Source organism: Psittacula echo (genome assembly GCF_963264785.1).
Source record: "Psittacula echo genome assembly, chromosome: 5".
In the NCBI taxonomy this organism is placed as follows: domain Eukaryota; kingdom Metazoa; phylum Chordata; class Aves; order Psittaciformes; family Psittacidae; genus Psittacula; species Psittacula echo.
The window spans coordinates 89,370,536-89,433,253 of NC_137739.1; the positions used below are offsets into that span (position 1 = coordinate 89,370,536).

The 62,718-nt window shown below is 49.7% G+C and overlaps 2 protein-coding genes across 6 annotated transcripts; one reads left to right on the top strand and one right to left on the bottom strand.

The window, feature by feature from the left end:
• Positions 1–1,764: 1,764 nt before the first annotated feature.
• Positions 1,765–45,532, bottom strand: PLCB2 (phospholipase C beta 2). Of its 5 annotated transcripts, XM_080617559.1 has the most exons (32): positions 45,434–45,532; positions 41,541–41,618; positions 39,161–39,229; positions 28,812–28,952; positions 27,984–28,063; positions 27,322–27,375; positions 24,749–24,824; positions 24,018–24,118; positions 23,440–23,606; positions 23,115–23,261; positions 22,668–22,825; positions 20,698–20,780; positions 20,226–20,310; positions 18,801–18,972; positions 18,085–18,182; positions 16,872–16,968; positions 15,895–15,979; positions 15,268–15,392; positions 14,103–14,257; positions 13,518–13,682; positions 12,128–12,227; positions 11,545–11,649; positions 10,533–10,618; positions 10,342–10,435; positions 9,760–9,813; positions 8,052–8,262; positions 7,700–7,868; positions 5,924–6,000; positions 4,162–4,257; positions 3,637–3,694; positions 3,183–3,269; positions 1,765–2,601 (listed from the first exon to the last, which is right to left on the bottom strand). In XM_080617559.1, exons 1-32 carry the CDS (start codon positions 45,515–45,517, stop codon positions 2,329–2,331), a joined length of 3,630 nt encoding a protein of 1,209 aa, XP_080473685.1. In that variant the 5' UTR covers positions 45,518–45,532; the 3' UTR covers positions 1,765–2,328. The 5 variants fall into 5 exon arrangements, 2 of the variants coding, with proteins under 2 accessions (XP_080473685.1, XP_080473686.1); XM_080617560.1 differs by lacking the exons at positions 39,161–39,229; positions 41,541–41,618; positions 45,434–45,532 and adding exons at positions 29,562–29,735; positions 30,042–30,089; XR_013956802.1 differs by lacking the exons at positions 1,765–2,601; positions 3,183–3,269; positions 3,637–3,694; positions 4,162–4,257 and having other exon boundaries at positions 7,700–7,824.
• A 12,531-nt stretch (positions 45,533–58,063) lies between these two features.
• INAFM2 (InaF motif containing 2) lies at positions 58,064–58,582 on the top strand (the record flags this gene model as incomplete). Its single annotated transcript, XM_080618391.1, has 1 exon — positions 58,064–58,582. The coding sequence occupies exon 1, from the start codon at positions 58,190–58,192 to the stop codon at positions 58,580–58,582; it is 393 nt and encodes a 130-aa protein (XP_080474517.1). The 5' UTR covers positions 58,064–58,189.
• Positions 58,583–62,718: the final 4,136 nt, after the last annotated feature.

Genomic DNA, 62,718 nt, shown 5'->3' on the forward strand with positions numbered 1-62,718 from the left:
CACAGAGTCCCTCTCCAGCATCTTTGTAGCCCCTTTCAGATCCTGGAAGGCCTCTGTGTATTGGAAGATCTTTAAGGCTGTCTGCATTCTGTGGGAAGAAATAGTGCTGGGAAATCAGTGGTGGCATTTCTCCTCCTGAGCAGGTAAGTAACCAAGTACTGGTGCTGGTGGTGAGCCACGGTGCTGCTGCAGGGGTGGTCAGAATTCACTGTGGGTTGTGTTACTCTACAGTAACAGTTGGTTTGGTGCCATGAGTTACTTTGGTCCATGTCTCATCTTCCAGAAGTGGCACCACAGTTTGTGTGGGGACAGAGGAGCACCAGGAGACTGCTTCAGAGGGAAAGGTGGGGATGCAGAACATGGGCTGTGCTTCCTGAGATGTGGCTTTGGTTACAGTTAGTGACTCTTCCGCATACACTCAGAAAAGCACACTTGGAAGATAAGGTTTTAGCACTGAGATGTAATCTGGGTAAAACATTCCACCCGTTTTCCCTGCAATTCTGCACAAACCTGGTAAAGCTGGGCCAGGGCTTTGTTTAACGATAGAAGGGTTGCACAACAGCAACTGCTGGGGGGAAAGGCTACGAGTCATCCCGGTGTGTTTTCTTCCTCAAGCTCCAGACCTCAGAGGGTATTAACACCATAAATCCAAAGCACCAAAGTTCAGGTTTCTTCCCTGTGTGTCCTACTAGAGCCGAGCTGTGATTGCTTGCTGAAATACCCACACCTTTAAAAAGGCCTTGTGACGATCGCTTTACCCTGGCATTGCTTCAGCCCTTGCTTTGCCCAACCTGTTTGTACAGCTCAAAGGCTGTCGGGGGGGCTGATGATCTGACTGGAGACGGTGCAGAAAGAGCTAAGGAGGGCAGAAAAGGCGAGCACTGGGTTGAGGGGCCGGTGCTGACCTCAGAGTGCTCACAGGCAGCGTGAGGGCTCGCACCAAAGGGTGTTGCTGGAGAGCTGGAACAGGCAGTGAGGAGAGGGGCTGGGGGCCGGAGAGCAAAGTGAATGGGGCTTTGTGAGAGGCAGTGCTGGGTACAGGCTGGTGCAGGCTGGAGGGAAGGGGCTGTAGTGGTGGTGCTCTGTGTTAGATGGGCTGCAGCTTGTGCCGCTGCTGTAGGTGGGAGCAGCCTTGTGGGGAGACCGAATGTGCCAGACCTGGCTTAAGAGTATTCCTCCTGTCCTGCGCTGTATGGAGGAAGAGAGCATCCCTGCAGTCACTGCAACTGCTGTTAGGCCTGACCCTGGCACTGTGAAATGGGATCTTTGGGTGATGGTGTCGGGGCAGAGAGGAGTGAAAACATCCCTGGGTCAGGCCCTGCTGCTCTGCCTGGGCTCTACCCATGTGAAATCACCAGAAGAGCTTTGACTCCTATTGAGGGCACTTCTGACCTGTGCTCCAGAGCAGGAGGCCACTGCTGTTACAGTGAGGCAACGTCACCCATGATGGAGTGGGATCGGAAGCAGCATCTGGACTGTGAGTAATGGGCTGTGCTGGATCTGGTTATTAAATACAGTAAGGAATGGAATGAATTAGTGCAGAGGAGAGTGTGTGAGATGGATGCTGTGTCTGAAACCCCTCACTGGGTATTTAATAGCTGATTTCGAGAACTGGGAGCACAGATGACAGAGAACTTGGAAACCCAACATCCCTGCTGACCGATGGGTGCACTGGGCATCATCTGGGACTCGTGCCCCTCCTCACTAACTGCAGCTACCCAAAGGTGAGCAGAGGGCTAAGAAATGCAATGGTTTATTGGTTTAGCAAATAAATAAGTCAGAAATGTACAATCCCTAATTCCAGTATCATGGTAACACCACGGGGAGGTATGGCCTGTCCTTGGCTGTCAGAGCAGGCTCGGAGCATCGCCTCCCTCAGACCAACTTGAGCTGGGTTTGCTTCCTCTAGCAGCACTTCATGCATTAGCAGTGCAGGTTCAAGGTGTAACTGTTCTTGCAGATCAGTCACCATCTGCTGCAGGTTTGCCCTGCCTCAGCTCACTGTTCCAGCAGACAGAAACCTGAAGGACAAGCTGAGGAGTGAGGGGGACTTGATGTAAAGACACCTACAGCTCTGGGGAGAGGAGCACAGCTCCTCTGGTGCTGTCTCAAAGGGCAAAGGTTGTACTAACAAGAGGATGGAAGATGCTCCTGGTTTAGATGCTGGTTTCACCCATTTCTCTCCTATGACTGGGTTAAAGACTCTTTCCTGAAGGACTTCAGGGGCTCCCCAGGTTGGGAAAGGACAGCAGTACTTTGTGAAGCTGGTCTTTAACTCCTCCAGATACCTCCAGAAACCTTGACCCGGAATGCTGAGGGAAGTGTCTCTCAGAATACACTTTCTTCAATCTCAACCTCTGTTTCAGCCTGGGGGGGCCCAGGTGAGGCTGTTGTCAGCCTCGACACCTCTCCCACAGGAGCCTTTTCTTCCCGTTGTTGTGTAGAGCCTTGTTCTCCCTCAGGAACGCTCTGAACTGGGTCCTTGGGCATCTCTGGCTCCGCAGGAAAACCGGCTTTCACGTAGCTCTTCACCATCTCCTGCACCTCCATATTCAAACTCTTCAACTTCTCCTCATACTCAGCCTGTGCCTCCCGCTGGAGCTGCAAACAGAGACCTCAGTTACCTCCAGACACTGAAGCTGAGCAGATGTGAGGCTGAGAATGGTGTAAAAACCTGCTCTGAGGGAGCCCAAGGGGCTGGTGAGATGCTGGTGCCACACAGGTTGGTCTCAACCTGTTCTGAATGCTTTGCCTGCAGCCCCAGGCAATCCCTGGCTTCCCTGAAGGTGAGAGTGGGGAGGATTCCAGCTTTACATCATGATGGGCGCTGCAGCTTGATGGGCTGAGGCTGCCTGTTCACATCAACCTGGGAAGAACAGGAATGTGTCTGTGCTGTGAGTCTGAGGAGCTCAGGGATGAGACTCATCTCCTCCAGAGACTCATTTCCACCACACTTTAAATGCAGGGGGTTTGTATGGTCAGCTGAATGCTGGTGCAGGGGTGCAGCACCTCTGACTTCCATCAGTGCAGGCTCCTGCAGAGCCACCTCCTCAATCATTTACTTCCTCGGCAATCTGAGGAGTGGGTGAAGTGTGTGTGTGGGATGAGTGTAGTGAGAGATGCTCCAGGAGGACTGATTCCTGCATTGTGCTGCATTTACTGAGCTTCCTCTTTGCCTTTACCTGGCTTTCTTTCTCCTTGATTGTCCTCAGGTTATCCGCCTGCTTCTCCTCCAGTTTCTGCTGGTACCTGGCTGTCTTCTCCATCACCTTTCACAACAAATAAAACCTCCTCAAATTTAGGTTTTTATAAGCGAAAGCTTTGAAGCAGCAAGTCCCAGGCTCGCAGAGCATGTGCCCCACTGCCATTCCCTCCTTCCCAGGCCTGAGCAATGTCTGCTGGCTCCGAGTTATTTGTGTTGTACCCAAGGACTCTCTAGACCCTCACAGAGCTGTGGGTTAGTTAAGGGGAGCAGCCGCCTTCAGCTGCTCTTTGGCAGCCTGAGGCACTCAGAGCCAATTTAATGGCATTTAAATGCCTTGGAAGAACTCAGGCTCTGTGAGCCCCACAGATCCTGGACATGAGGCACCCACACTGCACAGGGAACAGAGGGCAGAGAGCCAGGGCCAAACTCACCAGCTTGATGGTCTGCACCACTTCCTGAATGTGAGAGTTGTTGATTTCTTTCTTCAACCTTTAAAGAAAGGAAATGCTCAGACACCAAACCCCATCTGTTACCTTTACACAAATCCTGTCTATCAATCCTCATGAAGCGCCACAGATGAGGCCAGGGCTGCTCTGCCCTCCCAGCACAGGTGAGTTACACTCTCAGCCTCCTCCCACACTGAGAGGTTGCTGTAATTTAACCCAGGTACATAACACCCCTTCAGCTCAAACCTGACTGAGAGGTAAGCCAAGTGATTGGGTGCAAAATGCTATTTTCCAGTTAACAGACAGCAAGAGGCCCTTGCTGTGCGCTGGAAGAACAGGAGGTGCCGTACCCTGTTCTGCACCTAGAGGAGGTGAAGCTGTTACAGCTGTGCCGTACTTGACTACACAGGCTCAGCAGCAGGGTATTGTATTGTAACAGCACATAATGTGTCTGGAGCAGGCCAGCTCGTGTCCTGCACAGCCACAGCTCAGTAACAGCTACCCCAGTACCTCTCCTGAGCTGCCTTGTCACTGGTATTCCTCATCATGGTCTGGATTCGCTCCACCCTCTTTGCCTCCAGCCTCTTCTTAACGTCCTTAATATTGCTGTGGAGAGAATGGAGGAGACCTGGGTACAACCCGGAGCCCAAAGCAGCCCCGACGTGCACTCTGAGTACTCTCGTGTCCAGAAAAGCAAAGTCTGAGTGAGTGGGCTGCAGCCAGAGGCACAGGAGGAGACACGTGCAATGGGACTGGGTTGTGTCCCTGCACTGGGCTCCTCTGGAGCAGCAAGAAACTTGCTGAAAGTGCTGACACTGCTGAAGAAAGCAGAGTGAAGGAACTCCATGGTGAGCAGAGCTGAGCCAGGCACCTGAAGCCAGCAGAAAGGTGCATGAACTGTGGGATGTGACTTGCAAAGCAGAACCCACAAACATTCCTCCCTCCTCCACCCTCCCCGTTTCCCGTCTCTCCTCCAGCCTCTGCATTTCTCTCCCATGAATGGTTCCCACACCCTGGAGTTCAGTTTTCCTGTTGGACTCCAAAGCTCCCTGCTCTGAGAGGCCAAGAACCGAACTCTGCTGTGTGGCACAAGAGCACCCACAGGGAGAAGCTCACTGGGTGCCCACGTTTGTCTTCTGAGAAGCAGTGAGTAATCACTTCCCTGTTCTTCTTCTCCATAGCATTCATGGGTTTACACACTTGTGGCACATCCCCCTCTAGCATCTGCTCCCCGAGCTGAGCCCCAATGCACTGCTTTCATGCAGAAATGCCTCCTCACTGCTGTCTGCCACCCCCTTCTTGCTCTTTCAAGGCTCGAGATCTTCCCTGGTGACAGAGCTCACCCCAGGTACCACTGGCTCATGGCTGGCTTCTTCCATTCACATTATTCCCTCCATTATTTATTCAGTCTCAATTTAACTGCCATTTTTATTGCCTGTTGCTCAAGAGCTTTAAATCCTGCTGCAGCTCCTCGCAGCCAGCTGGAGCTGTGACTGGACTAAAGGCCATTGTAGGGTGAGCAAACCATTAACCAGCTACTCAACCTGTTTCTCTTAGTCTTGTCTGCATGTGCTGATGGCTGAGCAAGAGCCTATCTTGGTGGGGGACATGAAAAGGGGAAGTTTTGCCTGAGTTAGCAACTAAAGACCGAGAGAGGCTATAATGGGCAGGAGGAATGAGTGAGGATTTAGCTTCAGGACAAAGTTATTACAAGAACAAATGGATAAACGCCTGCTTAGAGTCTGGTGAGTTGATTCTGCCACTTTACTGAAGTACTGAAGCCAAGATGCTCAATTCACTCAGGAGCCTGAGCTCATCAGTGCCTGGAAGGGATTGTATGTGATATGATGCATTGAGTGCAGCAGGGACAACACCCAGTGCCCAGCAGCTCTTACTGAATTAGTCAAGGCTCCTTCCTGCAGCTTGAACTTGTGTCCTGTTTGTGCCTGGTGGCAGGACCGCTTCTGGAGATGACAAGAGCTGGCTTCTTGCCACTGTGCAACTGTGAGACCCTGAATCACATCCCTCTGCCTCTACTTCTCACCAAAGTAGAATCAGAATCAACCAGGTTGGAAAAGAGCTTTAAGCTCATCCAGTCTAACCGTTCCCCATCACTGCCAAGGCTGGGCATCTTGACTAACCCATGGCAAGAACTGTTTCTCTTCCCCTGTATTCACTCCCTGGCTGTAGTCCAGTGCTTTGAAAGGTAGCAGCAAAAGCAACCCCGGACCAGAGCCATCCATTAGCAATTTGTTACCCAAATCAACTTTACCTTTCTGACGTCTCCTTCAGTGCCTTCAGCTCTGCTGCCTGCTTCTCTCGGGCCAGCTCTATTATCTTGGTGACTTGCTGGTCAAGGGATGAACACAAGATCAAAACCAAACCAACCAAGCTGGGACGCAGCACATAGAATCATAGAATAGTTTGGGTTGGAAAGGACCTTAAGATCATCCAGTTCCTGCCCATGGGCAGGGACACCTCCCACTAAACTGTGCCACCCAACACTCATCATCCAGATCTCATCCCACCAGCTCAGCTTTATCCCTCCCTGCACTCAGCTCCAGGGCCAGCTCATCCCGAGGCTTTGTGCAAACCTGTGCACCACAGTGGTGAGTTCAGATGTGCACAGGGGTAACAGCAGAGCTCTCTGAGCCATGTCACACATTCCAGGTTATCCCCATGGACAGCTTCCAGCCCTGTGTGCAGGAGTCAGCACTGGATTCACTGCGCTTGGGGGTAGGTGGGGAACAGCAGCTACCTTCTAAACAACAAGGGCTGCAGCAAGAGAATGGGACTTGTGCCTCGTGTTTCCTCCTGCTCCTGGCAGGTCAGAGTGGTCAGCCCTGCACTGCTGCCTCAGAGGGAACCCCTGGCTGCTGCTCTGTGAGAACTCAGGCTGTGATTTCATAGCCCTGCTCACTAAACCTCAGTCTTTGACAGTTGTGAGACAAGAATGTTTCATTCCCTCAGCTTCTCTCTGGTGATGAGCCTGATTTCCAGGTAAGTGACTTCTCAAGAGGCAGGTTTTGTTTGCCCTGAGGGGTGGTTCAGGCTGGAGCAGCCAGTCTTGCAGACAGCTTGCAAGGTGCTTGTCAAGCCAAAGTACACCAGGGAACTTCGGATTTCACACATGTGATGCAAACTGCTCTGGAAAATACCGATAGGAAAAGGCCTCCCAGTCCTGGATCATTGCCCTTCCATGGGAACAGATGGTGTATACTCTGTTTGTCACCACCACCTCATGGACTGCACGTTGGCTTATCATGTCTCTTGCTGGTGTTTGCTTAAGGTGGGGAGTCCGAGGGTGTGGGAGGCCCTGATGCCACTGCAGGACTCCTTACATGGACACTTACCTTGACTTCCACTAAGTCAAACACCAAAACACTTCCCAGAGTTCAGGAGGAAGGAGATCCTGCCCTGCTGCTGCTGCTGGGGGGTGGTTCTATGAGTACAGTCCCTTGTACAGGAAGTACAAGGCTTTCATTTTCTTAGCACCATAGGTACTGCAGGGCTGCTCTGTGTCACCTGTCCTGGCCGAGTGACAGTGGTGAGTGTGTCTCACCCCACAGTGTGGCTGTAATGCTCTGATGGTTGCCTCAATGAACCTGCAGGGCTTCAACGTGCACTCGTGTGTCACCCGAGCTCTGAGGGTACAGCATCAACCAGGGAGCTGTGAGAAGCTGGTACAGCTCCATGTGCCCAGCTCTTGGAGGTGGCACCTGGGGTGTATGAAGACAGTAACCACCACGTTACAGCCAAGCTGAGCTATCAGGAGAGTTTAAGCAGATGGAGCCTGATGTGCTTCAGGGCAGTCCTCAATTCCTTTTCAGTTGCAACCTATAGAAGTGTTTGTGCTGGATTTTTATAGCTCCTAACAAACAAGCACCGCTACCTCCACTCTCCCTCACCTCACACAGACCTGACCCTTGCTCTGAGGGGTGTTTCCTGTCCTGAGGCCACATTTCCAAGCTCATGGTTTAGTGAAGAACTTGGGGTTTGGGCAGGGGCTCTCTCAGGCTACATCATCTGCTGCCACTGTGGCCCTTACCTCTGTGGCATGCTGCTGCTTCTTCCTTCGAATGCCCTCGTGGTGTTCCTCCCCCAGGAGCACGAGGTCCATCTCCAGCCTCTCCCTCAGCTCCACAACTTGGCTGTCAGCACTCTCTGCCGTGTCTACAGGATTTGCACAGGTACCAACATCACCTCTAGTCAAGCTCCTGCAGAACAGATACAGCGGCTGTGCTGCTTCCAGAGCTGCGGGTACAATCCTCAGCTTCCTGCCCACCCTGCAGTGGGAACACTGGGAGCACTCCGTAAGCCCAGGGAGATGGGGATGCCTGCACCACCCCATGCTTCCCTCAGAGAACAGGAGCCCCTGTTCCTCTTGGCCAGGCCCTTACCTCTTCTTCAGGGTTTTCCTATTGTGCACCATCCTTTTCTTGCCTCCGTAGCAGACAGACTCCGAGAAGAGCACGGAGTATTTCTGCAGCAGCTCCTCCCTCCTTTTACTTCCTTTCCTCTCCAGCTCCCTCAACTCCTTCTCCTGCTTCTTCAGCAGCTTGAGGAAGAGCTTCATCTGCTGCAGGTCTGTGAGGCTGGCTGTCTCTGGCTCTAAAACACAAAGGCAAGAGCCTGTTTTCTCTCCTGTAGCGTTTCTGTACCTGTTGTGATGGGGTCAGCCAGGCTTTTCCACCATTGCCTTCATTCAGCTTCCCTTCCCTCCCTTCAGCATCACATAGAGCTCAGGTCACCATCTGGGGTATGTGTGGCTTGGGGGTGGCCACAAGAACTGCTGCCTTTTGGCCAGAGGAACCCTTGGTGGTGATGTGCCACTCTCTCTCTGATGCCCTGCAGCCTTTCCCACAATTCCAAGTATCCCAACTGTTAAGGAAGTGGCAGCTCCAGCGATAAGGGAAGAGCTTTGTTATTTCCTTGCTGATTTTTCTGCAGAACTGAGTTAATGACAGGCACTTTCATCCCATTTTGTGTCACATTTCTGCGGTTCTGAGGAATAAACATAAGGGCTTTTGAGGTGAATGAAAGCGAGGGGGACGATGCCTGGAACTGGTGGGGAACATGTTATCTGGCAGCAGCATGTCAGGCAGATGAGCTTATCTGGGGCAGAAAGGCCACAGGGAGTTGTCTGCTCAGGGGATTCTTCTTGCTTGGAAGGTGTAAAACTGAACAGCACTTGGGGGTTGTGTCTGCAGCCCAGTGCTGGGCTGGGTCAGCTCCTGCTCAGGGGCTGGTGCTGAGGACAAGGAAGCGTACTGCTGAATGCAAGGAGTCTGCTCCCAAACCAGAGCCGTCTGTGCCTCCATCCCTTGTGATGCCTCTTACCTGAGCTACAGTAACCACAGCCTATCCTGGGGAATGTTTTCCTTAGGACTAACTGTTAAGAACAAAACTTAATGTACATAACAGTTACTTGGCATCATATCCTGAGTGCAGCAGTTTACTCTTGTGCCTTCTGTTCAGCTTTGTGGCACACTGGTTACTAGCTGTTTGTATTGGTTTGTATCACACTGCACTAACACACACAAAAACGGATGAACAGCGCTTACTACAAAGGGTGCATGTGTGCTGAGGGCTCCCTGTGGCCACATCACCTCTGCTTTAGTCAGTCCCTCAGTAAAGGACCCATCAAATCTGGCCACAGCAGAACTTGTGTGGCAGCTCCAGCCTCCTCCCCTGCTATGAAGCTGACCTGCTGCAGTCCTGCTGCAGCCAGTGCCCTCAGAGGGCTAAAAGCTCCTCTGCCCTACCTGTGCAGGTCATAGTGGCCCAGCTTGCCTAAGCCATGGGTCACAACTCCAAGCCTCTGCCTCCCTGAGACCTGCTGTGAGCTCCATCCCAGCCTGGTGCTAAGCACACACCATGGCACTTGTCCAATGGGGAAATGGTGCTACAGGCAGGGAAACAACTCCCTGGGCCCAGAGGTTCCTGTGCTGTGTGTGTAGTGCTGCCTGCCACAGGCAGGGGTGGCTCAGGTCTGATTTATTTACAAACAGCCTCCATCTCTATCTTATCCCAGTGAGAAACTCGGCAGAGGGGGAACATAAGATGCCTGACAGGGCCTCAGCCCACATGAACAGCACAAGCAGTTACCTGCCATCTGCAGCACCTCCACCACATTCTCATCCTTGGCAAATGCTGCTGCTCCTGGAATCACAAAAGAGGCTCCTGTTTATCTGGGATCTTCAAGTTGAAAACAGGCAGTGTAAGGGCTCACCAAGAACATGGGCCACATGGAGAATGTTGGTGTGAATACAAAGGCATTAATTAAGCTGCTGAGATGATTAAGTGCTTGGGAACGCTTGTGCTTATGTTAACAGGCACAGCAGAAAGGGAACAGGCTTCTCTGCCTTGCCAGAGAAAAAGGGCATTTGCTGTGTATTAGGCTGAACATTGCTGGTGAGGATTTGGCACGTGTAAGGCTGTTTACAGTCTTAGAGAAGTCTTAGAGAAGGATGTTCTGGTCTGAAATAGGAGAAAACTGATTTGTTTTTGAGACCAACATATTTGAAAGGACACTAATCCCTTGATACATATGGAAGAAATACTGATGAGTTGTCAAGCACTGTAACACATAAGTGAAGAGAATGAGCCCATCTAAGGGTACGGTAGGGAGTATGATAGGGCGTAGAGCTTCTCTTCTACTTTCAGCTCACCCCACACCCACAGCTTTACCTGCAGGCCCATTGGAATGAGGCAGGCTGAATTTCCCACTGGAGTCTGGCATCCCATTCATTTCAGCAGACGCATTCCTCTGTGTGCCCAGCCTCTAAAACAAAGATCAGAAGTAAATCAAAGCTCGGTTATTTCAGGCTGAACCCATGGAACGTGTTTTAGAGTCAATGACAGAACCTGGTAAAACTCACCTCCACTGAGCCATCTTTCAACTTTACTGATCTCTTGTCTTGCAGATTGAAGAACTTGATGGGGTTGGAGAGAGCAATAGTCAGATCTAGAAACAAGGAGGAAATCTTTGCTTGGATTATCACACAACTCACTGTAATCTGATTTCTTTTGCCTTCCAGCTCCCTTCTGGCCAAGGACAGGAAATGGTGGAGAAGGGAAGTTTTGTATTCTCTATTTGGACCAAGGGACGGGAGTGTTCTCAGTCCCATTCTGAGGTGACAGCTCACGACTGATGCTCAGGGCAGCTGCATGAAGATGAAAAGAGCACACTGCTCCCAAACTCCAAAGCCAGGTCAAGACTTTCCCAACCTGCACAGCTCCCTGCTCCAGTTCCAGTCCAGTCTGTATAAACCTGGTCTGTTTTAGGAATATGTGTTTAAACTGTCAATTTAATGGGGTTTTCCCCATAAATAAGGTTCATTTGTTTGAACACAGGAGAAGAGAGACTGAACACGACCAGTACTGACCAGAACTTCTGTTACATTCTGCATGGCTTTGTGCACAACTATTTAAAGGCTTTGCTGTGTGGGGCTTCTTTTCTGATTCACCTCTCACTGTTCGACTATCCCCTTTTTAAAGGAAGATCCCTGAATCTCAGTGTGAGGAAGCACCTCCTGCTCTTCAAACAGGGAAGAAGAACGCTCCTATGCTCCCTAAACCCCTACTGTTGTCAGTCCCTGATAGCTGTCAACTCTTTACTCACAGGAACCTCTCTCTGCCTCTGAGTAGAAGCAATAAAAAGACTGACTCAGACCCCTTATGTGAGCACTGCACATCAGGCACGTGTGCCTCAGTCCATACGGGACCCACATGCTTCTGGTGAAAGCAAGGGTGTGACAGGACGCTGGCACCAACTCAAGGCCCATCCTGACAACGAATTAAGGGTGCAGCAGGAAAGCAGCCCCTAGACTGGAAAAGTGCTTCTGGATCCCAGTTTGGCCAAAGCCAGAGCACCCCCCATGTGCATTCTACCTGCCCAAGCGTCAGGAACGTAGTCCTTGATCTCCAGGTACACGAACAGGGAGGGCATGGTGAGGGGCATGTTGCTCTCGCTGCGGAGGCAGATGTGGTGATAGCCTGAGAACAGAGAGCAGAAGAGGTGAACTGACACAATCTCTGCTTGGCTGGGTGCTCCAGCACAAAACCAGGAGGGCGCGGTGAACAGATCATGGAATTAAGCCAAGGTTGTACCAGGACAAATTTGAAGGCTCTACTGCCTACAGGAATGGCGATTAAGTAGCAAAACATACAGATCATAGAGCCACAGCCTGGTTTGGGTTGGAAAGGACCTTAAAGCTCCTCCAGCTCCAACCCCTGCCACGGGCAGGGACCCCTTCCACTGGAGCAGCTTGCTCCAAGCCCCTGTGTCCAACCTGGCCTTGAACACTGCCAGGGATGGGGCAGCCACAGCTTCTCTGGGCACCCTCACAGGGAAGAGCTCCTGCCTTTATCTAACCTGAAATGTTAGATAAGAAAAGATGTTTGTAGCTTCCTTTCAGCCTCCAGTGGATGGGTCTCAGGGTACAAAAGCTGAAGGAATCTCCACAAAACTTACCTGAGTGCACTGCAATGACGGGAATGATGCGGTGACCAATGAACTTCCCTCCTTCCTCCCAGGCCACAATTTTGAGAGATGCCAACTCAGGCATCATGATCTAAGTTAAAAACAGAGGAAGAGACCAGTGTCCTCACCTCCACCTCGACCAGCATATTAGCTTCACTAAGCAGGACCTTACTCTGTTCTCCTTCCAGCAAACCAGTGCCATGCATCCAAGGCTACAGTTTCTCACAGACACAAGTGAATTCTCAGAAATTAGAATCACAGAATCAACCAGGTTGGAAAAGCCCTTCAAGCTCATCCAGTCCAACTCTTACCCCAGCACTGCCAAAGCCACCCCTAACCCATGGCACTGAGGCCTCATCTCCACGGTGTGTGAACACTTGCAGGGCCGGTGCCTGCAGCCCTGCCCTGGGCAGCCTGTTCCAATGCCTGAGCACCCTTTGGGGCAGGAATTGTTCCTCAGCTCCATCTAAACCTGCCCTGGTGCAGCTTGAGGCCGGTTCCTCTTGTCCCATCCCTTGTTCCTTGGGAGCAGAGCCCAGCCCCTCCTGGCTCCATCCTCCTGTCAGGCAGTTGTAGGGAGCGATCAGGTCCCCTTGAGCCTTCTCTTCTCCAGACTGAGCAACCCCAAACTCCACAAAACGCAGGCTTCCCAGAGGAGAGGCTGCTCAGGATCACAGGAAGGCAGTTACCCCAACAGGGCAACAAACCCTCCAAACCACAGCTTCCAGGAAGCAATTCCCCAGGGAAGGGAATGAACTCAGAAGGTGAATTTGGCAAACATGGAAACTTTGCCATAAGGCCTTCTGTCTCCCTCCTCTCCCATTCTGACATTACATAAACTAAGGATTATTCTGCCAGAACTGAAGCCTGAAAAGCATTTCCTGAAATGAGGATAATATTTATCTGCCACATCCCAACAACCTGCAACTATCTGCTGCTACTTCAGGGTGCTTAACAGAGATGAATCTTGTAACGTGTGTTTTGCCTTTGTGACCTACTGCAGAAAGCTGGATTAGTGACCACGGAATTCTTGTGGACCAACAGAGCAGTTTTCCATGTCTTGGCACCACTGTGAACCTCCCACTGGTGCCATCACTTCTCTAGTTTGCATTTCCCATTTACAGTTTAACCACAGACATTCAGTTCCTGGTGCTCAATCAGTCAGCTCAGCCTGAAGTGCACCACAAATAGGAGCCTTTTAGTGCCTGTGATTTCCAGGAATGCTCCAGCTACCCCTTGTCTGTTCAGGGAAATAGCGATGGGGACTTGGTTTGGATACTGTTGTTTGGATTCTGTTGTCGCTGACCTCTCAAGAGGCAGCACTTGTGGCCAACAGGATCCTTAGGGATTCTCTGTCTAAATTCCTATCAACTGTTGCTACCTTTTCGAAAACAAAAGCCTCCTCTTTCCACACAGGGTTAATGGAGTTGGCCGTGGAGGTCAGCTTGGTTCTGTATTTGCGCTTCGTGTCCCTTGGCAACCCAAAGAGCTCCACTTCCACGTATGTCTTCACACTGCGGTCAGAGAGGAACTGACCAGAGAGTATCTACAACGAGCAGAAACACAGTGAGCAGCTGCTCAAGAGAACAGAACAGAAGAGCTCAACCACCCACACCTGCACCCTAGGGTCACCCTCCCACCCCAAAACCCCTTTCCTGCAGCAGCTTCCACCCATGTTTCTTGCTTCAGCACTTCCTCCAGCCTCCTCCCTCCCTCCCCATCATCCCAGCTTTGGCTTCTGCTGTGGAGCAGATGCTAATTTTTGATTTTCATGCGATTATGATTAATTTGAAGCAGTGAAAAGCCTGGGGGTTGCCATGGAAACACTCTCCCACAGGACTCCCCAGGTTCATTTGCCACTAAGAACCCTACTGGGTAATAAACAGTGGGGACAGAGATGCCAGTTGTGTTTGCGGTGCCAGGCACTGGCTGGCAGGGCAGGAGCAGCCCCATGGTCTGTACTTGCCGTGACTGAGAGGGTACTGGCCACCACCACGTCGATGCGGTCCACGGAGAAGGGGTCAAACTGCTTGTCTGGCCGCCGCATGAACTCATGCTTGAGCAGATACCCACACTGGCCATTGAACTCAAACAGAGCCATGTTCTGCTGCATGGGGACATCTGAGACACAGAGGAACACAGTGAGAAACATCTCTGTGGGACCTCCTCAGGTGCTTGTACGCTATGAGCGAGCCGAAGGATGCTGTTACAGCCCCTGCGAGCCAAAGGCTCCCAAAACAATTCCAGAAACTAATTAAAGCCTCTCAGCACCCTACAGGGAAAGGTATTACAGCAGCTGCTGTAAGAAAGGCGAGTGCTTTGCTTATAATTGCACCACAAGTCTTGGGCAGAACTAAATTAAAGCTTCCTCTGAAGTACCCACTATTTCTGGTGTGAAGTAAACAGTTGTCTGAGCCCCCCTGCTCATTCCCCTGCTCATTCTGGGCCTCCTCTCAGTCCATCTTCTCCTTTGGCACTGCTTTGAGAACACTGCTTGGTGGTTTCTGTGCCTGTCTCCAATACAATGCCCTCTTCATAACCAACCTTTCACCCTCTCCCTTTTAAAGTTGCTTTGCTTTTTCTCCTTCTGATCCTAGAGCTAGTCTCCTACACTCTCTCTATACTCCTCTGAGGAAGAAAGAGGGGTAAAGGACAGCATTCTCTGGAGGCTTTTCTTCCCTTCTCATGCTGGTTGTGCAGCAAGGGAAAGGCCCTTCTTCCCTGCTCAGGTCAAAATACTGGAAACAATAGCATAGAGAGGCCAGCCCTGCAGCCAGATGGAGCTCTGCCTCTGCCTGGCAAAAGAGGAAGCAGCTCAGGGAAGCAGGAGCCTGTGATGGATTTGCGCACAGTGTTTAGTCTGACACCATGTGATAGGACAGCCAGAGATGGGATCCAGGCATTGAGTGACAGCAAGCCCCTATCTGTGTGTATGCAAAAGTGTGACGAACCAGGTGTGTGCTGGGCCTAGAAAAGTGCTTTTAGTCTGTGGGAGATGGATTCAAAGATGAGCATCATTCTGGAGAAGGCACATGGAATAAACACACGCATGGAAAGAGCAGCAAAGGAAGAGCCAGTGAACACGCACAGAGCCTCACCCCTCAGAGGCTGGGGGACAATGTGACACTCACCCATGGTCTGGAAGTTGAGTGCCACCATCTGACAGCCGACGTTCCAGAACATCTGGGGCATGTAATTGGAGGAGTCCATCCGGGTGCCTTTGGGGTAAATCCGGCTCATCTGCCGCTTGTTGTATCTACAGATGCGCTATTGGAAACAAGTCCGAGCCCTCCGTGTGCACCCTGGGGCTACCTCATGTATCCAGGTTATGAGAACTAAGTGTGAGGTGTCCCTGCCCATTGCAGGGGGGTTGGAACTGGATGATCTTAAGGTCTTTTCCAACCCTAACTGTTCTATGATTCTATGAAGTTCTGCTACCAAATGCCCAGAGCCTTCCAGACAAGAAGCGAGAGAGGCCTTGGCAACACCAGGCTGCTCTCCCATACCCTTTCCACTTAAGGACAAGCATCTGGCAGCCGTGGTGCACTCTACAGCCAGATGCATCCTGTCAAGAACCCCTCTGGACAACTTCCAAGCCCCCCTGGAAGATCCCACCTGCACACTTTGTATCTCTGATGAATGGTTTTCAAGGTACTGAAATCACAAACTAGCCAGAGATGCCTCAGCCTTACCCAAGCTTCAGATTAGTCCTCACACCCCGTACCAACTACTCTGGACAAAGGTTGCCAAAAGGATACTCCACAAACTGCATGGGGAACTTGGTTAGGAGATCATAAGCCTTCAGCTCCGTGAAGGAGGAGATCACATAACTCCGGTTCTTCTCTGGAAACAGATCAAAAAGCATTCAGGAGAAAGGCATTCCCAGCCTCTTCCCATGTGTGAAGATCAATGGATCCACGTAGCCCTCGTCCTGCTCTCTCCCACCTTCTCCCAGGTACCATTTTCTATCAAGGCAATTTCCCTTTCCCTGGTCCCTTGAAAAGGCACTGAAGAATAGGTGATAAAAGGTGATTTATGTTTACCAGGGAGACAATGCTTCTGCAGTGCAGGACAGGATGGGTTCCCAAAGTTTAACTGGCAATCACTGTGCCCATCTCTGTCTGGATGTCAGTGACATTTAGAGAATAGCTTCTGCCTGGGGTTTTAGTCCCAGTAATCCAAATATTCAAAGCTCTTTATTTTGTCAGGTTTCCCTTTCTTCACTCTCCTATTTTCTTCTTTTTCTTTTCTTTCTTCCATCAATCAAATCAGCTCACTCGAAGCTAGACCCAAATGTGGGAGGTGTTCAGAAGAACCCATTCTGTGCACAGAAATTGAGTGCATTTTCAGTGTTTCACACGTTTCTGTGTCCAATCCCCACAGAAGAGGAAGGGCAGGCACATATATTAAGGAATGCTGGGCTCAATCCTGCCCCCAGAAGCAGCAAAGCAAGCTCAGAGATGTCACTGGCTTCTATGCTGCTGCTTTTCATTCTCACTTGTATAACTGGGAGCACTATCTGACATCTCCCTGTTTTCTCCATACCAATACCTTACTACAGGGAGGAGAGCAGAAAGGAAGTGTTTGAGACCATGCACATGTTGTGGGAGAGAGTGAACACAACAGAAAAGGGGTGAAGGCAAGTCCCAAAGGCAGGTGGAAGAGCGGCTGAAAGCACTGCTCTCCTGGTGGAATGGAAATACTTGGGATTCTGAAAGGATTCAGTCTGACTTACGGAGAGAGACTTCAAAGGAGTCAAATTTGATGGGCTGGATGTAGTTGACCAGGCTGGACATTTCCTCATAGGCTGTCACTTCCAAACCAGCAGTGCCCTGTGGAGAAAACAACATCCAAGAGATAGCAGATGAAGGGACCTTGCCTGGAGGTGCAACAAGCTCCACCTGGGCTTCACAGACAGCTCCAGTGGCTGCTCTGATCAGGGCACCAGTTGCTTTGGCTTCCTGGTCCTGCAGCTACACTGTGAGCAGCATAGCCAGGGGCACAGAGTTTCAGTAGCTTGGCAAAAGCTGAGACTGAGGCACACTGAGAGGCATCAGTCAGTAAGTGAAAAGCCCAGGATCTCCTTAATCTCTCAAAGCATCAAGTGTGGGACAAACAAGGACATTACTTTCCCTCCTCTCTGAGTGGCCCCAGGGAGATGGAAATGGAATTTTTATTCAAGGGATGCTGATCAAATTCCCCCTTCAGCAGCAGCACTTCAGGTTTCGGTAACAACTTTTATCAGACTAAGGCTAAGCCTCTCCAAACACCCCAAAGGCAAATGACTACCTCCAAATCATGCAGAATATCAAAGGCAGAGTCTAACTCTTCTGCCATACCCTGTGCTTGCAATGTAATTTCTCTTCTTCAGTTTCTCCTGCAAAAATCTTCTGGCATGGAGGAAGGACTGATCATAGCAAAGTTCATTCTCCTTTACATTCTGGGTTCATCTCTATTCAGTTCCTATAAAGATGAGCTGAAAGAGCTGGGCTGGTTCAGCCTGGAGGACGCTCCAGGGAAACCTTAGAGCAGCTCCAGTGCCTAAAGGGCTCCAGGAAACCTGGAGAGGGGCTTTGGACAAGGGCCTGTAGGGACAGGCCAAGGGGAATGGCTTTAACCTGCCAGAGGGGAGACTGAGATGAGCTCTTAGGCAGAAGCTCTTCCCTGTGAGGGTGCTGAGGCGCTGGCACAGGGTGCCCAGAGAAGCTGTGGCTGCCCCATCCCTGGCAGTGCTCAAGGCCAGGTTGGACACAGGGGCTTGGAGCAAGCTGCTCCAGTGGAAGGGGTCCCTGCCTGTGGCAGGGGTTGGAGCTGAAGGAGCTTTAAGGTCCCTTCAACCCAAACCAGTCTGGGATTCTACGGATATGGTGAGGCTCTAGAGAAAACCCGAGGCCAGAGAAACAGCCAGCCAAACCGCAGAAAAGGGACAGAACCAGCAGTGCCAGTACCTCATCCGACTGCATCTTTTTAATTTCCTCTTCATCCAGGTTTCCGAGATGTTCATCCTCTTCCTCTGGTTCCTCTTCAGCCACATCACCTGCCCAGACTAAGCACACACAGCCCACATCAGTAGTACCCACGGGTAGTGCATTGAGACAAGACATTGCAGATTGCTGGCCATGGAGAGCTCTACAAACCCTCACAGTCAAGTCATCAGGAGCAGTAAGTGGAAGAATTATGGACTTCATGTGCTCCTACCATGACAGGGACTGAAAATACACTGTTCTACCGCAAGTGCCCTGAGCCCAGGAGGTGACAGGCTTGAGGAAGGGAAGAGAGTGGGGCTGAAGGTTCTATAAACCTTCAAGAAGCTCATGGTGAAGAACTAGGCCATGGTGAATTTGTGGTTATCAGAGAGCTACAAGCAGTAAAAGCTGCTTCCCTTCCATCAAACCAGTGTGTATCAATGAATGACTCATGGAGCCATATGGCTCAGTAGGCAGAAGAGCTGACTGATGGGCAGGGCACAAGTGGGTTGTCTATTTTGGTTGAAGTGTTTGAAAATATTCTGAAGATTTCATTTCTCTTCCAAGCTTATGCTGCTTCTTGTGATAAGTGAATTAATGACTAGCACTGGCTTGCCTCAAGCTAGTGCTGGTGGTTTGGAAGGTCTCCAGTGGGCCAGACTTGCTTATCTAGCTATACTAGTCCCCTTCAGACATACCAGTATCTTCAGCATCCGTAGGGGTTGGCAGCTCAATGATTTCTGGTTCCACATTCCTCCCTTTCTTCAAAGAGTTCTGCCTCTTCCCACATACAGATTGGTTCTTTTTATTCTTAATCAGGATCTTCCCTAAGAGATCCTTAGGACTTGGCAGAGGAACTCCTGGCTTCAGCTGCAACAGATCACCTTTCATCACAAAGAGTTCAAACACTCATCTCTCCTGTCCCTCCCAGTACCATTCCTATGGCCATTTACTGGTCCATGGACACATCTCTCACTCACTGTACACTTTATTTTCTCCATTCATCCCACTATATGCAGATTTAAGACTTCACCTTTTATTCCAGAGCAGCATTTTGCACCTTACACATTTGCTACCTGCACATGCCAGGCTGTTCCCAGCCACCTATCCTGCATCTCAGCTAAAACCCCATCTACATGGCTTGAAGCACCCACACGCCTCTGGCTTTCACATGCCACCTACTTCTCTCATTATCCCAGAGCCTCAGCCCTGGATCAGCTCTCAGGCCATATTCAAAGCCTCTGCCTGCAGCAGATCTGAAAATGATCCCAGAGGAGGTGGCTCAAGACAAGGACGTGTGACTCAGACTCTGCTTCCAGACCCACACTCCCTCTACAGACAGCCATAAGCCTAGTAATAACTCAGCCAATACCCTGAACTGCTCCTCCCCACACACAGCCCCTGTTTCTCCCTGTTGCCTGGACAAGGACCTGGGTCTGGGCAGTGGCAATTGCTGCTTTGCCCACTGCTTCTTTTCAGCTCTTCTTCTGATCTCACTGCTTTAAAACACAGGCACTGCCTGGTATTTGTAAATCCACGTGCATTCACAAGGCAGCTGGAGTGGCAATGGCCATGGAGACCACCAAGGATGTCACTGTGTCCACAAAAATACATAACATACAAGTAAGCTGACAAACAGCGTGAAGCAGATCAGGACATCTACTCAGCTATTCTGAGCACAAAGCTGTGTGTGTCACTGACCTGCCTGTCTGTGCCTGGAAGGGAGTATTTCCAGGGTGGAAGTAGGAAGTGAGAAGCATTGGTAGGAAGAGCCTGAAATGCTGCTAAGCCCTTGTTCCTGTTTCTTTCCAAAGCAAGAGCTGGCAGAGATCTGAAACAGTACCACGTACAGAAATACACTTGGCTACCTAGAGCCCAGTTTCCCAAGTCACTGAAGTCACAGAGTGTTAAACAAGAGCAGAGCCAGCAAGTGCTTAGAAACACCTTTGTGACTGAGAGATCTTCCATCCACTTACTATTTGCTTACCCCTATGAACCAAGCTTATTTGTCCATGGCATCATCTTCTCTTTCACTGTCCCTGTATCCACTCTCCTAGCCCCAGGAGTGACCAATTCCTTCAGAAAGACCTCTCCACTAAACCTCCCTCCCCAGCTTCACTTACTGGGTATTTCTCCAGTGGCTCTGTCAGCAGCATATCTCCAAATATAGTTCTGCAGTACTCAGCCATCTTCGCCTGCTGCTTGGGCCTGATGAACAAAGAGATCAAAGCAGGAGTGAACAGGAAAACAGATGCCCAAATCCAGACCTTAACATGAACAACCATCCCAAAACCCGTGTACTCTACCCAGAAAATCATCTCTTACCCTCACTGACTACGCAGACCTTAAAGTCCCTTCCCAGGCTGACTTCCATTTGTCCATACTCTGCCATCCCAAGCTAGAAGGCTGCACAACTGTGGTCACTCTCACTGTGCAGCTTCTGGCTTGTCTTTCAGCTCTGCCCCACCTCCATTTGCTTTAGAAATCTCAAGTGATGTTTCAGATCTCAGGCACTCACAAACCCAGCAGCTCTTGCCTGCACACTTTGTGCTCTGGACAACAAGAACACAACTCTCCTAGCCACTGGATACTCACGAGTCCACGTGGTTCTCAAAGGACAGGATGACAGGATAGAGAGATGTTTTAAAAGCACTTTCTGCAATGGCTTCAATGGCATCCTAAATGAGAGGCAATGGGCAGAGAAAAGATGAGCACTGGTTAGTAACAGAGAAATGCAGCTCAGCTCCCACTGAACAGACCCTAAACTGATCCCTGTCAAGGGCTTCTCTTTAAAGCAACTGCTCCCAGGAAGAAGGTGAGAAACACTTTTTTCTACCCGCCCAGATTCCAGCTCCAGAGGAGACAACATGCACCTAAACTCAACAGACTGCATAGAAAATGAAGGTGAAGGTATAGGAATATGAGTTTTATAGTTCAGTGTACACATCAAGGAATGGGAAAGCATATTGCCAGTGACAAGTCACTGCCACATGCACTTTGAATTGGTAGAGAAAGGTGTCTGCAGTCCGTCATCAAACTGCTTCAAACCCTGTTTAAACTTACCTCTGAACCTGTCCTTTTCTATCCTATCACCCACTTATAAAATCTTTCTGTCTAGCAGCAGAGAAAACTGGGATGTTCATAACCAGCAGTGCTGACATTCCAAATGCAAACACCATGGAAACCTTCTCAGCATTAATGGCGTAAGAAAAAATAACCATATTTTCCCTGTTAAACTGCCACAAAGTTTCCCCCCATTTTCTTTCCTTGTGCTGTCTAATTGACATGGTGAAAAGTGTCATTTGCTTCTTTGCAATTACAGTCCCCCTTGGTTCCCCAAGTCCTGGTTGATCTTAGAACTGAGGGAGTCTTAGCACTGCCACAGCTGCTCCATGGACCACATGGATTCTCTATCACAGACCCCTGCAAGACTCAGGGGAGAAGAAGCTACAGAAAAAGCTACTAAAAGGCCAGAGGCAATGGTAGGAAAGGGAGAGGTGGAGGGAACGATCCCAATGTTATGTAAAACTAATCCCTGGGCACACGCTGTGGTAACAGGTTCTCATTTCCTGGAGGAACAGTCACACGCTGCAGCAGAACTCTGCAATTACAGCACCTCCAGCTGCCATTATGTCTCCTACCTGCAGTGAGCTGCTGTGCAAAGGCAGAAGTACTGCTACAAGAGGTGGGGAACTACTGACAGGGAGTGTGACAACAGCTTGGATCTTAACGTTGGGTTTGGGTTTTTTTCCCACATAAATATTTTAGGAATAGTGAAGTGTGGGAAGAGGGGGAAGAAATGGAACAAGAATAAATAGCTTTAAAAAGAATCTGAATTGCCTCTGCCTGTTGGCAGCTGCTGAGGAAAGGAGTGCAGGGAAATCAGTGTGATGCATTGCTTTATAACCTGCTGTAACTTCTGTGGTTAAATGCTCTGTGTTTCCAAAGGAAAAGTAGACTTTGCCCAGTGCTTCTGAAGCCTGGGAGCTGGATACTGAGGGAAGCCACCTGCACAGCTGCTCCACTGAGCACATTCCACACACTCCTGTAATAAGAAGTAACCTGAAAGGTGTTCCTGCAGAGCACCACCATGAGGGGCTCTAAGCCACAGAAAGTGCTGCTCACCAGCTAGAAATAAACTCATTTTAACCACCGTTTGTTTCTTGCTTGTTTCTCTGATGTGCATCTATCCATAACGCACCTTTCTGTCCATACAGCCATCTCACCACACAGCCCTGTGTATGCAGGCACATCTATTCAATCACCTCTCCATCACTACTACCTGCCTGTCTGCCTTTTCACATTCATTCATCTTCACGCAGCCAGCAACCTCTCTTCTGGTCCTCCCACGCCAAAAACTTACACACACTCCAACCTATTGCATGTTTGTTCATCTTCACTCTATCTACATGTTCATTCACTTGTCAGACTGCCATCAGTCTTTTCCTCCTAAACATCTTTGCCCTCAGCCAACCCATCTGACAGTTCCCTCAGCAGCCTCCTCAAAGAGAGATCAGTCTAAACCCGAGCAGGGGAAGCATCGATGGAGCAAACTCTCTCCGTACCTTGAAGAGGATCTCGGTTGTCATGGTGAAGCCGTGGGTGATGATGGGCTCCTCCTCCGGGGGGCGGCCCTTCCAGCAGTCCAGCTCCACGCAGCGGCAGCCGCTCAGCAGCGTTTGCCGGTACATCTCAGGAGAGGAAATGCCAGAGAACTGACCAGCTGGAGGAGGGAGGCTCAGCATCAGCTGCACTCACCTGCAACAGCTTCTGCACCAACAGGAGCAGCAGAAACCTCTGCTGCCCTTCAGCACGTGTACGGGGCAGACTGACACAGGGTGACATTGCTTCTTACACAGCCCTCAAGTGCCAAGCCCCTCAGGGTGTATTAGAGCCCTCAGCCCTCTGAACTTCAGGGCATACATCTGCTCACCTGACTGTCAGTATCACCCCTCCACCCCAGTGTGGTACCTACAAGTGGGAGCTGAGGCAGGCTCTGGAACTGCCCATACCTGTTAAATATGTGTTGTGAGATGAGTTGATGAAGTAGTGTGAGAGCGGTTGAGTCATGTCCTGGTACAGCAATAGTTTGTCCAGTGCTATCACATTGTTCTCAGGGCCACAGAGGAACCAGACCATCCCCTCTGGAGACAGCTGCCCTACATGAGAAATAGGGCTGTTAACAGCACTGAAACAAAGTGGTTCTGACACCTCCTCAGCAGTGCATCTAACACCGGGATTGTGAGAATCAGGCTGATTGCTCTCCATGGGAAGTCAGGGTAGCAGAAGGTGTGAGCCCCTCTGCTGTTTTCATACTACCTCTAGAACAAGACTCACCTCTCTGGATGTTAATCCCACTGGGCTCATACTTCTCTATGAGGCTCTGCACCTGCTCGGGTTTGGCTGGAGGGAAGAGGATGTCATTGAGGCGAGAGTCTCGCTGCTTCTTGTTGATGAACTTTGCCAAGTGCTCTTTGGTCATGTAGGGCTTTGCTTTTAAATGGCTGCAGTGAGGAGCAGAGGTAAGGCCTGGGTATTACCCACAAAACCCATTCACTAAAGAGAGACTGGTCCTTCCCCAGGCCAGCAAGGGGTGTCCACCTCCCTGGACCCACAGGTTTCTCTGTTGTCTACATTCCTTCCTGTAAATGATGCTTCCCACTGCTGTGTCCTTTCTTTTTCCTCACCAATTCCATGCTGTGAAGAGTTTGTACCGAGGGGAGCACAAAGATTATTTTGAGCCACTGACTCAGACTCTGAAAAGGACTTGAACTTCAGTTTTGTGACCTGGCTTCCCGCCCTCCTAAGGCCTGAGACCAGACAAACCACAGAGCATTAAACCCCCTTGTCCCTCCTTTTGTCTGTCTTTTCCCACAAGAGATCAAGTTCTCTGCAATGGCTTGAGGGAAACTTACTGTGAGGTAAATATCTCATCAATCTCAGGCCGTGGACACAGATTCATGAGGAAAGTTTTATAGACAGTCTCAGGGAAGTCCTCTGGGTTGATGGCATCATTCTGATGAATGCAATAAGGACAAGTCAGTACCACAAACCATCATCTCACCTTTCCATTTACACTCACAGCCCAGCACTTGTTTGTGACAATGCAAGTAAGAGACTAGAACATCTGGCAAGGTGTTTAGGGAAGAACAGATGGAGTGGAGAAGCAGCACGATGCCCTACTTCCAAACAGTCATTTAGAATCACCAAATCAACTGGGTTGGAAAAGACCTTTAAGATCATCAAGTCCAACCATTTAAACTATCTCTCGGTGCCTCCTGTGTGATGGTATAAAGCTGATGCTTGATGCACTGGTAGAAGCTGTCAGAGGCCTGGACTGCTCTTGGTGGTTGGTAGAAATGCCAAGATTAACCATCAGATTTGTTGCTTCAAAGAGCAGACAGTGAAACAGGCTGAAGGGAACGTGCTGCTTCTTGTGCCCCACAGTGCAAGGGATGGAGTCACAAGTGTTACTGCAGTACAAGCAGCAAGAACTGATCCTAGTAGGCCTGCAGCTAAGGCATGGCAGCTAGGGGTAAGGAAAAGGTTTCACAGCTGTTAGATGAGCAAGAACACCACAGTCAGGGCAGGCAAAAAGATTACTGTCAAACTAGTGACGTCTGTGGCTACCAAGCGCAACCCTTACCTTGCCCTTTGGAAGGTGACAGGCACTTAATGCTGCTTCCACCCTCTTCCTGTCTGCAGGAAACATCTGAAAAATACTGAGCACACAGCGAAAAGGAAATCACCAGAGTGTGGCAGGAGTCAGGAAAGGCTGGGTTTGGGTGCTGGGAGCTGCAGCCACAGCGCAAGACACTCAAAATGCACAGTGAAGGAGGCTACAGAAGGCTGCAAACATGAACCAGAGAAGATAGTGTTTCTCCAAGGGGTAACTGAGGTATCAAGACTTAGAAACCCACAGGGGGTTTTCTGACTGCTGCCTTAACACAGAAGTCCCACATTTCTGCTATGGACTCTGTCAAAGCCCTGTCACTAACCTGCATCAAGCTTACTCTTGTCATTATCCTTTCCCTGCCCCTCTTGGAGATGTCCCTGTGGCAGCAAAGCCTCATGCCACAAATTCCATACAACACTTCCCCACAAGACACTATCCCATGCGGTAGCTGGCATCAGCAGGAAATAACTCTGTAGTCAAGACAACGTTCAAAACAAGCAAACAAATATGGTGCATATTTGCTGCTTTGAAAGAAGGCAACATTTTCTGGAACCAAAGGATTTCCATAAATTCAAGGAACAAAGTCATTACACAGGCAAAGAACCTGGTGTGCTGCCTGATGGAAGCACTGAAGTTTGCTGTGCAGAAACCAAAGCTCACCTCCTATTTAGGAAGCTGGGTAGTGATCTGCAGGGCAGAAAGCACTCGGTCAAGGCTTCAGCATAAAGCAGCCCCTTTGTGCACTATGGAACAGTAACAACTGCACTCGCCCTGCTTTCAGAATACCCCAGTCAGCAGCTCTGAGGTCTCCTCACAGATAAATGTGGATGTCAGCTCCGCCAGCTCCTGGCATCCCAGCTGCTCACAGCCAGAAAGGGGAGCAAAGAGTGCCCAATGTGCCAGGTGGGAAAGTGTTCTGCTGCAGAGGACTTATGCAAACTCAGGGCACATTGGCTCCCTTTGCAAGGCAAAAACTGCAGCACCCTTGTTATGATTCAAAGGGGATTTAAATGTCTAAAGGCAGATGCTCAGTAGAATTTTCAGAGGGATTCAGACAGGGAGCTTTGAAAGCCTGACATACACCTGTACCTGGAGGAAGGGAATGGGTTTATACATCTGGCTCTTAACCTGCACTATTTAATGGTCTAATGCTTTACACAGTGCAGCATTTTACCACTCTGCAGGACAGAGAGAGCAGGGCATTGCAGAGAGGTACAGCCTGTACCAGATATTTTTTCCTAGCCTATTTCAGAAGAATAAGCTGGTTTGCCTCTGCAGTAATGCCCCCTTGCATGCATTTAAAGAGCAATTCAAAGCACTCTTCCCTAGTGTGAGTTATTAAAGCCCTATCCATTTTTAAAAGCCCTTTGATGAATACTCTGGTTTCTGCTGGTTGGTGATTTCCAAAGCAAACAACAAAAAATGTGTTGTTGAGTAAGGCTCAACGAGCCAGGAGCCCATTGAGCCAGCACAGGCTTCATCTAGACCCATTATGCAGTATAACACACAGTAGGGAGTGTATTTATTACAGGTGATTAGTGCTTGCCTCTTACGATGCTATAACACAGCAGAAACTAGAAGCAGAGTGGTTCAAAGCTTCCCAGTGAATATCCACTATCTGCAGGGCCTTCTTTTTACAACAAGAGCTGATGTATGTGCCCAAAGGGAATTCAACATGGCATGGCAGCCTTGGTCACCCTCTGAGCTGAATCAATGTGGAGAAGACACAGCATCAGCCATGGAGTGATTTTACTAGGTGTCCTGGGTTCAGCAGTAGCAGTGGCTCTGGGTTGTCGGCTGGGCTTAAACCACGACACTGGGGAAGACTTTGAGTGGCAAAAAAGCAATTCCAGATTCATGCCATGCAGTGCAGGGGAGAAGTAACAGGCTGGTCTCTGCTTCAGCAAAGCAGCCTTGGCTTACTGATGCACAAGGCCAACCCTGGGGACAGGGAAGGGCGAATCCCCACTGTTCTGTACACGAACCAGCACTAACCCTGGCCCAGAGCTCTGCTCTCACAGGCTGTTTCCCTCTCATACACATCCAGAGTAAAGACTGAGGAATTGCACCAGTGGAGAATGGTTGTAGTGGTCACACGTGGAGAAAGAAGCCAAGCAAAAGCAAGAGACCCCTGTGTCAGGTTAGCTGAGGAGTCAGGCAAAAAGCTCTCCACATTTTCTTTATGTGAAAGGTAAAATGAGTCCTACACCTGATGCACCTTTCAATTTAGGTTGCAAATCAAGCCGTGATCAGAACTGCACCAAGGTTGGTTGGTTCTGTTGATTATTTCTTGGCAACAGCCAGGAAGTTAAAGCCAAGGCTGTTTATGGCCACAAAAGGTCTCCTTTCAAGACTCAAATTATGACCCAGGGAGGAACCTTGGTGCAGCAGAGTCCTTTCATGGCCTGAATCCAGACAGAATGATCTCTACCTCTTCGGTGCAGAAAGAGCAGGCAGCTGAAGTCACTGGGCAAGCATCCTCTCACCAGCTGCTCTGCCTTCAGTCTGACTGAACACACAATGAAACAATTATATGTACTCACTTCCTGACAGGAATCTTCCCCTCTGCATTAAGCTGCATCTTCAGCTTCACCAGGCTGGGAAAAAAGAAAGAGAACATGAAAATGCACTTGTATAATCTCAGATCTCCTATTAAGTAAGGAGAAAGAAAAAACATGCCGTCTGGAAAACAAGCTTAACAGTTAACAGAATCAGGGTCCTACAGACCATCAGCTCATCAGACAGAACCTGTTCCTGTTTCTTGGAAAGGAGAAACAGGCAAATTGTAAGAGCTTAGATATCAGAAAGATTCCTCTGAAACATAAGATACAGATATGAGATAATGGTATCTCCTATTATTTAGCATTCCTCAATGATTCCAGACTGCCAACCAAACAGTATTAGCACAGAGAGGCAGCACTCTGTTGGGGTGAGCTCTCTGACTGTGGAGGGAGACACGTCTCAGGCACAGCAGTTCAGTTTGTCCCATCCCATGTGTGTGTTTGGCTCGAGCAGTCCTGTGCCAGCCAGATGTCCTGCAGCACATGAGCCAACTACCAAACCCCCTGGGGCTCCTGAGCTGACACACAACTTGCTTTGGAGGCTGCCAGAGGACCTGGGTGCTAAACCCCTTTTCTTTCTAGTACAGACAGAACAGGCAGTACATGAATGTGTCAGAGAACAGCATCTGTCAGAAATCACTTACATTTTCTCTAGGAAGGTGTACCGAGAGGCGTTGTATGTGAGGGGGTTCCGAACCATGGCCATAATATCCTCAGCCCAGCTCTGCAAACACACACATACACAGGACAGAGGCAGTTGGGCATTATGGAACTGCACCAAGAAGTATACAGCAACAAACATGGAAAGGGCAAAGAACCACAGACTGGTTTGGGTTGGAAGGGAGCTTAAAGCTCCTCCAGCTCCAACCCCTGCCACGGGCAGGGACCCCTTCCACTAGAGCAGCTTGCTCCAAGCCCCTGTGTCCAACCTGGCCTTGAACACTGCCAGGGATGGGGCAGCCACAGCTTCTCTGGGCACCCTGTGCCTCAGCACCCTCATAGTAAAAACTTCCTTATATCCCCTCTAAATCTACCCTTTTCCAGTTTAAAGCCATTCCCCCTTCTCCTGTCACTATAAACCTTGGTAAAAAGGCCTGTCCTGACACTGAGAGGCTCCAGATCCCAGTAACTGTGCCCTGGGCTTGACTCTATCACGTTCCTACTGCCTATATACATTAGCAGCTAAAACTCTTCCACTGAGTCTCCTCAGCTCTGTGTTTATCCATACAAAGCACATGCAGGACAAAAATGATGGACTAAATTTCTTCTATTGGTCCTTCTCCATACAGGGCAGAAGTTTCTAGAACTGTGGAGGTACCACACCTTACTGGAACACAAACCTGCTTGTTTCATACCTTGTCAGTCACTCTGACAGGGTTCAGTTCCCTTTCCTCCCCTCTCCTCCCCTGCTCCCCACTTGATGCCCCAATCCTTACTGTTCCCAGTGCTTCCCTGTCCTCAGGACCCGTTACCTTTCCAACATTCTCCTTGTAGGACACAAAGTTATGGAAAGTGAGGTCAACCATGTCAGGGCCAGATACGATGGTCAGAGTCTTAAGCAGGAAGGTGCTGTGAGGGTAATCCAGGTTAAACACCTCCCGGAGCTTCTGGCACTGCAAAAGAAATTAAACAGATGGGGATGAAGGGAGAATGAGGCAAAACGTACCTGGAAACACCAGGATCCAGTCCAAACATTGACCCAAATCCCCAGCAAGCTTCTCAAGGGTTGCAAATTCTTTAATGCAATCTTCCTTTGCTTGGCTTTCCTGATTTTTCATCTTTATTTTGGAGCCTGCATCACCTGGAATCCTCCATGGAACAAGACATCGAGACTAACAGCACTGCATGGAAGTGCTGTTGGGGTCTGAAAATGTTCAAGTTGGAACAGACAGCAAATTCCTTCTGAAAGTTCAGCCTAAGCTTGCAGACAAGTCAAGAGGAGTATTAGAGGTGCACACACCAGAGGGGCACACTCAGGTTACTGCAAGGGCCCTTTGTCAGAACACAGGAAGAAAGTCTTTTAGATTAGTGTGATACCTTTTGCTGTAAGCTCTCTGCACCACAAGGAAGATGTTGTCTGGGGCCTGCAATGTCTACCAGCTCTAGAGCTGGGTCACTGGAGAGATGGGCTCTCTCCCTCCAAGCCACATTTCCTGCTGGCTGTCAGTTGCTATAAGTGGGTTTTTCCACAGCAATCACAGCATCCTCCAGCAGTGGCTCACCAGAGATTTGGTTGAAGTCTAAGGCTCATCCGATTAGTGGTACTTGATTTCATCACCATCAAAGTATTTCTAGAATCCCTTTGTGTGTTCCTCCATAAGGCATCGCCAAGCTGAGCTGTCCTGGAGCTGTACTGATGGTTGCTATTTAGCATGAAAAGATAAAATTCCCCCATCCTGGAATGGAGCACAGCAATTCATTATCTAAAGCACAGGCTAAATCCACATCAAAGCAAAGAGGGAGGCTGCCAGAGCACCTGCTCCTTCCCAAACTAAGGGCAGAACTCAGCATGGGGGACTGTTGGCAGCGCAGGTCAGACCCAGAAGCTGAACTGGGTCTGGAGCTGAGCTCTCCTGTCTGCACAAACCTACAGGCAGACAGAGGGGTGAGTTCCTGCCTTTGATCAGCTTTAAAACATTAGTACCACTGTAACACAGCACCCATTAACTTCAGCCCAAGAGGTTTTAGCCAAATGACTTTACCTTTGTGTTTGCTGGAGACATTTCTCTACATTTGGACTCCACACCAACAGCCCCGAATGTTCTTACCTCAGCCCCATGTCACAAACAGAGCTGCAGATGGATTTTATACGGAAGTCCACAGATTTTTCCCACTGCAGTTTTCCAATGGAGCATTTGCAATTTTGACACATCTGTAGCAAACAGGCACCTTTAGGAAGGACAGGATGGGCTGGATCCTAACTCAAGATCATCTGACTCCTGTCTCTCACTTCATGAAAACCACTCTCCTCAAGGGTTAACTGAAACATGACTAATCCAAGAGCATTTGGAGGGAGAGAAGGGGAAAGCAGTCACCTGCCCAGGGGATTTGCCTGTTTTCTAATAGGGATTTCTAAGATGGTTCATTCTTGCTTTGTGAGCAACCTTCCTTTGCAGAAGTGAGCACCATGTACCCACACCTTTCTGTGCTCATAGCAACTTCTTGATGGAGCTTGAGTTTTCGCTACAAGTGGCAAAGCATTAGGATTTCAACTTCAAACTTAACTTCATCTTGTTTGTTCAGCTTCCTTACCTCCAGTGTTGTAAATCAGACCAAGCTGAGACAATAGAGAACTTGTGGTTTATGCAGAACTCATTTCCTGTATTTGTTACAGAAGGCTCCTCCCAGCCTTTCCTTCTCTGCATGCTGGTGTCTCTTGGCTCACCATGTCCCAGAGATATGGAGATCAGAGCCTTTGCCTTTCTCTAGCTGTGCTCCACCAGCTAAACCTGATACCTGTTACCTATTGGTAACAGCCTGAGAGCTCATCACCTTCTCAGAAGCTGATGTTGCTCACCATTAGTCTTTGCATGTGCCACTTTTCAGAAGCCATGCCCTTTAACAGCATTAACTTATGATGCCTACCTTGGTGAAGCTGGGGGCTGCATGTCAGGAGAAGCAAACTGCAGAAGGGGAAGGATGCTCTTTTAGAGCCCGAGTGTGATAAGGAACAGCTGAGGGACCTGGGGGGTTCAGTCTGGAGAAGAGAAGGCTCAGGGGGACCTGATGGCTGCCTACAACTGCCTGAGAGGAGGATGGAGCCAGGAGGGGCTGGGCTCTGCTCCCAAGGAACAAGGGATGGGACAAGAGGAACCAGCCTCAAGCTGCACCAGGGCAGGTTTAGATGGAGCTGAGGAACAATTCCTGCCCCAGAGGGTGCTCAGGCATTGGAACAGGCTGCCCAGGGCAGGGCTGCAGGCACCGGCCCTGCAAGTGCTCACACCCCGTGGAGATGAGGCCTCAGTGCCATGGGTTAGTGGTGGCCTTGGCAGTGCTGGGGTAAGGGCTGGACTGGATGAGCTTGAACAGCTTTTCCAGCCTGGCTGATTGTCTGGTCTTGTCAGGGATCTAAACTGGGTCATATTTTCCCAGTGACTGATTTCCCGCCTGGCATTAAGCGAGTCACTCGCCTACTCCACACTGCCTACTCCACATGGGCATCACGTCCCTTGTGGGATAAACGCAGTGCTGATCGCATAACACTGAGTGAAGATGCTGAGAGGCAACCAAGGACTGTGTTCAAGAGCATGGAACTTGCTGCCGCATCTTGGCTCTTTCACAACCTGCACTCCTTTAGCACCTCGTGCTGCAGCTTCACTATGCAAGTACTCAGTGTCATGTTGCAGGTGGCCATAAAGGAAAGACAGGAATTGCTGTGTGAAAAGCAGGACAACCATATTAGCCATGCAAATCTGCAGGGAAAGCATGCTTAGCAAATGCAGTTAACCCCCCCAAACACACAACAACCCACCGTCAGAGCAGCTGACACGCAGCTGCAGCTTGCATTTCACTTCCCACCTTCCTCATTTCCCTAAAATCCTCATCTGTCCAAACCAGATCCACAGTCCAGAGAGAAGCAAATTCTCATGCAAAGATAAACAAAGAGCCAGGCCTAATGCAAGAGACAGAGGCAGTCCTTTCACTGCTTGCAATGGGATACAGCCAAACTAGAGCGGGGATTTGCCCAGCTCGCTGCACCCTGACAGCTTTGTATCTTCATGAAACACGGTACATGATGTGCTGCTTGTGGTAAGAGAAGACAGGATGTGACCACAAATCTTCTCTTTTGGAGAAGAAAAGGCTTGTTTGGTTGCCAGAAGGGAAAGGGAGCACTAAGATTATCCGAACGCCTTTGGCTTTGCAGGTAATGCTCATGTCCTCATTAGCAGCACTGCTCGGTGGTGGGATTCAGTAGAGAGAGGCAGGAAAACCCTAGGCAGCTGAAGCACTCTCAGCTCTCACTGCTGCCTTATCTAAAGGGACTGGAAAATGCAGCAGCACAGAGATTCACAGGCACAGAACGCCCCGCAGGCTCTGGAATCAAGCTGGGACTGAGGGAGAGATGCAGGCTCTGCATCCAGAGCTCCTTCTGTCCCTCTGGCCTGAGAGCTCACACTGCTGTGGGCAGATGGAAGAGGCAGAAAGAGGGCCCAGCTCAGAAAAAGGCTGTTATTCCTATGTGATGCTCCCCTGCTCCACTGTTTATAGACTCTTTGCAGGCCACAGGCTTCTACCTGCTTTTCTGCTGCATGCACACATATCAGTTTGCCTCCATACAGCTTCTTGTGATCACTGTTTTATTTGGAGGCCTGAACGTCAGACTTTCTTTAGCTCCATCCTGTGCTCAGGCACGTTGCTGAGTCCATGGCATAGCACTGAGATGATGCTCCAGCCCCCAAGCTGCTGCCTTCCCCCTGCAAAGCAGCAGAGCCACTGACCACCCACGCTGTGTTTAGAGTCCATGGCCCAGCCCTGGGCTCTGAGAGTGCTCTCTGCACTGTTCCTAACCACCACTCGCCCCTGCTTTATCATCTCGTTGTTATCATGACATGTGGAATACTCTGGTGTCATTTCCTCCCTTGTACACATCCAGAGTCTGCATCTCTGGCTTCGATAACAACAGAACACATGTGAAGGATGAAGCTGGTTTATGATCATGACAGTCAGAAAATACAGCTTCTGGGTGTATGAATAATTATGCTTGTGTCAAAGCCACCGCCTGCTGCAACGTCTAAACAAATCCTGAGATGAAGCCAACAGCCCAGCCTGGCCTAAACCATAGCGTATTTTGGGCTCTGTGACAGTGCTCTTGGGCTCTGGTGCATCAGAAAACCAGCAGTGGAGCAGCCATTATTGTTCATAGTTACTGAGAGGAAAACACAGGATTGTGTTGTAAATAACATCTTGATGTGCTGAGGCAGGCTGCTGAGCTACATTCAACAGCTCTTTATCTTGTCTCATTTATGTTCAAAGTTTTATCTTTATGACTCTTGACCATGTGCCCAAGTTCATTGTGCCCTGTCTCTCAAAAACATTTCCATGGAGAAGAAACACTGCAGAACACTGAGCAGCTCACAGAGTAAATAAAGCAAAGGGGGTGAGAAGGGGAAACCTGGACAGGCACAGAGGGGGTCACAGGATGAATGGAGGGCTGTGTGCATGCTTAGTGCTCATACGGGAGTCAGCAAAGGCTCAGGATATGAGCAGGAGAGGCGAGTGCTCACAGGGAGAGCACAGCAGTCCCTGACTCCAGGCAGGGTCAGTTCCAGGAATCATTTCCTACTGAGCAAACAGCACTGGCCCTCCTCATCCCCCTGTGCTGGGCTCTGGTGAGGCCGCAGCTCGTGCCCTGTGTTCAGCTCTGAGCCCCTCACTCCAAGAGAGACCTTGAGGTGCTGGAGCGGGGCCAGAGAAGGGCACCGGAGCTGGTGCAGGGCCTGGAGCTCAAATGTGATGGGGAAGGGCTGAGGGACCTGGGGGGGTGCAGGCTGGAGAAGAGAAGGCTCAGGGGGGACCTGATCGCTGCCTACAAGTGCCTGACAGGAAGATGGAGCCAGGAGGGGCTGGGCTCTGCTCCCAAGGAACAAGGGATGAGACAAGAGGAACCAGCCTCAAGCTGCACCAGGGCAGGTTTAGATGGAGCTGAGGAACAATTCCTGCCCCAGAGGGTGCTCAGGCATTGGAACAGGCTGCCCAGGGCAGGGCTGCAGGCACCGGCCCTGGGAGTGCTTAGAGGATGTGTGGATGTGGCTCTTGGAGACACGGGTTAGTGGTGGCCTTGGCAGTGCTGGGCAATGGTTGGGATGGACTCTTCATCACAGACTGCAGTGACAGGACAAGAGGTAATGGGTTAAAACTTAAACAGGGGACGTTTAGATTGGATCTAAGGAAGAAATTCTTTACTGTCAGGGTGGTGAGGCACTGGAATGGTTGTGAATGCTCCATCCCTGGCGGTGTTCAAGGCCAGGTTGGATGAGGCCTTGGGTGACATGGTTTAGTGTGAGGTATCCCTGCCCATGGCAGGGGGGTTGGAACTGGATGATCTTAAGGTCCTTTCCAACCCTAACTATTCTATGATTCTATGACTTGATGAGCTTAAAGGTCTTTTCCAACCTGGTTGATTCTATGATTCAGACGTTGCTCCTATTGCTGCCAGCCCTTAGTGACTTGTCCCTTTTTCAATGTCCCACTCTGCTGGGCATTAAAAGGCTGACTATTACGCCCTAAACACTTGCTGTTCAGGAAGGACATCCCACCACACCCTGCCTCCCAGCTCGCACAGACAATGCTGTGACAACACAGGAGTGCATAGGACAGCAGGCCTTTACAGAAGAGGCTTTTTGTGTGGGTGCTTTGGTGTTATTCTTCTTGCTGTGTACAGAGAGATTACAAAAACAAACTCCAAACCTTTTGCTTAGCAGGGGTGGGAAGGTGGTACTGAGAGCAGGTAACTCCCAGCATCCTCAGTACAACCACCCATTAACAGGGAGACCCATTTCACCTACACTGTAACCTTATCTAGGTGTTCCTGCTCTGGCAGGGGGATTGGACTAGATGATCTTTTGAGGTCCCTTCCAATCTCTAACATACTGTGATACTGTGATACACTGGTCTGAAAAGCTCTCAGCATGTTTCACCCTCTTGTAGCCAGAAAGGGCTCTGTACCTTGCAGAGGAGAGCAGCAGGGCAGATACTCTCAATAAAGCACTTCCATGCTAATTCCTTCAGCCACAATTCAGTGTGAAAAGCAGAACAAGCTCTGCCTCACAGAAACAGTGGATTTACTGTGGCATCACTTGCAAGGAAGCGGGGAGGGGGGAGGGAAGGATGTGGAGAAGGGTAAAAGGATGCACAATTTGCTATTGGTACTGTCTAAAGCTCCCAACAGCTGTGATCTTTTTATTATCTTAAGTATCACCCACTAGCCCCTTCTCCTCCATTTCTAGCCAAGGAAACAAGTAACAGCTTGTGTTCATCTCAGCAGTTATATCCCACAAGCAACCCCAGCCATTGTTTTGTGATGGGAGGCAGCACCTTTTCATTCTTCCCCCCCCCCACCTCTAACAGATCTGTGTTTGCTTCATCACCTCGGTTTTTCATATTTATACCCTTTGCAATGGCACACAAGACACAGCTGCCCTGCGTGGAGATGTGGTGATCCATGGTAACAACTTTTCCCTGCTTTCTGCATTCCTTTGAGCAAGTTCTGCTCCCAGGAAAGCCAGATGGATGCACAGGGTGAGGGCAGGAGCATCCTGGATAACTCAGCCATGTGTAAATAAGACATTGCCAGCACTACACAGCACATCTCTCCCACCATTTTGGTGCCCACATAACACCTCCCCATCATCCCAGAAGAGAATCATCGAATCCCAGCCTGGTTTGTGTTGGAAGGGACCTGAAAGCTCCTCCAGCTCCAACCCCTGCCACGGGCAGGGACCCCTTCCACTAGAGCAGCTTGCTCCAAGCCCCTGTGTCCAACCTGGCCTTGAACACTGCCAGGGATGGGGCAGCCACAGCTTCTCTGGGCACCCTGTGCCAGCGCCTCAGCACCCTCACAGGGAAGAGCTTCTGCCTAAGATCTAACCTGAACTTCCCCTGTTTCAGTCTGAACCCATCACACCCCTCGTCCTATCGCTGCAGTCCCTGATGAAGACTCCCTCTCTAGCGTGGATAGGATGATAAGGAGCCAGCTTAGTGCATTTTAGTACATGTTGTCATAGAAATGCCAGAAAACTGCCTGAAATGAAAAGGGAAATAAAACTTATTTTAAAAGGGTCTCTGTGAAATGCAGAATTCAGAAAGCACTTGGGATTTTCACAGCAGAGGCTGTCATCAAGAGCATCGCTCTGCCTGTGAAGAATGCTTAATAAATCACTTGGTGCTCAACCTTTGTCTCTCTGTACAAAATGAGCTGTAGCCAATTCCCAGGACTGTAAAATACTGTTTCTGGGCTACGGCAATGGATAGAACACAGCAGCTACCCCAGGGCAGACCATGCATCCAACCAGATGCCTGGATAAAAGTATGACAGGGCAAAGAGTGAGATACTTCCCTGGCACATTTCTGCAGCTTCCTAAACCAGAGGCATTATCTTGCCTTTAACCACCCTCAAAGGGCAATTCCTTCTTGTTCTGATGCTCTAACTCACATGTTTCTGGGACTTGTGCATCCCACAGCACAGTGACACGAGGTGTGAACCAGCAGCTCCTCCTCTGCTTGTGCTCAACCTGCCTTTGGAAAATTCCACTTGATGTGGAGCTCTCACACTGGAAGAAACTCTGAGTAACTGCTTCATGCTCACCTTCTCCATCAGCTCCTGATCTTACAGCACAGCACTCTTCCACATCCCCCTCATCTTTCAGTATTTGCCAGGCTTCAGTTCCAGCCCACTCAGATCTCTTCCCACAGTAGCCATCCCATGCTCTCCTTATTCTTGCTGTTCTTCCCTACCTGTTCCAGCACTTCTTTGTCTCATTTGACATAAGGACACTAGAGATGCACAGAAATATGGGTGCGTTCAGTCTCCACAGTGAGACTTCCTAATTATTTCCTTCTAATTCCTAACATAAAACTCACTCTTTTGAGCAAATCTTGCTCTGTTGATATTTTACCACATCCTTATGATGTTGCTTCTGAACAGCGACAGTCAACTTGGAGCCTGTTATTACACAAGGTTAGGATTGGCCTTTTTCCTGTGTGCATTGCCTGATTTTATCTGTATTAAATTGTATCACTTATTAGATGATGCAGTCAATCAGCAACTGGGGGACCAGTGAGTCCTCATTTTATTACCCCAAATAACTTGGTACTATTGGTAAACCTTGGCTGGTCTCTCCACATCTCTTGTAGGTCACCCATGAATACCCCTTGGGATGCCACAGGCCCAAGTACTGGCAGTCTGCTGGTTCTCTCTCTCAAAAGGCCTTTTCCTTCTTCTCCAGCAGTAATTTTTCCATGCCAAGTTGTCCCCTCTTACTCTGTTCTTTAAGACCCTTTGCTTATGATGGGAATCACAGGGACCACTTCCCAGTTTTACTGACAAGATTTAGAACTAACTATGGCCCACAGCCACTGCCTCCCCTCTTCTGCTTTTTGATACCTGCTGCTGCTCATCAATTTCCTCATTCTTTTCACAAACTTCTTTGTGCTTTCACTAAAAATCTCTTTTAAAAGGCCATTATAGTTTCTCCTCTGCACATGGAATGTGGTCACCCCCAAACTGTGGTTCACTCTTAAACTGGGGTTGGTCTTGTGAGTAGGGGCTCCTCACAGGAAGATGCTGTTGGAGCAGCAGTTCCTCTGTCTAGAGGCAGCTCTGACACTGTGTTTGTGCCAATACGTTTCTCCTGGAAGTCTCCAATTAATCTTCCTTAACCAATTGCTCAAATCCAGGACATTTTTCTCTGGCCTGCCCATAGCCACCAGAAGGATCTCCACCTATGGCCTCAGCACGCACTTACACCATCAAGTTATAACCCATATCAAAGCTGAATTAATTTTGTAAACAGGTTATTCCTGCAAGTTTAACACCCTGGAAAACAGTGTCTCATGTCTCTCTCTAATGCTGGCCTTTCCCTCAGTGCATTCTGCCTTGATTGCAGCACCCAGCTCTACCAGCTCCAAATGTTTTATTCTCTCAAATGAAAACCCCAAACCTTCCAAGAACGTTTCTCAAACATTATCCCCACAAACCCAATTGCAGACACAGTTTGAGGCTGTCGAACCATTTGAGTTTTCATTTCAGTGCATTTCCAAGAAGAAAAATAGTTTCTCAGAAGAAATGATGACTTCTAAGAGTTGTGTGAGCTGGGGCTGTTCTGGAACTCTCTGTGCCTTGAGCACCCACCTCATTATGGTCCTTTGAGAACCACGAGGCTCAGGGAGCTCGGAATAGACATTTGCAGAGCAGTATTAAGCAAACACTCATCCTACTTACGCAAAGAGGCTGCTTGAGTCTCTCATTGCAAAACCTTCCCCTTTTGCATTCATCACCTGTGTTACCATCCACAGCCATTATCTGTACTCCCTTGTTTCCTTTTCATGCTCCAGCTTTCCTCTGGTTTTCTCTTTGCCTTTTTGCCATACACGGAAAGGTTAAAAACAACCAAAAACAGATGCAGAAAAAAAGTCTTAACAAGGACAAATTTGCTGCAGGAAGCTTGAATTACAACTGAAAGCAAGAACAAAGCCATACTCATGTTCTTCCCTCAGTCTGCCCCCTGCAAGCAGACAATTGGAATTATTTGGACAGAAAAAGATAAAGAAACCCTGGTTTTTCTGAAACTGCATTTTCTTCCCTTTAAAGGGAAAAAATCCCTCCCCACCACACACTGTGCTGGAATCTCACTAACTACAGGTTTGTAGCTGCCTTGACTGGGTCTGGGCATCTTCATACAAGAGAGAAGCTCTGATGACTCAATGGAGAAGCATCACAAGTCTCCTGCAGGGCTTCCCAGTGTCCCGGGCCCACATCAAAGCTGGGCAGATGCAGGGCAGGGAGAGAATACAGCTGCTGCGTGCAAGAGAACTGAGCCTTTGGGCAGGCTTTTGGAAGGGGAGCTGTTGTGCACATTCTTCTCCCAAAACTCATACACCGCAGTCTGGAAGTGCCTTTCTTTTGGGTGCACAGAGGACCCCTAGGGTGCTAACAGACAAGAGTAAAGATTGCTGACCTGTACTTACATAGTTGTGAAGGCAGAAGACAGGGACCTCTGCACCTTCTTGTAACAGAAAGGCAGGTAAACTGCCTCAGCTTGTGCCAAAGGCAGCCTTGCCTTTCCCACATGAGCAAGCAGCAGAAGCGAAGCCATGCACTCACCTTGGGGATCTTGGCAAATCGCCCTACTCGAGTATCACGGATGCTGGTTAGATCCAAAATCTCCATCTCCTACAACAGAACAAGAACAAGGAAGATGAGGAAAGAAAACACAGGAAAGAAACCCACTGCAGAGTTTCCAAAAGCTGCAAAGCAAGTCTCAGTCAGCACTGTTCATTGGGGAATAGCTCTCCCACCAGAACGGTGCAGGCAGGGACGCATCAGCCACTGATATCCAACCTGGCTTATGTGAAGGTGACAGTGGCCTGCAGCACTGTCCTCTTCACAGTGAGGCCAGAGGCTTGGTGTGGATCATCATGGGAGGGAGTGCATGACATGCATGTGGGTTTATACAGGGAAACGTTATCCCAGCTACAAGTCTACACGCTCATACAACCCACTTCTGTTCTCAGTCTGTCTTTTGCCTCCAGCATTCAACCCGGAGCAGCTGAGCTGGAAGGCAGACAGGACCACTCTGTCCAGCTCACTCCCAGCAGACCTTTACCTCATTTGTTTCAAAGCAACTCCCATGGAGGACATTCCCCAGCCTTCTCCAGGCAGCCCACTCCATGTCCTCACTGCTGGCTACTTGTCATGTTTGTGTTGCTTGTTCTTTTAATATCCAACCTGAATTTCCTTCCTCTGTTACTAGTTTGCCTTCTCACCATGGATCTGGAGAACAAATTATACTTGTTGCAGCAGGCAATATTTTCCAAGATCACAATAAGGAACAATGTGGATACCATGTCTTCTGGCTGTAGCAACACTTTATTGTCAAGCAGGATGGAAGTTTTACTCCCAATCCCACTCCTTTCTGAATCCCTAGTGCAAAACAGGTCCAGTTTTTGTCTTGCTGTTCATGACAAGCAGATCTTAGAATGAGTCAGCCAAAGATTAATACAGCCACACAAACTCAACAGACAAGCTGTTGAGTATACCACATCATTCTCTGTATCAGCCCATCTCTTATCCCTGAAAAGGCTCATGCCAGCCTGCACAAGACCTTCACAAGCCTGCCCTAGCCCCCCATGTCAGGCAGCAGCTGCTCCCCACTCCTGCTGGCTCACCCTGCCTGCAGATCCCCTCAGAGGATAGAAAAGATGCCAGACACGTGCTTCTCCAAGGATGTAAAGCAGGCTGCTGCTCCAGTGCACCTCTCTAACGTGTTAAGAGTTTAGTTTAGAGGATGATCAATGGCATTGCCAGGAAGATGAGACCACTCAAGTCTGGATTTCCTCATGTGAGCTTTGCTTCCTTACCACAGCCCCTTTCCCAAGTGAAATCCCTTGTACCACCAACCCAGGGAAATATCCTACTTTTGATGGTGATAACAGCTCCTCTTGTCCCATTTTGTGCACCTCCTCCAGTGCTACCACTTCCCACTGTCTGCTGGAACCTGTACAGCAAAAATCCTACTGCCAGGAGTGATCTTGAGAGGGGAACGAGAGTGATGGAGATGGCGGAAAAGAGAATACATCTTCTAGAGGATGTGGCAGTCCCCAGCCTCATGACAATGTTCTCGCACTGGGGCACATCTCCAGCAAAGGCAGAGCTCACCAAATCACATCAGGTCTTCTGGCCAGGGTGCTGGACAGGACTAATGTCTCTGTCTCTTTATCTCCCATGCCTCTTGAGCATGTAGGTCACGAGGAGGAAGTAGAACTGAACCACAGCCCTGCTCTGGAAAGCAGAAGTAAGCCCAGCCTTCCATCTCCAGGCAGCCAGATCTTTCCGCCACCCATTGCTACTCATCAGCGAGGAACTGAATTCTCTTTCCTCTGTTTGTTGCCTCCCTCTCTCCCCAGCATCCTGTGGTTTACGCATCACCCTGCCCCGAGAGGAGCACAACTTGCTCTCCACACTTGATGCAGTCTCTGTAGCACTATGGTCACTACCCTTTCTTAAATTAAAATGTCTAAAACCCCCAAGAAATCAGTTAATTATAACATAGGCAGCATGAGGTACACATTAGCTGAAGCTGCATACATGTAATTGCATGTCTTGCCGTGATCTTTCCAACTGTACCATGGAACTGGATGGGAGAACCCTTCAGGGTACTGGGTAATAGGGATACCAACTCTTCCGCTCTCTGAAGTCCTTGGGAGCACATCTAGTGAACTTTGCAGGTACAAGATGCCAGCATGACAAGCACAGAAAGGCCACACATCTCTCTGGCATGACAGCTTAATCTTCCAGTCTTTTCTGGATATCTGAAGGCAGATAAATCTGCCATGGAACAAGCATAGGACTCCCAGCTCCTCTATAGGTGGAATGAGTGTGGCAGTCTGCTCCTGAGTGCAGAATTCAAGCACTTACAGTGCTTTAACCTTGCACAAACTTGACCTGGCTATCTGGAGACCAAGAGTGAAGCCTTAGCATTTACCTTATTCTGATAGGTCCAGTACAAGTAAAAGCCCTTTGGATCCACTCGAAGAATCACAGGGGAAGCACTTCCTGTTTCCTGACAAAAAAGGCAAACAGAAGAAAGCAAGTTAACACCTTATGTGACCTGAAGAGCCCATCATGGGATGCAAGTTCCCAGTTCAAATATAGACCCCGCTGGGTGAATCATCCTCTGGCTTATGGAAATGAACCAGATGATTTTAGTACATCTCCATGTGAGGCTATGGAAGCTGATCTCTGCTGAAACCTGAGTCTCACCCTAACACCACACATTTAGCTAAAAACTCTCTTGGAGCCTTCTGTACAATGAATTAAAAGAAAGTAGCTGTGGATGCAATTAACTGTTTCATTTGAACTGCCTTATCTCCCAAGGCACTGACTGGGTTCTACAAGCTCCAGGAGTAGCCCAGGCAAAGCAGAAATACCATTCATCAGGGGCATCTTCACACGAGTTATCTGGGCTGTCGTTACAGGGAATGACCTGAGCCAGGAAGAGTTCAAGGATGAGTCCGTCTAATACAGCAGATGAGGCTGCTTTAGGCAGTGATTCAAACTCCAAGGACCAGCTCTACACAGACTAGGAAAAGCAGCAGTTACCACACTACAGGAGCAAAATTAGACGGAATTATTCAGGTCCAGTCCTGACTCCATACAACAGGGAGGCCCTTCAGATCAGAGCTGAGGCATGTACTGCACATGAGGCAGTGCACTTCACTTCTGGATGATTGCACTGCCTCTGCATTTTCAATTAAAGCAACTTCACAGCTATTCTCAAGGCAACACCCATTCCCATCTCACATGCAAGCCTCTGTGAAGAGATGAATTAGCACGAGCTCTTTGGAGAATGAGATGAAGGATGCTTGGTGCTCTGCCTGGATCCCAGCCCATTTGCTCATTCAGTCTAGATAACTCCTCACTGTGCTTGACCTCTGGTGCAACACAAGACAGGATCATAAGGTCTGCCATCCATTTCTGGGAAGGCTTCAAATTCAATCCATGAAGCTGAAATACCCAGCTACTGAGATGAAATTAGTACTGGAATTTGGAAGTTGTATCTGTTACTTGCCCTTGAGCTCTCCAGGTTGTTACTGAACTCATACTTTGCTCCAGACTGCATACGTATTTCTCAATTTTCAGACTGAGTATTCTCCACTACAGCAAACTGTCCATGCAACAGAGCACTCTACGTTCTACTTTTACTCCCTGCTGCCTTTCTCATGCTGTACCAGGGACACTGTTGACCTGAACAGCATCATGCCCATGTTCCCAGAGCTCCTGGCTAGCTCCCTGAGCACATGGCCACAAAAGCAGAACAGGCACTGTAGTACTGCTACCAAGTATAGGGCCATGTTCTAGATTAACCTTATCTCCTGTGAAGCAGCTTTCTTGAAAGCAAGTGAGGCTGCAGTGAGGACTGGTGAGAGCTGATCAAGGTCCCCCCTCTGGAGCAGGCACATGGATGGCTGTGGGGTGCAGGTGGGCTCTCCTATGGAGAGGCTCCTGTAAAAAGGAAATAGGGAATTCTATGGAAGATGATCTGGCAGCCAAACTGGCTGCTGCTCATACTGTAGAATTCAACTCCAGGGTAGAAAGCAAACACTGTGTGGTAAAGTCATGTAATCCACAGCCTTTCAGAGACAGGAACATTTTTCTTCTACTATGAGGGCTGAGAGGCAGCACAGAGCTAAATCCACATGTAACTGCTCTGCTTAAGAGGTCAGCTACTACCCTGTGCCCTATTTGAGGTATGAAAGTGTTTCCAAGCTGGTTCTTCAGACACACTATCATGCATGTGGTAGGACTTCACCTCTTTAGTCTGCTCAGCAGCCCCAGCTTGGTGGCTGCTAAACAAAGCACAGCAGAGCTGTTCCTTACCCCGAGATGTTGGGGTAACTCCGTGGGACAGGTCAGAACAGCCCCACTGCACTCTGCTCTCAAGAGCACATTGCAAACGCTGCACGAGGTGAAGGCACTACACAAGGTGGTTTTGCTTTTCCTCAAGAAACTGTCGGGTACTGTGAAGGCTCCAGTCCAGTCCCAAACTGTACAGAGTGATGTAAGGAGCCAGTCTCATCTACCTGCATTCCTTGCCTCTCATATTGTGGATGGAGTTCAAAACTGTTACCTACAGTAACAGGGTCAGGTCAATTCAAAAAGTGAGACAAAACCCACAGGGCTGTGACCCTTAAAGAGCAGCAACCCTGCAGCCTGGAGCTCTCACACCAGCCTTTGTAGCTTGCCCTAACTGTGGAGTGGGAAAGCATGAGGAGATGGAGCAATGTGACCAGAACAGAACACTTGTGGAAAAGGCTTTCCTTATTGTTGGAGGTCAGGTCTGTAAAGGACTAAGTCATCAGAGACAACCTTTTAGGAACATTTACAAACCCATAAGCCATAGCGAAAACCCCACACAGGACTTGAGCTCCCTCAATCCCATTGTTGCAGCAGCAAATAAAACACTTGGGGCTTGGAAGCCCAAGTTAACTCACCTTGGGTTTCAAGGGAGCCTCAGTGCCGCTGGAATTCCCAGCGAAGGACTTAACAGCTTCAAGCTTTCGGGAAGGTGGTCCCCAAGGACTGGCATATAAAGTCAGCAGCAATTGTGGACAAGTTTGGCTGCTGCTGTTCTCAGAAACCAAATCCCTGTTCAAATTCAAAGCAGCCACACGTGCGCTCTCCAGGCAGTGGGAGACTAGAAAGAACGGGAAAGCTGCACTTTCCACCATGCCCTGGTGTCTTCCTGTTCCTGTACAGCCAGTGCAGTAACTGCCTGGTGATATCCCAACCTGTACCCCTCAGCATCCACCCTTTCTGCTAGCTGTATGTGACATTGCTTTATGTCTCTGGACCACCTTTGCTTACCGTGCACACAAGTGATTGACATCCCCCACACACACTGCCTTGGGACTTGAAACTCTATTCCAGCTTCACACCCACAAAAGTAGACACTAATCCCTCTTATTTCTACTGAAGGCTCCTTCTAACACATCTCAGCTGCAATACCACATCACATGTTTCCCCCAGAGCTTGGTGAATAATCATAACCTGGCATGCCCCTGCTTTATCAGCTCATGCTCTACAGCAGACAATTCACACTGCTGACAGAATGGATGGGCAGCTGCTGTCCCCTTGCTCAGGTACATGGGGATTGGGGTAAATACTCTTGCCTTCTTAGAAAGTGAGGAAGGGGCTATTACATTCTGCTGTTCCCACTTTCTGCTCCTCACAACGAAAGGCAAACACAGACTGCAGAGACAGATGAAGACACTGAGCTGGAAAGAAGCAGCTTCTTGCAGCACCCTCCGAGGCTCTGGTCCTTTGCTACTCGGCCACTGCACACTTGGTAGCTCACAGACCCGCAGCCAGCAGGCGCGGGAGGACGTGGCTTACCCTCTGTCCACTCCAACAGGGCCATAAGAGGAAGCAGCTTGGAGCCTGATTTCCTCTCTATCTGCAAAGCACGGAGGGTCCTCTCAGTAAATCCTGCCCCTCAGGCTCCTCTGGACAGGTCCAAATGTGCCATTTGCCTCTCACCCCAAAGAAGCTACCAGCAATGACACCTTCCCAAGGGCTGGGACACAGACAGGACCCTGAGGTCCTACACCAGACCCAGTGGCACACTCCATCTACTTCCACCCTCCACAGTAACAAGAGGTGCAGAAGCCACATCACCAACCCCTAACACATACACCCACTGGTTTTCCCCTCAGCTCTCCTCTTATCCAGACATCATTACTCTCAGGTACAACACTCCATGTCCCAACCCCAGCACTGAATACATGCTCCCAGCCTCCCCATAGCCCCTGACCAAAACACAGTGTCTGTCCCATCACCATACATAAAACACAGTGAAAGAAAATCTATAGTACTCACATCATCCCATTTGATGAAGCGCTCACCCTTGGACAGATACTCCTTCACCTCCGGCGGCTGCAGGACAGGGGTAAGCATTGACATCCTGCCCTGCAGATGTGCTCCTCAGCCACCAGAAGCAATAGCTGCTGCACAGTTTGCTCCTCCTTGGCCCCCTCTCCTCTATCTCTGCCTCTCACATGGCAGGGCTCTCTGCCATGGCCACTGTTGGCATCAGAAAGCAAACAGCCTCTTATATCCCAGCCAAATTTAGGAGGGGCAGGGACAGGCAGGCGAGGACCGATGAATCTGCATTGTAAATCAACAGCTCTCCAAGCAAGCGGGAGAAGCTGAGCCCAAGGTCACCTAGAGGAAAGCCTGAGAGGGGTTGGGATGCCCGTGTGGGCAGCCCTGCATGCACGCTGCTGCTCCAGAAGGGACCTGCTCCTCAGAGTTGTGCTGGTGAAGCTCACGCTCCGTAGCACTTCCGCAACTGAACTTCCTTAACTGTTGTCTTGACGAAGTGCAGACATCACCAGCCAACACTCAAACTAGTTCAGCAGATGTGCTTACAGAACAAGTCAGGCTTTGGCTACAAGCAGACTGCCCCCTTCATGCAACAGCCCAAATATCATGTGAAACAAACTCATTCTTTGCTCCCTACAGCCACTGTTTCTGGGGTCACTTGTTGCACTTCCAGTCTCAAACCTTCTTCCTTTCTCTCATGGGTTCTTCTGAATGTCAACGTGAAAAGTGAGCCAGACGGAAATCCCACAGAGAGATGAAATAAAGCATTGACAGGAGTCCCGAGGACTGCATTATCCTCCAGACTCACTTGGGTCTACTGCAGACACTATGGGAACATGGAATGAGAGAGATGAGTTAAGGTGAGAGAATGATGAAGCTGCAGGGAAGTGACAAAAGCAGAACAGAAGTTTAATGGCAAACAGGGCAAAACCAAGTCCCTGCTCTTAACCTTCGCTCAAGGGAATTACATGTGGGCAGCAGAGGAAGAAAGGAGCTCTGGTGGCAGATGTGGCTAACCAGGGGGAGAGTGGCTTGTGAAGATGACTGACATGGGCAAGGTTAATTTTAGCCAAGAAGGCAGAGGCCCACATCTAATTAGAAGCGGCAGTAACTGTGCTACCCCTGCTATAATGGGATTCCCAGCCACATGGTGGGATTTCAGCCTTGTCTCCTTATGAAGGAGACAACAAGGTGTCAAGGGGTGGCACTTGCCATTTCTCAAGAGGGACAAGACACTGTCAGAAGCAGTGCAGATTCTCCAAGAGGGGAGGACAAAGCCTCCTGCTATGCAAAGGGAGGCAGCTGCAGGGAATACTTTCCAAGAACTGGCTATCCAAGCTAAGGCTGTCAGCTCTGTTTTACTGGGGCAGTGAACTGAGGTGGCTTACCCAAGGCTGTGGTTGCTCAGGGCCAAGACTAAGGACATGGAAATCCATCATCTCTGTTCTGATAACCAAGCCACACTTGTGGTACTAAGCTCCCTTTGCATGTGTGACACGTGCTGTCAGAGCAGCCAGCTGCCAGAGCACTGGAGTATTCCAGGCCCAGCAAAGACATCATCACCAGAAACCATCACCCACACCCCACACCCCCCCTGGTAGAGATTGCTGTTATTCCCAAGCAGCAGATAACAGCATCCACCCAGATCTCAAAAGCTGAGCTGGAAGTGCTCAGGAATGTCAGCAAGAGCCCAGCATTTGGCATAAATGCCAGGGAAATGCCAGTCTCTGCAGGGCAGGTTTTGTTCTCTGTGCTCTTCTAAGGAACAAACCCTGAGGCCCAGGTACATACAGAGAAAGGCCACAGGAGCCTGCAGTGAGGAGTGGAAGTTTTCTCTGCCCTCATCTGATCCCTCTTTCAAGGCCAGAGCAGTTTCAGTGCTGCTTAGCTTTAACTTAGGGAATAGTTGTGTAAAGGATAAAGAGCATCAATCTCGCTCAGGAGTGCTGCACTCCTCCCATCCTCCATCGCACAGAAAGCACCAAAGGAAGGCCATGGAGGTCACAGTGAGAAGTGAAAGGTGGGATGAGCTTTGCCACCTGGAACTGCCAAGAGCAGACATCAGTCACAACTACTGGTTCCAGGAGCCCAAATGGAATTTACCACAGTTAATACTGCTTCATGAACTGTGTCTGCTTCCTGTCACAACCAGGGCTCCACAGACAGGCTACCTCTGTCCTGCATTCTCTCAAACCTGGCTATTCAATAGCTTTCTCTGTCTCATAGACAAACCTAGAGCAAGCATGAATCCTGCCAGAGCCCCACTCACTTGTCACTCAAAGTCAGCTTTCCCTAAGGAATAAACCAGTGAACTGAAAATAAAGCTACCATGAAAAGCAGCACCCAAGCCAGAGCTGTCCCGTGAGGCTGCACGGTGCCGCACAGCACCAACTGCCAAGATCCCTGCTTGCGTAAAGCTGGTCACAAAAGCTGAAGCTCGCTTCCTTTTGCATAACCCAACCTCCTTATCTTTCATTTCACACTCCTTGTGCTATGTCGGAGCTTCTGTCCCTTGCATGAAGAGATGGCTGATGGAACAGTGATAGAAGAGAGCAGCAGTCCTGCCCTCTGCTGAGAGCTCTGATATCACAGCAGGAAGCAGTAGCAAGTTGAGCAGTATTGATTCTACCACCCTTTATTTTCTCTCTCCCGCAAGGCCCATCACTCCTTGTACACTCATGTTACAGCCCCTCTGTGCAGGGCCCTGCGCGTCCTCTGCTTTTAGCCCTTCACTGTGCACCCACCACCCTCTACAAGAGTTTTGATATGCAAAAACTTCCCTTTTTTACTCTTTTTTCCTGGAGACTTCCTTATCTCCCTGCCCTACCTCTTCAGCAGCCCCTACCTGCCACAGAGCCCATGCAGCAGCACAGCAGTCAGCATTATCCTTTAGAGATTTGACAAAGCAGGGTCTGCGGACAGTGATTTAAGCCCTGCTTTACTGAGCAGCCTTCACTGGATGGCTCCTGAGTTCTAGCACATTATTGTGTAACCTCAACCCAACCTATTCCCAGCACACACAAATCTGGAAGAAACCCCTTCCAGCACTGTTCCATGATAATTGTACCTTGCAATGTGAAATGCTGTCCTCTTGTGAACAGCGACGATACTGCACACACAGCCTTGGGTACTGCCCTGCAATAACAGCGGTGATTTCACAGCTAAGCAAAGCTGAGGTTACCCCGCTGCTCCTTTTCCTGTTCTGCCCTCCGAGCCCCAGCAATCCTGAAAGGATTAATGGCACCATTAGGACCACAAGGCCAATTTTCTCACCACGCTGGAGAGAAGAAGCGCTGAGGTTGTGTGTCAGAGCATACTGTGCCCTACTTTGAGCCCAAACTACAAAGCCACAGATTTATGACAGCTCTCAGCTGACAGCATGACTTCAACTTGACCTGCAAAAGTCAGAGGGCAGTGGACTACAGCACAGAAAGGCAAGTGGCCACAGATGCCACAATACCATATGAGTCCCTTAGAGAGAGACTCCTTATCAGGGATTGCACTGACAGGCCAAAGGAAATGGCTTTACCCTGCCAGAGGGGAGACTGAGATGAGCTCTTAAGTACAAGTTCTTCCCTGTGAGGGTGCTGAGGCGCTGGCACAGGGTGCCCAGAGAAGCTGTGGCTGCCCCATCCCTGGCAGTGTTCAAGGCCAGGTTGGACACAGGGGCTTGGAGCAAGCTGCTCCAGTGGAAGGGGTCCCTGCCCGTGGCAGGGGTTGGAACTGGAGGAGCTTTAAGGCCCCTTCCAACCCAAGCCACTCTGGGATTCTGATTCTATGAAAAGCAGTGAGGTTTTGTGTAATAAAAGCCCCCAAAACTCTGATCAACCCCTGAGACATGGCTAGGTCACTATTAACTGTTCACTGCACAGGAATACACAGCAGGAGTATGTTCCACTCCCAGCTCTGATGGCTTTCTGAGTATGTCCACACTGCACAGGCGAGTGATGGAAACAGGCTCATGCATAGTTTAAACATCCTACACGTCACTGCAGTACAAAGTAACTGCTACCCACGGATGACTGAACCATACAGTTGCTAATTACTAGCAAAGGAACAAAACTTTCCAAGATGGGCCACTAAAAGAGGAAGAAGGATGAACGGCAGCAGCAGCACACCAGACCATGTGCCCATTTCATGCTACCTCACAGTAACAGCAGCCAAGGGCAGCAAAGAGACTTCTACCAAATCTGGAGATGGATCCATCTGACTGCCCACTGTGTTTACCCACAGTGTAAAATGCTGAACTGGAAATCAGGATACTGGGGAGGAAGCCTCATTTAGCTCTTGACCTCAACTTCTTCCTATTCTATCAGTCCATCTTGTTCCAACCATAAGCTGTCTTCTGTGGATGCATCTGCTGCTGCCACAGCAGAATCCGAGTCCTGGCTGAGACACTGATCTTGTCTTTGGAGCAGGACTGAATCCCTCCTTCCCTGAGACAGGCATGTCCTCACGTGCAGGTCAGGGAAGATGAGAGCTCTGCTTCTCAGCTCTGCTGGCTGAGAAGCAAAGGGTATCAGCTTGGTTCCAGCACCACATTAAAGTGGATAATGTGGCTTTTTGTCAGCACAAATGCACCAAGTTTTCTATGTGGATTTATATAACTGTGTCCATATACATGAGCCCCAATGCACTGACTTTGAAAGGCAACACACCCCAGTGAATCCCATTCCAGAGACAGAGGCTCCTACTGCAGACTACACCCTGCTGCAGCACTATTCAGAGTCAGTGATGAAAGAGCAATAAGAACTAAAAAAGGCTTGTTTCCATTGTCCCTACCTGCCAATTCCCACTTCCAGCAGCCTCAGCTTGCTGCCCAGGAACCACTCTGCCTACTCACTAATGGAGCCAAACAGCTTTCAGCCATGGTCTCCAGTTCTCCAGGTGCTAGGCCAAGAATCTGCATTTGTAATATCCAGCTTCAACCTTCCAGGCATCCCGCTCCTCACTGCAAAGGCCTTTGCACATCATATTCCAAACTCTCCACCTCCTGGAGGTGAAATGAAGTTGTGAAGCAGTGACGTATTCAAGTTTGGGTCTGCAGGAAAGAAGGCATTTACCAATAGAGGTTGCAAAAGAAATGTCATGTAGGTTTTCAGGTAGGTCGACAGCCTCCACTGTTTAAGTGAATAGTACAAAATCACACATCCACAAGCTTTTCAACCTCCACAAGTTTCACTTTGAACCTCCACAAGTTTCTCATTAACCTCCATTTAGATCACTGAAGCTGTTGCTGAGAAATCTCAAAAGCAAAAGGACTCCATAGCCCATGGAAGGCACCAAAGGGAGCTGATTTGCAACAGCTGATAGGCCCAGCAACTGAAAAGATGAAGCTGAAGGGGCAAGATCTCATCTCAGCATCGTCCTTTGACATGGTCTAGTGTGAATCATCCCAGCCCATGGCAAGAGGTTGGAACTGGACGATATTAGGATCCTTTCCAACCCAAACCCTTCTATGATTCATGATAATCACCTGTGGGTGGGATGAAGGTTTTACACCAGATCCTAAAAAGATGATGAAACCCATTTTTGTTCACTTTTGCTCTACTGACACATCACTGCTGTGGCAATATTGCCATGTACACAGGCAGCTAGAGTCAGCCCTGTGCCTCTAACTAATGGGCACACAAATACACACACATGGCCTGGCCATTGCTTCTCTCCACTGCCACCCTCCAAGAGACTCATCTCACCGGAAAAGGCCCTTCTTGTTACCTTGGTTATGGTTATTTGTCACTTTGACATAGTTCTTCTAGCCCTGATGAGTGCAATCAGTACAGGATATTTTAAATCATCTCCTGTCCTTCCAGAGGTCAAAATTAGATCTTGAAAATGATTTCTTTCATCACATTATCAAGCAGGGAACATACACCACACAAACACACAAGGACTACAGAGACTTAGAGAAGAGCTCTCTAGGAAATATTTAACCCTGCTGCAACTCCAGCCGTTCTTTTGTTTTCGGAACAGGGAAAAGCAGCAAGTGCAATGGAAATAGCTACTGGAATCATAGAACCAGCCAGGTTGGAAAAGACCCTCAACAAACAGCCTCTTTCCAAGGACTTCACGGCTTCATTTCCAGTCGCGGCCTGAAGCAGGATGGCAGAAGTGTGAACACAGTCAGGTATGACAAGAAAGAACCAGCTCCAGCAGAACTGGGAGAGGTTGCAGGCTGCTATTTTAACTCAGTTAAACAACCCTCCCTTGCACAGGGTTACCAGGATGAGGCCAGCACATTTTTCTCACTCAGCTGCCAAAGCCAAGCACACACAAGCAGAAGAAGTCAAAAGCTAACACATCAGGAAGCATTACCACATCCAAAGCTCCATTATTTTAACTAAGGTGAAACCCCATGTTGACCTCATAAAAGATTCTATTTGGCTCTTTAAAGCAGTCAAGCTTCATGTTGCTTTAGTGTACCTCAGCAAGGCCCCAAACCTAAGCTGAGTCAAGCTCACTTTGAAGAATGAACACATTGGTTGGTCTCATCAAGAGCTTGGCTGCATTAAGAGCCTAGAGCAATCACAAAATGAACCACTGAATAAACACCCTTCTCCATCTAGGGGGGACAAAACTAATGAAACTATCCCAGACTGAAACCCAGCAGCAATCCAGACCAAACCAGGATCACTCTGGCTTCAGGGCTGCATCATGAGAGTACGGACAAGGCTTTCCATGGAAATCCTGTCCCAGTGCTTGTAAGGACAATCACAAGTTGGTGCAACTCTTTATTCGAGCTGTCACTCTGCAAACACTACAGGTTGTGTTTTCAGACAACCTATGTCAGTGTTCTCCCACACAGACCTGGGAGCAAATACTATATATATATATATATATATACACACACACAAATCCGTGCGCTGCAGGGAGAAGCACAACACATTCGTTTTCCACATAAAGGTGAGATCAGCTTCTCCACACCATGAAAATCAGAAGCAAAGATGCACTCGGACATCACAATCATCAATCATTGCTGTTCCATCACTTAAGAAGTGGTGGTTATGTTTGAAATAGAGCCCTCAGAACCCCATTTGGGTGTTCAGGGTGTGAACATGCACATTTCCTCCTTGCAAGATGAACAATGCAGTGCTGATTTCTGACTCCAGATTCCTGCAGAGACTGTGACTAGTCACAGCCACAGGCTGCACAGGTTCACACCCAGAAAGAAACTTCTCATTAAAACCCATAATATACACCCTCTTGCCATTCTGCACTGAGTGAAACAACTCTCCACAACCTGATGTGTGAAACCTACAGCTCAGAGTGCTGGGAACCCCTGGATTAGAACAAATGGCAAAGAACCACTCTCCCCACTGCAGAGCCTGAACCAGTATCTACCTACTGGAGTTTCTGAACATTAACACCAAACCAATAAATCCTTTTCAGGCAGACTTTTCACTCACAAGAGTTTTCCCACCAAGGAAACACTCAGTGTGCAAGGCTCTTCTGCAGGAAGGACACACTGTTTATACTGTGCAATTGACTCACAGGATAAGATGATGGTTCAAAACGAGCCTCACCAAATTGGAGACACAAAGATTGAAGCTGATGCACCACCCTATCAGAAGCTTGCTGCCCAAGGCCTCTGTCCTGAGCAAACCAGACCTTGCTGTTACATCTCCAATTCAGCATCACTTTTACTGTCTCGCTCACTCACCCCATAATCTCTGCAGATCAATTTCCAAGTCAGCGCAAGACAGTGGGTTGTGCAAACTTCACTTACCACCGCTAAGTCAGAAGCTGAAGGAATTAAAAGAACATCCCCAACCTCTCCCATCTGTTACTGGATTAACAAGAGAGACAGCACCTTCCCACATATGACAGAGAAGATTGCAAAGCGTGAGAGGGAAGTGCCAGGGAAGAACATAATCCGCTTCCCTCAGGCTCCAAACAGGAGACCGGAACAACAGTGTGGAATAAGGCATATTTCCTTCAGGAAAGCAGACAGGAGAGCACGAGAGACTGTCTCCTGTCAAGAGCAGAGACATCCTCTATGATAGAAGACTCCAGCCTAGCAAAGCACTTGCTCAAGGACTTCAGCCGAGAGAGAGAGAGATGAACTTAAAAGTACCTGTTCCATCCTTTGAACGTTAGGAGGCAGGTAGAAAGACCTCGTCCATCTCTCCCCTCCCCAGCACACAGATGTGACCAAGGAGACACTGAAAGTTTTGAAAGCAACACACAGTTAATAAAGAAGTTACAATTCTTTACGAAGTCTATAAGCTGCCTGCAGAAGTCACACTGCTGGAGGCAGCTACCAAGAACAAAAACCAGGGCTCACACAAGGGACTGTACAGCACCATGGCAGTGAGTTATGAGCTTGAGAGCTACACAGACTTAACGCAAGTGGAGTAATCAAACCACACACCTCATGGAATGACCTGCTCATTTGTACAGTGTCACATGGAATTGCCTCCTAAGACAGGGCACAGGAAGGAAAGGCTGAGTAGCTGCCTTTGCTGAATCACAGAAGGGAGGCAATGGGACTGAGGGAATCCATCCAGCCCACCCCATTCCAGGGCAGGATGAGCTGTGACATGCCAGCTCGGACAGGCAGCAGTCCAGAGAGCCTCAGGAGGATCAAACAGTAGGGACTTGGCCACCTCCCAGTCAATGCAATCCAGCATTTCACTCTGAGAAGCAAGGGCTGCACAGAGGTAATGTCTTAGGCCAATAATCTTCTTTTAATTAAGTCTTCTCTGTCCTAAAGCACTGGATGCTCTCCACTCACTCCAAACACGGGAAATCAATAACACAGGTTTATTTAGCTCCATCCTTCAGGGGCCCTTGGAGAGCAAGCAAACATCCCACTGCAACAGGTAACAGCAGAAATCAAGCAGTGCTGTTCAGTCAGTGGGCAGAACACCCAATCTTCAACAATCTGCCTCAGCACTTGGGTTTTCAGCTACACACAGGGGTAAGGCAGGAACTAGCAAGCTCATAAGTAAGTTTTCTAGCAGACCTTCAGGCCAAAGTTTATTAACAATAGGACCCTGAAAAATACAGTGTTTGGACAATTGCAGGAGGAAGGCTAGATGTTAAAGGGCTATACAGCTCCCCTTTGCTGGCAGGCCTGTGGTGCACCATGTGCTCTCAACTGCATTTATCTCAGGTGAGCGATCTCCTTTGTATTCTTTAGGAATGGAGTCTCCAAGAGGCCCAATCTGCAAGCTCTGTTTAGTGTGTGACACATTCAGTGGCTTTACAGGACCTCTGAGCTCTGCACCCCGGAGCTCTATTTCTGCACCACAGGAGCCTACTCAACACACAGCTTGGTATTTCTGCTAAAACCCAGATGACAAAGAAAACATTACTGCAGCTCTAAGTTTCCTGGTTCTCATTTACCTTTATGAGTGGTTGTTAGCAAAGCACTAAGTTTAGGAACAGAAGGCACACGCGTTCTGGCAGCTGCCTGCACGTGAACAAAAGGACCTGCAGAGAAACTCACACCCATCTGTTTGATCACAGTAGAAAGAAAAGCTTACACCTCACTTTAGCAAAAGCCAACAAGACTTAGCAGTTAATGAGTCTTGTCTGAAGACTCTGAATTTCTTTAATACCAGCACAGAATTGTCTTCTATGAAGGGTAAGTCTACACCACAGCCAGGAGGCACACTACAGCCCAAGTAAGCAATGAGTAAGTGCAACAGGGAGATGAAGATGTCAGACTGAAGGCAGAATGTCTCTAGAATGGCACAGTTCAGTTTTAAGACAGCTACAGATCTGTAGTGCTGAGAATTAAAGGGGAGGGAGCAAGAGTCCTGGGAAGGAAGGAAGGAGAGCAACTCATGGAATCAGCTACTGCCACATTTTGTAGCTGGAGCATCTTTAGTTGCTCCTAGAGTTCAAATGGCATGAGGTGTAGTGGGATCTCAACCAGATGACACTCACTATCTTTGCTGGGACCATTTCTACACCTCCAGTGCAAGCCCTTAGTCCACCCAGACTGCCAGGACTCCACTGGTCCAAAGGAGTGCTATGAACTGTTGGATTTATCAACAACACTTTGGCGAGCAGAGATAAAGGCAGCACCATGAAAGAGCAGCAGAGATTAAGAAGGATTGGTTTCCTTCCCAGGAGAGAGGAAACTAATTTGGGGAACACAGGACTGGGATCTGCAGCTATAATGGCTTTTTATCGTATTGATCCCTATCACCACCCTGTTCCCTTCTGTGCCTATTTCCTGTATCGACTTGCTGACTCTTCTAAACACCCTTTATCAAACTCCTTATAATACCCATTTGAGCACTGAGCAGCACTGGAGCTTTGATTCTGTCTGCCACCTTCTAGACACTACAACAGGGTAGAGTTCAGCAATAAAGGAGGACACAGCATCTCCAAGCATAGACTTAAAATGTGGGAAAACGACAGCATCAGGCAAAAACCGTCAAGACCTCATTCAACCCCAGAGGAACTGCCTGTACATGTCAATCCCCCAAAATTCCAGAACTGGCATTGGGGAAGAGCATAGGGAAGGGTTTGTGCGAGGTAGGAATTTATCATCCTTTAACCAGAGGCCATGATAAATTGTATCAGTGGCGACATCAGAGATCACAGACAGCATAAGGGTCTGCAAGGAGCCCATTTCTGCAGAGATGATTTGAGGCAAAACTGAGAGCAGACACATGCAGCAGCCAGCAAGGCTCTGCCTGCCTTGGCAGCATTCAACAGCAGGAAAACCAAGGCCAGCGAGAATGTGAATACAGACCTGGAATATCAGTAGGAAATTCATTTTGCAGGAATTGCTACAAATCCACATATACCACTTCACTTACACATGTACCGCCCAAGGGAATTTGTGGATAGAATCTCTAGAACACCACACAAAATGCCTTCCTCTGATTCAGGAAGGCTTTGTCAGTGGGATGCCATCTGCTCACGCTGCTCAGGTGTGTGAAATCTGACTTCAATATGAATGCAGTCACCTGTAATTCATCAGGCCAAGGGATAAGGGGCAGCTCATGCTATTCAGAGGTGTGAAATCTGACTCCAGCAAGAATGCAGTCAGCTGTAATTAATTAGGGCAAGAGATTGAAGGGGGCGGGGGAGCACAGCAAAGTGATAATACCTCCTAACAAATGTTTCCATAACATACAAGGTCACAGCAATATTTCATGAAAACTGAGTATTTCAGGAGGATAGAGCAGGTCATTGGCTGTAGCTCAGAACCATTTGGATGGGGAGGGACCCTTAAAAATCCTTTAGTCCAATCTCCCTACTGTGGAAAATAAGCCCCCCCTGCTTAAAGAAGCAGTGAAATCCTGCTACCCTTGCCAGTGTTGGCCTGAGAGTCACAAAGGGATCCACTCACTATATACATATATATATATATGATGAACCTATAGATGAAGCTTGTGCTGAGGCCAAAATCCGGAGTGCCTCCAACAGCAGCTGGCACCACAATATCCCACCCTTCAGCCCTCCCCTCCAGGCAAGGGCAGGATCTGGATTCCTATCATCCCACATGTGAATGGCTGCCCTCTCCCACACAGTTTAGTCCCCAGATTCCTCTGCCCTTATAGGAACAACCAGCCAGGAGCCCCTCACAGCCCCTTGCAGAAGAGACACTGGGAGCACCCTGCTCTGCCACACACATCCAGCAGCCCCGGAGCCTTCAGCCACCACAATCCACCTTTTCCAAGCGCTACGGCTATTCTGGAGTTACTCCATTTTATTCCCCATCTTCTCCCTGAGAGCTGCAAGCTCCATAAATCCTCCTGCAAAACCTCAGAGCTTTTCCCCCTTTTCTCCCACATTTTTCCTGCTATTGAGAGCCAAACCAAAACGTTACTGAGACCTCACTCACTCACTCACTGCCTTCCTCTGGTGCCCGTACGGGTGACGGTCATTTCTGCACTGCTCCGTGCCTCCTCAACGGCAGCTCCTTGCTTACAAGAGGCTTCCTGCTGCAGCACACCTGAGATTGAAGTGAAGGAGAAAATGGCTGTATTAAGGATCAACTAAACCACTCTCCAAAGGAAACACCTTGCACCATAAGCAAAGGTTAACCCAGCCTCTAGAACAGCGTTTTAGATGTTTCCTGTATTACATGTAATCCCTTTGGGGGACACTAACATACAGGCAATCATATCAACCCATTCCCTAAAGGCAGCTTTAGGGAGGTCCGGGATCGGCCCGATTTGAAGGGAACTAAACCCGCTTTTCTCTCTGCACGAGTTCTACTTTGTGGGGGCATCCTCCGGGCTCCACAGGAGTTACCAGCAGGGAGAAACAAAGAAGTGAGTCCCAGGAGAAGAGGGGACACCCCTGACCCCTCCTCCAGGAGCCTTCCTCACAGACACCCCTCCTCACAGTGCCCCTCACAGCCCTCACCTCAGCCCGGCCCGGCTCGGTGGGTGCCGCCGGCCCCGCAGACCCCTAAGGCGCCGTCAGCCTCGTACCTACCCCCGCCCTCGGGGGCACAACCGGCGGGCCTGGGCTGAGGAACCGGACCCATGAGGAAGCCGCCACCGGCACGATTCCCACCCCACACACGCTCAGACCCACGGCCGCCGCGAGCCCCCTCAGGGGCGGCCACCGCTCCGCGCATGCGCGGGGGCCACGCGGAGTTGCCCCTTTCCGTGAGCCCCGCCCCTCGCCCCCGCCCGCGGAGCCGCCGGAGCAGCGCGGGCCGCGGCACGAGGCGGTGGCGGCATGTCCTGAGGCGGCGGCGGCGCGGAGCCGGGCCCGGAGCCGGGCCCCACCACGGAGGGGTCGGTGGAGCAGCGGGCCAAGGGCCGGGCCCCCATGAAGGAGAAGGAGGTGGGGGCGGAGCGGGGCAAGCCCGCCACTTACACCGGCGAGAAGAAGGCGCGCATGGCGGCCAAGACCAACAAGAAGTGGGTGCGCCTGGCCACCGTGCTGGCCTACGTCCTCTCCGTGTCGCTGGCCGCCATCGTCCTCGCCGTATACTACAGCCTCATCTGGCAGCCGGTGCGCGGCGGCTCCGGCCCCGGCCCTGTTGCCGCCACCGCCTCGCAGCCCCGCGCGGCGCCGCCGGGCCCCGCCGCCAGCCCCCCGCCCGGCCCCACGCGGGACGCGCCGCCGCGACCCGGCCCCGGCCCCACGGACATGGACTCGGAGCGTCCGGACGCGTCGCCGCCGCCCGGGGCCGAGGCGGGCGCTGCGGGCGGCCCCTGAGGTGGTGCCGGGCTCGGCCAGGCCGGGCGGACGGGGCTGGAGGCCGGCGGCGGCGGCACCAGGACTGTGCTTGGGGTGGCACTGAGACCCCCGTCGCGGAGGAGCTCCGAAGAGCTGGGGCCGGGGCCGCCGGGGAAGGGACTGTGCTCACTGATCGGACTGCGGTATCTTCTTTCCCCCCGTTTTTCCTCAAAAGGGAATTCTGTGGCTTCGGTTTTTCCCCTCACCAGGGCTAGCGTCTCCCGTGGAACCTGCATCGAATTCCTGCGCTATTTATGCCAGTCTGTTACCTAGGAAGGGATCGCGGTGTCCAGAGCTCCTCACTGTTGACAGGATCAGCTGGGAACAATACGAATTTAGAGGCTGTAACCCATTGTTTCAGTAACCCCCGTTTTGTTTAACAACGAGCATAAACTTATTTAAAACCATGTGGAAGGTAAATTGACTTGTTTACTATATTAAAGTATTTTCCCAATATGAAAGTCTCTGTAAGGCAGTATGTTTGCGGGGCTGGGAGGATGAGCTGGGCCCTCTGGGTAGCAGGAATGGTTTGGTCACTGTAACGGGTCTGATGGTGATGGTTAATGCTTGTTGGTCTCCGTAGGTGATGCTGGAGTAGCCTCTGTACGTGCTGAACTCCTGCTGATGCTGGTAACTAAGCACTAGGGAGGTTTGAGCTTTGGTGACAGCAGGTGAAGTGCTGGTGCTGATGGTGTGTGGTGTTGGTGGCTTGTTGCCCTGTGCCCATGAGGGATGGCAGAGCTCACAGACCATCACGGTACCTTGGTGGCCTCTTGGGGCTGGTGCTTCAGGTGCATCCATGCCAGCCGTGATGTGACCCAGGGAGACTGCTGCCAGCTCTGTGTTCGTGTCCCTTGGAGTCTTCAGAGATGTTCTGTGTAGCAAAACCCTGGCCTTCAGGGGCTGTGGGCTGCAGGCTGTGAGCTAGGAGCCACAAGCCTTGTGTCCTGAGCAGCTGCTTGTCAGGTTGATGCTTTCGGTTGAATGCCTTAACTGGGAGGCTGCTGGGCTGTTCTGTCTTGGTGAAATGACCCTGGGAGTTCAGATTCCCCCTGCTGAGGGATACAATGTGCTCTAACACAGTGTAAGTACTTCAGTGGTGCAGATCATGAACGTATTGTAACATACAGCCTTGACTTGTTTAAAATTGGGGGGGAAATAGGTGTTTCATACCTAAATCAGCTGCTTTGGACTGGTGGTGGGGTGTGAAGCTTGTGTCATCAGCTGAGCATAGCCTCTGTTAAAGGTACAAACCAGGAGCAGGCTCCCAGAAGGAAGTTAGGTGGAAGGAGGGGGTGGTTTGGATGTGATCTTCCACCCCCTTTTCCAGTCTTCTGGAGAGCGCACGGGATCCTGTGTGTTCTTAATGCAGTGCAGAAGAAAGCTGATAGTGTCTGTTGTGTAGCAGCGGGTGATTTTGTGCTCTTGGTGGATCTGCCTGCAGCTCATGGGGCTGCCACGTACCTGCAGTAGCTGCTCTTGCTGTCCTCAGTGTACACCTCTGCTTGTAGGGGGAGAGTCCTGCAGCTCATGGGGCTGCCACGTACCTGCAGTAGCTGCTCTTGCTGTCCTCAGTGTACACCTCTGCTTGTAGGGGGAGAGTCCTGCAGCTCATGGGGCTGCCACGTACCTGCAGTAGCTGCTCTTGCTGTCCTCAGTGTACACCTCTGCTTGTAGGGGGAGAGTCCTGCAGCTCTCTGAGGGAGGAATGAGTAAAAGAGAAACCAGGCTCACTATTTGGTGCCAGCTGAGTTTTGGCTCTGGTACTAAATGCAGAACCAGTTGGGCAGTGTCTCTGGAAGGGAGTTTAGCTCCTAAAAGCTTTGAGGAGAAACAGAAGCTGGGTGGAATTGCAGGTATTTCTGTGCTCCTGGCCTGCAGCTCACACCTGGTGTGTCCACGGTGGCTTTGGTAGCACATCCCATGTGTGCTGGTGTGCCCGGACTCCTGGCATTTGGCACTGTAAATACAATTGCTCTCAGAAGACTAATAGAGCATGGCTGCGTGGAGCAGATGGGAGAGGAAGTGAATTGAATTAAATGGGCTGCATGGCCCTCTTCCAACCTCTCATGTAGCTGTGGAGAGATGTCTTGTCTTTGGGAGCAGGAGCAACCTCAAGCTCCTCACCTGAGCTGTGGGTTTGGTGGCAGAGGCTCCTTGGGACAGTGACAGAGTTGTCCAAGGGAACAGACCCGCAGCTGATGGTCGCCTCCCTTTCTGCTGCTAAAAATAGCCGATGAGCCCATCGGAAGATGGTTGTGGCTGTCTTCATTCCTGCAGGAGCGCGCAGGCTTGAGGAGTTCCCAGGCTCTGCTTGTGCATCTTCTCTTCTGCTTACATTGAGATTGAAATGGAACACTTGTGTGGCTGTACCTGTCACAACTGGCTGTGGAGTATCCTGGTACTGCACTGCTGCAGTACTGAGTGGGCAAGGAAGAGGAAACTTCAGCTTGTAAAGATGCAGAAGGGTTGTGGGCTGCTGGGCCTCACTGTGATGTGAGCGCCTTGGTTTCCAGAGCCCTTGTGGAGCTCGATTCTTCAGCTACAATCCCTTGTACATCCCTTCCCTAGCCAGGAATCATAGACTCATAGAATAGTTTGGGTTGGAAAGAACCTTAAGATCATCCAGTTCCAACCCCCTGCCATGGGCAGGGACACCTCACACTAAACCATGTCACCCAAGGCTTTGTCCAACCTGGCCTTGAACACCGCCAAGGATGGAGCATTCACAACCTCCCTGGGCAACCCATTCCAGTGCCTCACCACCCTCACAGTAAAGAATTTCTTCCTTAGATTCAATCTAAACTTCCCCTGTTTCAGTTTGAACCCGTTACCCCTTGTCCTGTCACTACAGTCCCCAGCATCCCTGTAGCCCCCCTTCAGATACCGGAAGGCTGCTATGAGGTCTCCATGCAGAATCCCAGTCCTCCAGAGGAAGATGTGCCCTCTGAGATACTGTTGCCTGCCTGTAATGAGCAAGTCCCTGTGCTTGTTCTCTCTTTGTGGCAGACCACAAGAAATCAGTGACCAAGTGCACGCTGCAAATACTTCTGGTAACTAAACTAGCTCATCTGGACTGTTTGAGGTGTAACTGGCTTTAAAATTCAGGGACTTCGTGGGCAGTAGGTTGGCTGCAACAGGTAATGGCTGGATTGTCATATCGGGCTGTCAATTTAGGCTCTATGATGCTGTCATCTGCATCTGAACATCATCTTTTAGTGCCCTGAAATGGTGCAGTCCCCAACCTCCTGAGGTTTAAGAGGCAGACTTGGTCGCTCCTGTATTACTTCAGCTCCAATTCAGCCTTCCCCTTCATTGCTCCTCAGGAAAACAACTCAGTTTACTTAGTGTCATTGCATCAGGCGGGATATTGTGTTGCTTCCTAGATAGAAATCAGTGTAACCACATGATTCCTAATGTTCCTTCATAGAATCATAGAATAGTTTGGGTTGGAAAGGACCTTAAGATCATCGAGTTTCAACCCCCCTGCCATGGGCAGGAAAAACTCCTTCCTTGGAGTTGGTGGTGAGGAGGTTGTGAGTGCAGTATCTTAGGCCCTTGCCTTTAAGTTAACAAAAGTCTCAAACCTTCCAGCTGTGGGATGCTCCCATAAAAGCATGATCATTGTAAGAATATAGCTGGAATAGTGGCATAGTGCTTCTATCTTTTTATAGCAGTTTTTTATGGATACAACATGCTCATAATTCTGTGATGCCAAGTTTTCCTCCAAGCTTTGAGTTTCTGTATCAGTTGGGGCCTGGGTTCCAGAAGTCAATGTACATCAGCTTTGAGTTTTCCACTCCTAATCACAGTAATCACTTAAGAGGATGGAGAGAAGACCAGGCCATGTTCTGCTTCTCCTTTTGTCTGAGAAGAGTCTTGGGGAGGAATTCCAATTCCTCCTTCTTGTGAGAAGCTTGGTGCTGATCCTGCCTTGTCCAGCTCATGACAAGGGTGACCCTCCAGCCCTGTGTAATGTGGCCTCTGCTTAGATCACAGAATCCCAGATCGGTTTGAGAGGGAAGGGACCTCAAAGCTCCTCCAGCTCCAACCCCTGCCACGGGCAGGGACACCTTCCACTAGAGCAGCTTGCTCCAAGCCCCTGTGTCCAACCT

What these genes read in the sequence shown, in the direction of transcription:
- PLCB2 (XM_080617559.1), bottom strand. Translation starts at nt 45,517, where the DNA reads ATGTCAATGCTTACCCCTGTCCTGCAGCCGCCGGAGGTGAAGGAGTAT. An exon ending in GTCACCTTCCAAAGGGCAAG is followed by an intron (nt 24,119 to 24,748) that starts GTAAGGGTTGCG and finishes TGCATTCATCAG; the next exon opens with AATGATGCCATCAACCCAGA. An exon ending in ACTCAACTTCCAGACCATGG is followed by an intron (nt 14,258 to 15,267) that starts GTGAGTGTCACA and finishes TCTGTGTCTCAG; the next exon opens with ATGTCCCCATGCAGCAGAAC.